Here is a 66,557-nt window from a genome sequence, read left to right on the forward strand (position 1 = left end):
CCAGCTTCTCACATCCCAATAATGCGCCCCCTCTGGTAACGGGGTGAAATCTCTTCTCTGCGTCGTAGAGGCGTCTAGTGGTCAACAAGCTCTACAAGCGGAAGAAGAGGTCACTACACACAAGGAGCGTTCGGGAGCCTCTTATAGGCCAAGGGCGGAACCACTTTTAGGGCTTCCGGTGACAAGACTGTTCATCTAATCACCACAACTCTCATCTACAGATCTGCCTGAGATGGAACCGCAGGATGGGTTCAGCACCAAAACAGCAACAACTTCATCTGGGGGCGCAGGAGTGTTTTTAACATGGAGAGTATATGACGGCACTTAGTGCCTTCAGAAAGCCCCAGGCTGCCATGAAAACCAAATGGCACCTTGCGATCTCATTGTGGGTGTGTGTGTGGTGGTGGTGGGGGGGTATTTAAAGGGTTATCAGCCACGATCAGTGACAGCTGTCAAAGACAGTTGGTACCCACCCTGTATGAAGCGGGGTCAACTATGGGTCCCCCTCCATACAATCTGACACCGGAGGGCGTACATGTATGCCCAAATTGCCAAAAAGTTAAAAGGGTTGTTCAGGGTTAGAAAAATGGATCTGCTTTCTTCCAAACTCAGCACCCCTTTTGTTCATAGGGCTGTGTGTGGTATTGCAGCTCAGCTCTATTGAAGTGAATGGGAAATAAACTGCTATACCAGCTACAACCCATGGACAATCTTGGCCCTGTGTTTGGAAGAAAGCAGCCATGTTTTTCTAACCCCGGACAACCTCTTTAATTTCAAACAGAAGCCACAACTCGAAAGGGATCCCAGCAGTAAGTGAGCCACTCAGATAGGGTTGAAAAGCCCAGAAGAGTCAATTCCAATTAGGATTATTGGAGCCAGTAAGGCTGCCTGTCCACGGGCGCTTTTGCATTGTGTCCCCCGCGGCAAACGCAGTGCACGCTTTCCATAGCTTTGGAAAGCGCAGCCCCCCCTATCCATGAGCGGAGAATCATAGCAATTCTTCGCTCGCAGCCGGCAAATCGCAGCATTCTGCGAATTGCCGCTATTCTCTGTGGTGAGCCTACCTGTCAGATAGGCTCACCGCGGAGATCCGTCTGCCGGCTCCTCCTAGGCTGCGGCTCCCGCTGCGGAGATCCGCTGCTGGATTTCGCAACGCTTGTGGACAGGCAGCCTAATTGGGGCAACGTCCTCAAAAATAAGAGTACAGGCGACAAATGGGAGAAGTTTAATAACATCCTAATCACCTCATGTGAGCAGTACATATCCTTCAAAATAAAAAAAGCTACAAGTAGAAGGAAACCAATGTGGTTTGACAAGACTGTAAGGGGTGCAATAAGTGAAAAAAAAGAAAGCGTTTAAACTACTAATGCAAGAAGGCAGCGAAGAAGTGCTAAAAACATACAGGGGAAAAGATCAAAACTGCCAAGGAGGAGGCAGAGAGACTGATCGCCAAAGAGAGCAAAAACAACCCGAAACTATTTCTCAATTATATTAACAGTAAAAAGATTTGCACCGACAGCGCTGGCCCTTTAACAAATAATGCAGGAGAAACCATAGAAGAGGATGGAGGGGGGGGAGGCAAATCTATTAAATAGTCCTTTGTCAAGTGTATTCATGAAGGAAAAAGAGATGTCACTGGAGATCCAGGGGGGGAAAATGACCCCCCCCCCCCCCACACACTATATATCACCTGCCTAAAACAGGAGGAAAGTGCAGAGCCAGTTAAAAAAGCTTAAAATTGACAAATTGCCGGGCCCAGATATACACCCAAGGGTTCTAAGGGATCTATGTGACGTGATAGCTAGACCGCTATTTCTTATATTTAGGGACTCTATTGAGACCAGGGTTGTACCACTGGATTAGCACACTGCCAGTGTGGTTCCAATATACAAAAAGGGGTCCAAAAGAGAGCCTGGTAACTACAGGCCGGTAAGTCTCACTTCAGTAACTGGAAAAATATATGAGGGTTTGCTAGAAGACGCCATCCTGGAATACTGACTCAGTGCTCCACTCCTCTGCAAAGAGAACACACCAATGCTGGCTGTGTATTTGCAACTAAAATACTGAGGAAGGGGCACAATGGCCGTGAAATGCGTCTATTATTATATGCTGGATTAATTTTTATTAAAAACAGAGGATTTGAGCTCAAAAACGCGTCTCGTGCCTCTTTTAGTTAAATGGGATTAGCCTATAACCAGGTTTTTTTCTTACATTTGTCTCATGTACTTGCACGTCCTCCTGGGAAGGTGTGACGTTTTGTGGACTGGCTGCACCTCTCCGACTCGTCAAGAATCAATCAATCCCCGTCCCATATATAGAGTAAGGGAGGAGAAAAACTAAACAAAACAAAACTAAACATTTTCAACCCAAAACATCGGTATATAGATTTGCTCCGCTTCCTTTTTTTTTCTTCTCATCTTTCATTAACTCAGACGGGGTTGTCTCCTGTTGGACCTCATGGGCCCTGCAGTGTTGGGGCCCCAGAGGATCGCCTGCTGGAGGCCACTCCTGAGGTCTCCGGCTGCTGCTTACTCTGGGATTCGCTCCGGATTTCCTGTTTGCTCAGGGGGCGATCTGTTTGGACTCCTGAAGTATTGACAGTAAATGAACAGGGTGAGATAAGAACGCGATGCGTCCAGGAGGACCGGACCCCCGGCGCTCAGAGCACTGACTACAAATAGTAGATATGTGAGGGTGGGACCCCCGCCAGACCGCACCTCATTATACACGAACCAACGCTTTCCGTTTGGAGTTTCTCAGAGGTTTTCTTGGTCGTGTGAAAGCGGCCTGAAGGGTCGTCCCCTCTGGGCTTTTTGTGCCTGAGATGGAAAAACCCGGCGCTCGGTCCCGGCCAACTGTTGGAAAGAGCCGAGCGCCGGCGCTCTCATTGAAATGAACCGGAAGCTGAGCTTGGCTGATCCACCGGCCGACCACCGGATCCCCGTCTACACGAGGAAGAGTCGTGATGGCAACACTCCTTTAGGGAACGTTCACACGTAGCGCAGATGCCGGGGACTCTCCAAAATCCACATCAAAAACGCATCTACAGCAGATGTCATCCATTACCTGCGAACACCCCTACAAGTGGCTGCGCACTGCCTGCACCCCCAGCGCCGCGCACACCGTCATGTACAGGCAGCCTGTCAGTAGGGGGAAGATGGCAGCGCTCAGGTTGCTGGGTGACGGTGTGCGCTGCGCTCTTGGCGCTGGCATTGAGCACTCTGTATTTGGAGGCGATTGAATAGTCATTATATGCAGGCAATTAGCGGCCCTTTGTAGTTGTGTGGACTGTCTGAACCCAGCTGCAGATCCGCACCAATTTCTGCTATGTGGCAACGTACCCCAAGGCTAGATCCACACGGGGGCATTTACTGCGGATTTCCCATGCGGACCCTCTGCGCAGAACATCCGCAGCATTTACAGGAGCAGCAAAGTGAGTGAGTTTTCAAAATCTCATCTACAAGCTGTGAATAAAATCCGCACAAAACCCGTGCGGACATTGACATGCGTGTGGAACTGAAATCCGCCATGTCAGTTGTAGCGCCGGATACACTGCGGGGTCCGCCTCCTCTAATCGGGGGGATTCTACAGCAAAATCCACATCTAAATCAGTACCTAGTGGGGCAGTTGTTGATGGGGATTTTCTGCGGATCTGTGCGATTTCGCAGCTAACCCTTCCCGTGCGGACTCGGCCTTGAGGTCCGTTGACAGCGGTAATGCTGCATGAGGGGCTTCTGATTGCAACTGTTTTTGATGTGTGAATGCTGCAGATTTTGCCAGCCTGCTACGTGTGAACGAGGCCTTAAGGTGCCCCGCATGGAGAGACTGTCGCCAGAAAGCGCATTCAAGAGTACGCGCCACAGTTGTACATGTGCGTCTCCCCGGAGCGCTCCGTGTTCATTGGCTGTTAGCTGACATCATTGGTGGGCGGCTTGGTGCGCATTCATCGGAAGTCACAAACATGGACGCTGCGACTTCACAGCAGGCGACTGCTGATCAACCAAGCGCCTAGTCGATGATCGCCCGTGCCGCGCCGCCGGTCGCTGTGTTCACGCTGAATGACTGTCATTTAAATTCACTTATCCGAGTGATTGTGCGGCTGACAGTCATCCCGCATGGAGTCTAAAGTAAGTGACCCCCGCTGACCCGCTCTGTGAATATGTACAGGGAACACTCCTTGTTTACCTGCCAAAGGTCAGATCAGTGCAGATAGTCCGACCCTCCATAAAGATCATCTAACCACTGATAGTCGCTTCCATCTGTCTTCCCACAATTCCCTGCTCTGCCGCGCCACGCTATACTCAGCTTTGTTATTCATGTGTAGAATGCCAGAATTTCAGTACAGACTGACACACCCTGGCAAATTGTCCAGGTCAGAGACTATTACTCTATACTGGGCCCCATCATGTTGGGGGAAATACACGGCGAGGCAAAAGTCTGGACACACCTGTTTAACTGGTGTAATAATGAGAAAATTGACTTCCAATGTGCGACAGTGATAATCGGGAGGGAGGCTGCGTCTTTTGGCGGAGGAGACGTTTTCGGTCGCCATCTTGAATTCAGGTCAGGATTGTCATGTGATAAATCAGTCTTGGCTAGAATTTACCCAGAAACACCCTGGAAGTGTCAGTTTTGTTCTATCTTTACTTAAGAGTTAAGTGAAGGTAAAGTGTATGACAGGACATGTTGGCAGTGCCCATCGTGCTGCCCGCTGCACGCGGTAAACGTCGCATCCAGTCTCCATGAATGCGCTGGAGAGCTGCAGCTTTCAGGTCAAATATATTGGCCATTTTTTCCCACAAACACGATGGACTTCAAACGGGCCGGAGATAAAAGTCGAAGCCTTCATGTCCACGGGCGGAGTGGATGCCCGCGGCCGGCGACCCTGCTTACCTGTCCAGGTCTTTTTTCAGTACTGCAGATACGGGCGTAGCACCTTTTTTTCTCTCAACCTCCTGCTTTCCGCAGACAGGCCGCAGATCGGACGGCTTCCATTGGCTTCAGTGGAAGCTGTCCATCGGGAACTGCAATAAAACAGAGCATGCAGAAACCCGAAAACACATCTGCATGTGTTAATTAAGGTGCAGACGCCCATGCTTCCCTGCGGGCCGTTTGAAGTGCGGATTACGCAAATCAAATCCACCTGTGGACATTGTGGCTAAAGGCGTTAAGTCCGGTGACCGTGCCGGCCATTCTACCAAACCTGCATGCATATCTCTGGGACCATCTACCCCTTCGGAGTTTGCATGGAGGCGGACTGGGCGCTGATGTTTCTTACAGCCAACACCCACCAGCAGCAGCTGTGATCAGCACTCCCTCTGATCGTGGCTGTTAACCCTTTAAATGCTGCCATCAATTATAACAGCCCCCCCTTCAATGAGATCACAGAGCGCTGTTTATTTGCCACGGCAGTTGGGGACCTTCTGAAGCCACCAGGGCCACTGCAGATCGGAGTATAATGTGATACTGCAGGAGCGATAAAACCATCGCACGCTCTTGTTCTCTATGGCAACCAAAAGGGGAAATGTAAAAAGAAGTTTGAAAAAGTTTTATTAATTATTTCAAAAAGAAAAAGTAATAAATGTTTTTTAAAAAATACTCTGGCCCCAAAACAGATTTAGTATCGCTAAGTCCAATGTATCCAAGTAAGGCATATTTGTGCTGCACGGCGAACGCCAAAAAGACAAACAACGCCAGAACTGCGCTTTAGTCACTCCAAGTGAAAATATAGAAAGGAGCGATTAAAAAGTCACATGGCCTCCACAATAGTACCAACAGGAACTACATGGCATCCCGAAAACACGGAGCCCTCACAACCCTGTCAGCGGGAAAGGAAGAAAGGCAAAAGAATATTATTTTTTGGGAAAGATATTTTATTTTTTACATGAAGTGCAGCAAAAAATTGGGTAAATTTGGCCTCGTCGTCATCGTACCGACCCGCAGAATGAAGTTATGTCAGTCGCTGCAGAAACAAGACGCCCCAAAGATGGCCGAATTGGTATTTTTTTCCATTTCACCCAACTTACATTTTTTCAATGTTTTTCAGCACATCATTTGGTGATAATGATCGGTAGTTATATAGCACCAACCTATTCTACACCACTAAATAATGCAACTCGTCCCGCAAAAACATCCCGCAGCCCTTCTGGGTAATTACGGTCCTCCAGCACTTGTGTCACGCGAGTCGGAAGATTGGCAATGGCTTGGCACTGATTTTACTGGGGACACCACATCACACAATGTACGGCAGCGATAGAACAGGACCGCGCAGCATCGCTCGTGTGGAAGACCCATTCAAAGGAGTGGGGTTCACATTGGCGCTCATGTGACTGTAGCGGGCCGCTGGACAAGCATATACGTGCTCCATAATACGGAGCCACCCCAGATCTAGGTGTCTGTCCACGGGGCGGGGCTTTTCACTGCTTTTTTGTAAATGCAGCATGGCCCATTTTGTCAGTTTTTGGCTCTATATTTCTATTTTCTACCGGAGAGACGCGGATCCGTATTTACCCAGAAGAGAGTAAGAACAATGACAGCGAATACCGATCAAATTCTTATGACCTCCAGCTGTAATGTTACCTGTAACACAGATCCATATTATGTACGCGCTACAATACGCTCGCCTGAAACTGGATTTAGACACAATGGCGCTGGAACTGGTCGCCCGCTGTTATACCATCCGTGCGGAGGAACGGCGAGTTGTGCGTTCGCACACGTTAGTTGGAGCTCCCGTGTTGTATTCAGCTGACTCTGCAGCCTGTTGGTCAGAACGATTCCTGACATCCTCCTCCGACCCCTTTCAGGGATGAGTTCAGTCCACAGGATTCTCTTTCGCTGGATGTTTTCCTCGATCGCGCCATTCTCTGAATTCTCTCCACACTGTTACACGAGACACCCCCCGCGGTTGGCAGTGAGACCCCGGCTAGTCCAGCACCGATGACCGGCCTCGTTGGAAGTCGCTCCGATCGCTGGATCTTCCATCTAATGTGGATTCACTGAAACTGATCAGCGGAAAACTTGTCACGTGATTTTATGCCGCACTCCAGGGTCACGGGGAAGCGCCAATCTTGAGACTGTACAGTGCTTGTTAATCAGAATCATCCCCAGCTAGCCTGGACCCCGCCTCTGCCCCACCAGCCTGGACCCGGCTCCGCCCCGCCAGCCTGGACCCCGCCTCCGCCAGCCTGGACCCTGCCTCCGCCCCACCAGCCTGGATCCCGCGCCTCTTCCCCGCCAGCCGGGACTCCGCCTCTGCCCCGCCATCCGGGACCCCGCCTCTGGCCTACCAGCCTGGACCCCGCCAGCCTCGACCCCGCCTCTGCCCCGCCAGCCTCGACCCCGCCTCCGCCAGCCTGGACCCTGTCTCCGCCCCGCCAGCCTGGACCCTGCCTCCGCCCCACCAGCCTGGATCCCGCGCCTCTTCCCCGCCAGCCGGGACTCCGCCTCTGCCCCGCCAGCCGGGACCCCGCCTCTGGCCTACCAGCCTGGACCCCGCCAGCCTCGACCCCGCCTCTGCCCCGCCAGCCTCGACCCCGCCTCTGCCCCGCCAGCCTCGACCCCGCCTCCGCCCTGCCAGCCTGGACATTTTGCATTTTGCTGTGGAGTATTCTTAGTAACCGTTTATTCCAGATTTGCATTTGTTGCACAGAACATGGAGACGGGATGAACGTTTTAACAAAAGGAGAAAAAAAAAAGCAAAATGTTTATTGCATCATTGTACAAATAAAATCAGTGCTTATAAATAAACGGAAACGTGCGGCGCCCCCCCCCCCCCTCCCGCGACCGGCACCGTGGCCAAATGTGGTGGACAAAAGAAAAATAGGTATTTCTCTAAACAATGAAATCATCCTGAAGAGCGGAGCGGTTTATGCCAGATTTCATTTCTCTTCTCACTGTCTTCGGCCCCTGCGGACCGAAGCGGGGCCGGCGGAGGTGACCACATGACACAAACATCACATGACACTTCCTTCCTGATCAGAGATCTGTTTGATTCTCCAGTCACAGATTACGGATACGTTTCTCCCCGTCTCCAGTGTTCTGAGGTCAGCGCTCTCCAGCCGCCGTCTCCTGCGCCGCTTCCTCTCTGGGCGCGTCTTCCAGTTGTATTTATACCCAAAATGGCGGCCAATTCAATATTTCCCATGAGCGTGAGGTACGCAGGCTCTATGCACAAAAGGAGCGGCTCCAGTCCCTGCACTGTTGGGGGATGGGAGGGGTTTGTACATAATTTGCGGCAAAGATAAAATAGTATTAACAATTTCGGCATTAACAATCTCTATTTACAAATGATACAAAGCGCCCGGAGCGCCACGAGGCGCAGGAGGAGGAGCCAGGAACATAGTACTGAAATGTAGCCGGATTATCGCAGCCCCCCCGAAATGTTCACAAGTCCTGTTATAAGATCCTGTAATCTTCACTTGTCGCTGGCAGGAGACCAATACGGTACAAGATGGCGGCGATCTGTTCATTCGTCCATCCCGGGAGATTCCCCTTGCTGTATCCGTGAGGCTATCCTGATGGCTTCTTCCAAGGATTGCTGCTCGCCCAACTGGTGGAGGAAAACACAGTCCGATAAGTAATATAGAGCCCGGCGCTATCATAACTGCTTATATGACGGCGCGATACCTTTATAGGCCAACTAGAGGGAAATATGAAGACAAGCTTTTAGAGGACGCAGGTTGTCAGGGGTTAAAGGGACGCCGTCAACAGGAGATTCGCTCTTAAACTTACACCAAAGCGCTCACACTCATGTTTAACCCCTTCCTGCGCCAGGATGTAAATGTACGTCCTGCGTCAGAAGCAGATCCATCAAATGGATGGCGCAGGCTCAGAAGCTGAACATGACTGGCAGCGGGCCACCTGCTGCAACAGCAGGGATCAGTAAAAAACACAGATCCCTACAGTTAACCCCTTGCATGCCACATTCAATGTTAAACGAGGCATGGTATGGTTCACAGAGGGAGGGCACTCTCTCTATGACGCCATCGGCCCTCTACTATGTAATCGTGGAGGGCCAATGGCTTGCCATGGCGTATGATCACTATTATAGCTAACTATAATATATTGCAAGACAGGAGTACTGCGATGTATTATAGCATCGCAGGTTCAGGATCCCTACCGGGATGTAAAAATGTAAAGAAACAAAATTGTAAAAAAAAAACCTAAAATGTAAAAAAATAGTAAACTTTTTTTTTTGTGCACACTCCTCTTAAAAATAAAAAAATTATTTAGTATTGCGGCATCCATAACACAACTTACAACCCACTGAACACACTTTTTATCCTGCATGGCAAACTATAACACAGCCAAAATGGGTTTTTTGCTCATTTTGCCTCCCAAAAAACGCATTAAAAGTGAATTAAAAAAAGCTGTAAGTATTCCAAAATGTTACCTACAAAAACTACAGCTTGCCACGCGAAGAAAAAGCCCTGAGGTGGGAGGGGCTACCTGCAGTAATCGTTCTCTGCCAGCCCTGTGATCCACCAATTCCAGGTCCCATTTTTTGGGCCGTCCAAGATGTCAGACCACCTAACCCCACAGAGCCTCGGTGGTGCGGTCGCCATCTTTACTACCGCAGCGGATCTTCCCAGTGCAGCTTTAGGTGCTGCTGACTGAACCTTAAAGTGCCCCTCCGATCCTGTCCCAGGACAAGAGGGGGTGGGGGGTAATTACCTGCATGCGTTCTTCTCTTCTGTCCTTCGTTTCCGGCTGCAGCAATTTTCTAACTACCTAATGCACAATACTTTCTGATTGGCCAGTGCTGGTCAGGTGAGCAGTTCTGGCCAATCAGAGAACAGGTATAGTGAGTAGTAGTCTAACACTCCCAAATGCAGTGTGGGGATTAGGTAGTCTGAAGATTACAAATCGTCCATCTTGGACGGCTGAAAATGGGACCTGGAACTGGAAGATCGGCTGGGCGGCAGAGAAGAACTGCAGGCAATATCAGGATCTTTGTTGCTTACCGTAAAATTAATTTCTTGTCACAGACATTGGGGGACGCAGCAATACTTTGGGTATAGCTACTGCCACTAGGAGGCGACACTAAGTACAAGCAGAGTTCATTTCTTCCACCAGCACTGAGCTAAATCAGTTTGTACTAAACCAGTAAGAGAGAACAAATAATCAATAGAGACCATCAGAAATAAAGTAGCAGACAGAAGCCGGATAGATGGAGGAAAACACCAAGGTAGCCAGGGACAAACAACTGGGTGGGAGCTGTGCCCCCCAATGAGCGGGACGAGACATGGATTTACAGTAAGCAACACAAATCCTGTTTTCTCGTCCGGATCACTGAAGACCTTAGGACGTTCTAGAACAGCTGCCAACCCATATGGCTCGAGGCACGAGAACTGAAGATGCGCGGAAAGATCCACTGTAGGACCTAGCGGGACTGTGAAGAGAAGACTGACACGGATCCACCGCTAGGAGGTCCGATGCTTAACTGACAGTGAAGTGTCTGCCATTCCAGTGCAAGAAGCATCAGAAAGAATGACATACACCCCTGGGGGGCGAGCTCCTCGTCAGGAACACCCTGCCAAAGCCAAAAGTGGAAGGGCAGGTGAGGGATGGCAATGTCCGGGACACGAGCAAAGGGTTGAGACCCCTTAAGTGGAAGGAAAAATCAGAGCCGATTATAGAAGGACCACCAGAAGAAGGTAAGTAAGCCACGGCCGGATGAATATCCCACGAAGAAAAGGTTGGCAGATGCAAAGCAAGGATCACTCCTGCAAGGATAACTGGTGGCTGAGGGAAGGAAGAGGGACGGAAGAACCCCGACCTCCTAGGGGGCAGAGAACAAGTGGAAAAGAAGGTCTTCCTATTGCTAGTGAGCAAATGTAAAATACAACCTGATCATCGATCCAACGGTGAAGATGACTGGCTAGCTTGACTGAGAACTCATCCCTTGGATCGTCAAGGATGTTGGCAATCCCCGTTGGGCACTCCATGGATGCAGCCTGCCAAGCGGCTAGTAAGTGGACCTTCGCACACTCGTTAATGTGTGCTGGGATTCTGACTTGGTCATGACCAGCGAGACTCTACTGAACCGCCTAAGAAAGCAACTACTATAGCATTGGCTTTGAACGATGGTTTGATGTTCAAAGATTGGATTTGTGGAAGGTGGATCGGTGTAGGGACCATATACATAACATAGAAGCTCTATAGTCCTGGGGAAGGAGAGTCCTGATCTAAGTGAAGTACTTGTATAGAACAAGACAGAGTGGAGAAACCCTTCATAGTAACCCAGGAAGAGGAAGCTGAGCAGGGAATGGAATGATTCGCTAGGGTTGCACTGGTGTCCATTCAGCGTTTGCCACAGAGAAACCTGCTGAACATCTCAACTTGCAATGCAAGGAAAACACCTTATGAGGAGGAACGTCTGCGGAGCGCTGGAACCTTGAGGAGATGTGGTTCCTTAAAGTCCAGAGAACTGTCCACCACGACAAACCACATAAGGAAAAAACAGGCGGCTCTGTGGTAAGAATTCAAGACAAGAAGGGGTGGGGATCCTTTAAATTATAGGGTTAATATTCCTTATAAGAAAGGGAGTGAGGTGGGACCCGTCCCCCAACCCCAACCACATACATGGAGCGCAGCATGTGGAATGGGAGGAAAAAGGAGCAGAGAGTGTGAGAGACCGCTCTGAACGGGAGCGCAGACAGCAGAGATCTCTGACACTCCGTGCTCCTCACAGTCACTCCTGAAGAAGGTGAAGCCCCGAAACGCGTTACAAAGGCTATTACATTTATTAATAAAACAAGAAGCGGGTAGAATACTCATTGAAATACTTTTGAGAGTTTCACCAGTTAACTCCACCAGTTTTTCTTTCTCCTCGCAGTCTGGGGTATGAGTTATCCTTCTGTGTAAACAGGGTCATGTGGTCCCCGATGCTCGCAGGGATCTCAAGGATGACAGTTACCCCAGAGCTTGTGAACTACGTAAGCCAAGTCCTAGCTTAGTAAGGGGGTGCAGAGTGAGACCCCCCCGTGCTCACAAGGACCTCCGCCATGTGAGAGTAACGTGGCTGATTGGCACCACTGAGCAGCCCTACCTGTTCCAGAACTCATCAAGAAGGAACTGCTCCCCCTAAGGGAGAGTCTGGTGTGGCGGACTGATGCAACCACAATTTGTTGGCTATGGCGGTCGCATCAGGGAATGAGGAGGGGCATCTGTCCGCCAGAAACATTCCAACTGGAGGAAATAAAGTATCCTTCTTTTGTAACGTTTTTTAGCTTCGGTCTGAAGGGCGATTTTTAGGAGGAGAAGATTGTCAGGCGAGCTGCTGTTCTGGGCTGGATCACTGGGCCTTCAGCCTTGGCCACCGCGCTCTACAGAGATATGTAATAACATGACATATCGTATATGGAAGGGGTTACTACATAAGAGAACTGCACAGTTGTGTCAGCTACGGAGATTGACCAGAGTGCAATCCCTGGCCTTGGGAAGGGATGAGAAGCCGTACGGTGGGTGCAAACCTGGCGCAATCTTGGGGGATACAGAGTCCTGCCTACTAACACAGCCTCAAGGAAGGAAGTGGTGAGGAGGCCGGATGGCATCAGAAGTGTGAGGTCCAGCAGTGATGGAGTTACTACTACTATGGAGGGGGTCTATATACAATATAGTTGTACCGCCCCTGTGGAGGTGCAATATGCTTATCTCCCTAGTAGGGAGTAGAGAGTGCTGGTACTTGCAGTCCTCGTATACAGAATGCCTCTAACATTAGGATACAATCAGTTCCACTTTTAAAAGGAAATCGCGCATTAGCCTTAAGCCCCCCATAACTGCGTCAACAGGCAGATATAGCGTCTAGCACTAATATAAGTACTGCCCCCATGGATGGCTGATGCGTGCCATAACTGTGTAGTTCTGTGCAGTCATGTCAGATGCCAAGTCTAGCCTCAATGGCATCACGGGTCTCATGGAAAGTGGGCAACGGAGAGGCTTCAGCCCGCGTCGGCATGCCAGAGATACAGTCTTATCTTGATCCCCGTAACCGGCTGAGGCTCATCGTAACCGACTACTGACTATAGGGGTCATACGCTCACCCTACTATTGTGGAGCTAATGCCCTGTGGGGTGAATACAAAGTCCAACCGTCATACTTTCCCCTTCGATGAATCGGGGTAATGCATAACTGCATGTGTGCGATACAGAAGGAATACACTTACCCTCCCATAGAAAGGAACATGCGGCGGCCGACGCTCCTTATACTTGTTGGCATCTACCCAGTCCGGCAGTCCTGCACTTACCCTCCTATAGAAGAGCAATGAGACCGCTGATGTATCACATACACATCCATGCAGTAACGTGTGGCGGTAGACTTATGACTTGTAGCCCTGTGTGCTACCGGGTCTAGCCAGGATACCTTTACCCCCCTATGGGAAGAGCAATGAGACATCCGACAGGCGCCATAACGGCATAGACATGTTAGCTGCAGACTCCAGCAGGGATTCCCTTCCTTGGATGGAAATAGGTAATTTGGTGCGTACGGTTCCCAAATGCTGCATAGCCATGGCTAATGCCGGGGGGCTCACAACGCTGAAGGGGGCAACGTGCGGACTGCCAGACACCCCTGATCCTGTGTCCCAGAAAGTGACCCCTGCCACAGAGTCAACCGTGGACTGATCAGGTTGGGTTTGTGATTGGTGTGTTTGACGTGTCCTTTACCTTGGCCACAGCACAAACAGCATCAGCCCCCAGTAGGAACAGAGTATGGGGACTGTATAATGACGGGCACCGCATGGCGGTCTGGGTTCCCAACCATTAGGGCAGGGGGTTCAGTCTGGCACACTGAAAAAAATAGTCACCTAGGGGAATCAATGGCCATTCCCTGTGTGGAATAGAGATGGGAAGTGTGGACACATCACCCGGGGGCTGAACTCTCCTGGTCAGTGCAGACCCCCACGGTCAACTGATGGTTCAATGGCATGGACTGGAGCGCCGTCATGGGCTGCTCACCTTGCTTTGGGGGCTGGAGGACCCACGGAGTTATACTAGTAGTGTGTCAGGACGCTGGGCAAGTAGAGGCTAGATACCCCATCTAGAGGCGCACTGGAAGGGAGGAGCACAGGTGACAGGCCATGAAGTCCCGCCCACTGCCAGGAAGCCTGTAAAGGCCAGAGTTGGGCGCAGAGAAGGGAGGGGCCTATGGCGGAGGCTGAAGGAACTGATGGCCTACAATGACCCGAAGGAAGAGGGCACCCTGTTGGAGGAAATCCCAGTCCTGTAAGCGTGCAAATGAGAAGCTAAAGCCTAAACTAGCAGCGGCGGCCCGGCTGTATGTGTCGCGTGCGGAGTACCAGATGCTCAGGGAAGGCCGGGGGGTCCTCTCTGCCAACAAGGAAAGGACCATGATCGGCAGGTCGCCATGTCAATATGCAGCCAAGAGAAGGTCAGAGACCTGCAGAGGTGGCCAGGGGGCAAGGGTGGCACAGAGGGAAGCAACCCACCAGTCCTAAAGGGGAAATGCCATGGAGGGGAGTCAGGAAAGAAAGACTACCTGACTGAAAATATCCAGGGCTCTGAAAAGTGATTGAAAGGAGCACCGCGAGGAGGGGAAGATGATGGGAGTATGGAGGATGAGGGGCGAAGACGCCATACTTCCCAAATCCAGCTTACTCACCTCATCTTCACCTCGGCTCCCCCGTAGCACCAGCAGGGTCACTTACTGGTGAAAGAAGGCTGGATGGGGAGAGCAGGCAGGGATCTCAGGAGACCCCCTGGTGTGAAGCAGAGCAGTTAGAGACGCTCTGGTCCACTATTTATTCTTGGAGAAGGGAGTAACAGTGTGTCATGCAGCAACGTCCGCCCTCCCTGCTTGAGGGTATCAGGGGGGTTAAGACTTCCCCGATCCCCACCTAGAGAGAAAAAAAATAGGAAAAAAAAAACAGAAAGATGTGTAGAGCCGGAGGACAGCTCAGTGCCTGCAGGACGGGTGTAGCTGGTGGGAGGGACGATCTCTTCTTGTACTTAGTGTCGCCCCCTAGTGGCAGCAGCTATACCCAAAGTCTTGCTGTGTCCCCCCACGGTATAGATGAGAAATACACCCCCCACCCCACACCCCCGCCTACTTCGGTCTTGGTACAAAATTGTGACCTGAAACTGGAGGGTTTGGCTTTATCATGGAGGCCGCTACTTGGCAAGAGGAGAGCGGCTGCTGAGAACCTCCATGCCAACGTACATTCATACCAGCAGCTAGAAAGAGCAAGATGGCAGCCAGACTCCATGCCCAGAAACCTTGTTAAAGAGTGTGTGTGAAAAAAGATTGCACTGGCCATGGCGGTCAAATGCTTAGATGGCACGGGGTCACGCTATCAGGCAGCAGAGGGGACCGGAGCAGCGGACAACTGCTGGAATCTGATTGGTTGCTACAGACCCCTCCTCCAAGTGACCAGCGATTAATTTCCCTCATTCTACAAGTTCTCATCACTACAGAGTGGGGCAAGCTCAGCCGCCTCGTACCGTCACTGCAATCTGCGTCCCATTGGATGTGGCCAGCAGTGTGACTGGTCGGGACTCGGTGGTGACCAGGTGATGACCGTGTTGCTGCTGCGCCATTTCTGTGGAGGCTGCATGAAAAGCCGACAGGTCCTGCGCCACTATAGCCACCTGCGAAGGTAGAATGTAATAGTGAATGAGGGGAGGGACGAACTTACAGAAGATATCGCATATATATTCCACAGTGCTGTACAACTACAAAATGGCCATAACAACCAAGTACAGCCTGAAGCCTCTGCAGCCCCGCATCCCGTCCCACTTACGTGTTGGGTGCCGTCCTGCGCTATAAGAGCCAACTGCTGGCCTGACTGTGTAACTGCTGCCGGGATGCCGTCTTCTCCTTCCACTCCAGTGACGTATGTTATCTGGGTGTTCTTCAGGACTTCTTCAGCTGCAACAAATGGACATAACAGCATTAACATACAGACACCACTGCGGTACTGACATAAAGAAAGGGTACATTACATAGAATGATGGAGCCCGAAGCCCATAATCACGAGTGATCACCAATTCACTCACTATTCCACTGGTGGAGTCACTGTGTACATACATTACTTATCCTGTACTGATCCTGAGTTACATCCTGTATTATACTCCAGAGCTGCACTCACTATTCTGCTGGTGGAGTCACTGTGTACATGCATTACTTATCCTGTACTGATCCTGAGTTACATCCTGTATTATACTCCAGAGCTGCACTCACTATTCTGCTGGTGGAGTCACTGTGTACATGCATTACTTATCCTGTACTGATCCTGAGTTACATCCTGTATTATACTCCAGAGCTGCACTCACTATTCTGCTGGTGGAGTCAGTGTGTACATACATTACTCATCCTGTACTGCTCCTGAGTTACATCCTGTATTATACTCCAGAGCTGCACTCACTATTCTGCTGGTGGAGTCACAGTGTACATACATTACTTATCCCGTACTGATCCTGAGTTACATCCTGTATTATACCCCAGAGCTGCACTCACTATTCTGCTGGTGGAGTCACTGTGTACATACATTACTTATCCTGTACTGATCCTGAGTTACATCCTGTATTATACTGCAGAGCTGCACTCACTATTCTGCTGGTGCAGTCACTGTGTACATACATTACTTATCCTGTACTGCTCCTGAGTTACATTCTGTATTATACCCCAGAGCTGCACTCACTATTCTGCTGGTGGAGTCACTGTGTACATACATTACTTATCCTGTACTGCTCCTGAGTTACATCCTGTATTATACCCCAGAGCTGCACTCACTATTCTGCTGGTGGAGTCACTGTGTACATATATTACTTATCCTGTACTGATCCTGAGTTACATCCTGTATTATATTCCAGAGCTGCACTCACTATTCTGCTGGTGGAGTCACTGTGCACATACATTACTTATCCTGTGCTGCTCCTGAGTTACATCCTGTATTATACCCCAGAGCTGCACTCACTATTCTGCTGGTGGAGTCACTGTGTACATACATTACTTATCCTGTACTGCTCCTGAGTTACATCATATATTATACCCCAGAGCTGCACTCACTATTCTGCTGGTGGAGTCACTGTATACATACATTACTTATCCTGTACTGCTCCTGAGTTACATCCTGTATTATACTGCAGAGCTGCACTCACTATTTTGGTGGTGGAGTCACTGTGTACATACATTACTTATCCTGTACTGCTCCTGAGTTACATCCTGTATTATACTGCAGAGCTGCACTCACTATTCTGCTGGTGGAGTCACTGTGTACATACATTACTTATCCTGTACTGCTCCTGAGTTACATCCTGTATTATACTGCAGAGCTGCACTCACTATTCTGCTGGTGGAGTCACTGTGTACATACATTACTTATCCTGTACTTACCCTGAGTTACATCCTGTATTATACTCCAGAGCTGCACTCACTATTCTGCTGGTAGTCACTGTGTACATACATTACTTATCCTGTACTGCTCCTGAGTTACATCCTGTATTATACTCCAGAGCTGCACTCACTATTCTGCTGGTGGAGTCACTGTGTACATACATTACTTATCCTGTACTGATCCTGAGTTACATCCTGTATTATACTCCAGAGCTGCACTCACTATTCTGCTGGTGGAGTCACTTTATACATACATTACTTATCCTGTACTGATCCTGAGTTACATCCTGTATTATACCCCAGAGCTGCACTCACTATTCTGCTGGTGGAGTCACTGTGTACATACATTACTTATCCTGTACTGATCCTGAGTTACATCCTGTATTATACCCCAGAGCTGCACTCACTATTCTGCTGGTGGAGTCACTGTGTACATACATTACTTATCCTGTACTGATCCTGAGTTACATCCTGTATTATACTGCAGAGCTGCACTCACTATTCTGCTGGTGGAGTCACTGTGTACATACATTACTTATCCTGTACTGATCCTGAGTTACATCCTGTATTATACTCCAGAGCTGCACTCACTATTCTGCCAGTTGCTCCTATACACGTGGGTCCAGTTAGTTTTGTCCACATCAGACTACTGTGGACATTCTTACCCCTGGACCACGGAATGCTTGTGTCCGGCGGCTGCAGGGGATGCGGCTGGGAGCCTGTGGATGGCGTCTCCACCTTTATGTATCCTCGGCCGTGTCACTGGGTAGTTCTGGTGCCCCCCACCCCTGCAGCCGCCGGCTGGACCCCCTGTTCTTCGGTGCCTCTCCAACATGTTATCTGTAGCGCCATCCGGCTGCTGTGTGATTTCAGATCGCAGTTTCTAGAAGCTTCCGCCGGGATCAGACGTGTTACATATTAACTCGCCGCTTGTAATAAAACACTCGTGTTCTGCAGCAGCCGCCATAATAAGTGGCTGATGAAGCTGATCTGCTGGCAGTCGCACAATGGCGGCTCTGTGTATACACCGAGGTCCTGTCAATCATTCACAGTCTGCAAACATCCGCGATACAAGCCGAGGCGCTACAATACAGGTGAACCCGGGGTCAGCGGCCGCAGACTATTGTAACATTCCCAATTACCGAGCCCCGCGCTTCCACCGCTGCCATCGCAGGTTTTACGAATGAAACTGGTTATATTGTAAAAGGAAGAGAACATGAGCTCCCTCTGCCTGCCACGAGGAGAACTACATCCGAGCCATCGCTTGTGCCCCCATTGCCACGATGAAGGGGTCATGTACAAGGGGCGTATGAAAATATGGGCCGTGAAACATGCGTTTTCTCTGCACATGTATGTATGTATGTGTGTACGTATGTATGTATGTACATGTATGCGGTGCGCATGCAGGGTGTTTTTCACGCATATTCATTGTGTTTTTCTCCATGCATACAAAACAAACAGATTACAAGAAGGTCCACCTGACGTCCCCAATATGTTACCCCCGTCTCCTGCCGACAAACGCAGAGAACATGAAGGAAACTGGGATTGCGGAAAAATGCAAGAAAAACAAAGACCTTAATGGGTGATTTCAGTCCGTCCCGCGGCCCGCAGCGCTGCACCTTCTACACGTCTGAGTCAATGAGGCTCAGGCTGCTTGTACTACATACCGCCCGTGTGAAGGAGCCCCAAGGGTTCAGAGCCGAGTACATCGGCGCTCATCTACCGGGCCGCTTCAGACAGTATGGAGTAATGGTCGTTCGTGCAAATCGTTTGTCCCCCACACGGTTTCATCGCCGTCGGCAGCACACGGCTGTTTACACGGAAAGATGTGATGAAGACGAGGATTTTTGGTGCCGCTTGAAAATTGTGATCATCCAACAAACTAGCAGGTGATCAGCGGCGCCTTCACACGGGCAGGAGAGTGTGCCAACAACTGTGCTCTCCAACATTTGTCCACCCCCTGCTGCCCGTACAACGATAAAAAGGCAGACAACCCCTTGATGTATCCAACCTACACAAATCTCTGATCATACGGATTGTGGCGCCGGCCTTTAGGCGAAAATGCTGCGAAATTTGCCACAGAACTATGCACAGCAGGAATTCCACAGCGTTGAAACACACCCTGTGTGAACACACCCTCCCAACAAGCCACGCCCCATGTGATCACCCTCCCATCAAGCCACGCCCCGTGTGAACACACCCTCCCATCAAGCCACGCCCCATGTGAACACACCCTCCCATCAAGCCACGCCCCATGTGAACAACCCCCCTCAAGCCACGCCCTGTGTGAACACAGCCTCCCATCAAGCCACGCCCTGTGTGAACAACCCCCCTCAAGCCAGGCCCTGTGTGAACACACCCTCCCAAAAAGCCACGCCCCATGTGAACACACCTTCCCAATAAGCCACGCCCGGTGTGAACACACCTTCCCAATAAGCCACGCCCGGTGTGAACAAGTCACGCCCCCTTTAGAGTTGCTTTTTAAAGTATCTAAAAGTGACTGAAACACATCATAGGAGTCTTCCAGCGCATTATCAATAGTAAATCTGAGACAAAGTATATCACAAAGTTGCTGAACTTTTCATTATATGAATGAGCGTTCCTCTAACTCCTAAAGCTGCACGCTGAGAGTTGTAGTTCTACAACAGCCGGAGGTCCTCTATATTCCACAACTGAATTCCTAGAAAGCGCCGCTGATCACTGCGCAGTTCATACTGAATCATCACGCAGAGGAGTAACAGGACATCATTACTGAGTCATCGGAGTTGAGCTCCTCGTTGGCGCCGGTTTTACGCCTCTATTTAAGCCGTTGTACGTTTTGGCTGTTGCAGCACAAACAATGGAAGCGACTGAGGACTGCGAGGCCGGCAGCTGTTCCAGATCAGCGGTTCTGAACGGAAAGAATGAGGCGCCCCCTACCCACTTGTCACTGCTGGTCCTGTGCCAGGCTCACCAGGCTGGCGATTCAACGGACGCCACTTGGGTCTCGCTACACTCCTTTGTGAAGGTGAGAAGTTGTGGCCTGGCACCGGTCCAAACCACGAAGCTCACAGGTGTCCCAGGTAAACAGACCCGCCGCGTGCGCCAAAGCTTTGTTCTACATAAACCGACACTTCACGCTGATCCAGGTATCAATGACAAATCAACCGCCAGCTGTGAGGCGAGGAGGGGGGCGGCAGCACGCTGATGATGTCATCTCAGGGGCTCAGAAACTTCGCCACCAGAGAAGGAAGAGTTGGCGATTTTCTAGTTGACTTTGTGCCCAATCACCCGTCTGACGAGCTTCGCTGCGGGCGCTTTTATGGGGAACGATTATTAATTACACTGCGCAACACAACTGTAGTCACAGATAAGCGGCCGGCGTCTTATAGTAACTTTAGCGCTGAATTCACATATGAGGTCCGTTTTTTCTGCCACGTAAGGTTTTCCAGTTATGGGGATTAATGTCAGCCAATCACCGCTGTTGTGTATTTTTTGGAAATCTGCCGATACAATTAATCCAGTCGGCTCGTTATTAACCTGCTTAGTAAAAAGAATAACCAAAGTGATTGGGCAACTACTGCATGATCACTGCTACACACCACATGCTGACTGGACCCTATAAGGGTAGGTTTATGTGACATATAGGGCATGTCTCCACGTGGTATAAACACTGCGGATCATCCACCAGCAAGCTGTCACTAATGAACTGTGTTTACAGGTCAGAGGTCAGACTAAAGAATCCATATCATAAAACAAAAATACACGGCGCTTGGTGACTAAGGGGTTAAACGACTTGACCCTGAGACGTGCGGCTGTTACTCAGCTTTACCGGTGGGATCAGCAGGTTTTACTTTTACAGAAACATCAATTACTTTCTGCTGTGAAACTTTTTGAAGAATTTGCTCCCCAGCGTTATTGTTCGGAGTTTCTGCAATGCAGCGAGAATCTGAACGATGAGCGCAGCAACTAGCAACAACACGACAACTTATAAACGTCCGCCCGCTTACTATGAGTGGAGGCGGGCCAGAACGATCCCCGGCCCCGCCTCCAGTCAGTGAAGCTTGTTCCTGAGTACAAGCACAGGAGCGATCGTTGCTGCGACGAGCTGCCGGGCATCTGTGCACCCTTGCTGGTTGTCAGGTGTCCAAGAGCTGGGGGAGGGGCGATGAGGTATACTGTGTGGACACTTACGTGGCTGTGGTAGGTAGAAGCCTTCCTGGTCCTCCTCGATGGGCTCCGTGTCATTGTGCGCCGTCCTCTTGTGCATGGCGAGCGTGGAGATCTGCTTGTAGGTTTTGCCGCAGTGGTTGCAGTTGTACGGCTTGGAGTGGGTGTGAACCACGTGGTGTTTGTACAAGCTGGAGTATTCCGTGAAACGTTTATCACATCCCGGCACCGTGCACACGTATGGCTTCTCTCCTGGCCGTAGAGACAAGATCAAACATTATAAGAGCGGCTCAGATCAGTCACGTCTTATTACAGCACAGTAACGTTATAAGATATCACATATATGATAATAATCATCATCTGTATTTGTATAGCGCCAACATATTCCGCAGCGCTTACATAGACAGGGGGATACAGAGAGACAAAAGTACAAACCACGGTTACATAGTAATCAGCTGATGGAAACAATAGGGGTGCGGGTCCTGCTCCAACGAGCTTACATACTACAAGTAATGGGGGGATACAGGAGGTAAAGAGCAGGAGATGTGCAAGGTATGGCGGGGTGGAGATGTACATGGTATGGAGAGGTGGAGATGGGCAGGGTATGGCGAGGTGGAGATGTGCGCGGCGTGGCGAGGTGGAGACGTGCGCGGCGTGGCGGGCTGGAGACGTGCGCGGCGTGGCGGGCTGGAGACGTGCGCGGCGTGGCGGGGTGGAGACGTGCGCGGCGTGGCGGGGTGGAGACGTGCGCGGCGTGGCGGGCTGGAGACGTGCGCGGCGTGGCGGGCTGGAGACGTGCGCGGCGTGGCGGGCTGGAGACGTGCGCGGCGTGGCGGGCTGGAGACGTGCGCGGCGTGGCGGGCTGGAGACGTGCGTGGCGGGGTGGAGACGTGCGTGGCGTGGCGGGGTGGAGACGTGCGTGGCGTGGCGGGGTGGAGACGTGCGTGGCGGGGTGGAGACGTGCGTGGCGTGGCGGGGTGGAGACGTGCGTGGCGTGGCGGGGTGGAGACGTGCGCGGCGTGGCGGGGTGGAGACGTGCGCGGCGTGGAGACGTGCGCGGCGTGGAGATGTGCACGGTATGGCAGGGTGGAGATGTGCACGGTATGGTGGGCTGGAGATGTGCACGGTATGGCAGGGTGGAGATGTGCACGGTATGGCAGGGTGGAGATGTGCACGGTATGGCAGGGTGGAGATGTGCCCGGGATGGTGGGCTGGAGAGTGAGGGATGCTATACACAGACAATGGTCACACATTTAGCCGTGTGACGGCAGAATCGGTATGACTGCAGGAGCAGTTTATAACGGCTAGCAGGGATTGCAGTCAGTAGGTCAGGGAGCATGTTATCAGGCGGAGTACAGAGGGGTTTGTTTAGGGGATACAGTATGCCTCCCTGAAGAGGTGCGTTTGTAGAGCACGCCTGAAGTTTTGCGAGTCCTGGATTGCCCAGGTAGCCTTTGGTAGCGCGTTCCAGAGGACAGGTGCTGCTCTGGAGAAGTCTTGAAGGCGGAAATGAGAAGTTCAAGTTAGAGGGGTGCGCAGTCTGGTTTCGTCAGCAGAGCGGAGAGCCCGGGCTGGGTGATGGATTGAGATGAGGGAGGCAATATAGAAGGGCGCTGCGCTGTGGAGGGCTTTGTGGATGAGGGATACAATGTACTGCGGCGCTGCGCTGTGGATGAGGGATACAATGTAGGGCGGTGCGGTGCTGTGGATGAGGGATACAATATAGGGCGGCGCTGTGGATGCGGGATACAATGTAAGGCAGCGCTGTGCTGTGGATGAGGGATACAATGTAGGGCAGCGCTGTGCTGTGGATGAGGGATACAATGTAGGGTGGCGCGGTGCTGTGGATGAGAGGTACAATGTAGGGCAGCACTGTGCTGTGGATGAGGGATACAATGTAGGGGGTCAGAGAGAGGTTGAATATAGTGGTGAGATGGGAGATGACCACTGGGGAGAAGGAACGGAGGAGGTGTGAGGGAAAAGGGTCGCTAGCGCAGGTGGTGGGGCGAGCGGATATCACATATATGATGTCTCTGGGGGTTATATCAGTACTGGAGCATTATAAGAGGAGCAGCTGATATCACATATATGATGTCTCTGGGGGTTATATCAGTACTGAAGTGTCATAAGAGGGGCGGCTGATATAACCCCCAGACATCATATATGTGATATCAGCTGCTCCTCTTATAACGCTCCAGTACTGATATAACCTCCAGAGACATCATATATGTGATATCAGTACTGGAGCGTTATAAGAGGAGCAGCTGATATCACATATATGATGTCTGGGGGTTATATCAGTACTGGAGCGTTATAAGAGGAGGGGCTGATATCACATATATGATGTCTGGGGGTTATATCAGTACTGGAGCATTATAAGAGGAGCAGCTGATATCACATATATGATGTCTGGGGGTTATATCAGTACTGAAGTGTTATAAGAGGGGCAGCTGATATCACATATATGATGTCTCTGGAGGTTATATCAGTACTGGAGCGTTATAAGAGGAGGGGCTGATATCACATATATGATGTCTGGGGGTTATATCAGTACTGGAGCATTATAAGAGGAGCAGCTGATATCACATATATGATGTCTCTGGAGGTTATATCAGTACTGGAGCGTTATAAGAGGAGGGGCTGATATCACATATGTGATGTCTCTGGAGGTTATATCAGTACTGGAGCGTTATAAGAGGAGGGACTGATATCACATATGTGATGTCTCTGGGGGTTATATCAGTACTGGAGCATTATAAGAGGAGCAGCTGATATCACATATATGATGTCTGGGGGTTATATCAGTACTGGAGCGTTATAAGAGGAGCAGCTGATATCACATATATGTTTCTGCAGATTATATCAGTACTGGAGCGTTATAAGAGGAGCAGCTGATATCACATATATGTTTCTGCAGATTATATCAGTACTGGAGCGTTATAAGAGCGACTAATACCAAGCATGTTTTCCTGTTTGATCCCCCCATATACAGGTGCAAAACCAAGTGCGCATGTGTTTATAATGAAGAGAGATGCGGGAGCCCCTCTCAGACAGGATGGAGCATACCGATATCTATCTGTCTGATCTTCTCCAGCAGCGGACTCTCCGCCCTCATTACAGCTACTAAGTCCGAGTGTTTGTGGATTAGGCAGTTGCTCATCGCTCACCGTCGCCAGCACAATCACATACAGGACAGCCACCTAAGCAGCAGCGCAGGGGGTGGTACCTGTGTGTATCCGGACGTGGTTTTTATAATTGGTGGCGCTGGCGAATGCTCTGCCGCAGCCGGACTCTGAGCAGTAATACGGCCGCTCCCCTGTGTGAGTACGGATGTGAACTTTCCGGATGTTTGATGTGGTGAACGACCTTCCGCAGCCTTCAAACGGACACTTGAATGGCCTTTCTCCTGCGGGCAAATTACGAGAGATGACTTAATAGAGAGCCAAAGGGCAACAAGACAAACCTTACGGCTTATTCACACTCCGCGGTTTTATCAGAATTGTGGGAAAATCACAGCAAAAGAAGAGACATGAGACGACGGTGTGATAAACCCCCAGCATCCGCCCCATCACCGAGGATACTCTGCAGATGTACAACCAGCTGGATCACACAGGAAGCTGCTAGTATACCCGCTTCTCCACCCTGACCCTCCGCCCTCTCCTACAACCTGCCCCTAGACCCGCTCCTCCACCCTGACCCTCCGCCCGCTCCTACAACCTGCCCCTAGACCTGCTCCTCCACCCGAATCCCCTACCTGCTCCTCCAAACCTGACACTCCACCTGATCCTCTAACCACTCCACCACCCGTTCCTCCAACCCGCTCCTGTACCTATTCCTCCAACCCGCTCCTCTACCTATTCCTCCACCCTGATCCTCTACTTGTTCCTCCACCCTGACCGCTCTACCCGCTCCTCCACCTTGATGGGAACATGTGGCGTGGTCTGATGAGTCACGGTACCCGCTGCTGATGGGAGGGCTCGCGTGTGGTGCAGACCCCATAAGCCACGGACCCCAGTGGTCTGCCAGGCACTGTGCAGGCTGATGGTGGGTCGGTGGTCTCATGGCATGGTATGGGTCCACCAGTCTGCCACGTCATTGACCAGCGTCTACTATGTTTCACTGCTTGGTGACCGTTTGCAGCCCTTCATGGACTTCATGTCCCCCACAATGATGGGATATTCCAGCAGTATAATGCTCCGTGCCGGCAGGCCCAAGAGGTCTAGAACTGCTAGGAGGGGTATTTCGGAGAGTTCCTATGAATGGTGCGGCTGGCATGATCCCCCAACATGAGCCCGAACCAGCATTTATGGGGTGTGGTGCAGAGGACCATTCACCCCCGAGATCCTGCCCCTACAGATACTCCAGACGGCTCAACATCCCTCCAGACGTCTTCCGTCCACTTGTAGATGCCACGTTGGAGTTGCTGCACTTCGCCTACACAATATTAGTTCCTGTCCCGTGACTTCTGGCATGTTAGTTTAAATACTTTTATTATGATCTCCAGCCGTCCAGATAAAGTGATAATCCAGAATCTATCCCATCCCGTTAATCCCAGCTGAAAGGACGTTTACTTTCATGAATCAGCATGGAGCCGTCTACGACATGTAATGGTAACCGCGCTCAGCCAATCAGATTGTTTGGCACCTTTTTTAAAACCTGCGAGACACTTCTTGCTCTTTTTGGCTTCCCGTGGGTCTGCGGGAACACGATGTTCTCTGCTGTGAGGCCGGGCAGCTCTAGGACACGATGTTCTCCGCCAGCTCCCCGCCCACAGACTGCACTCCCTGCCAAGTCGCTACGGCTGTCTGTTACAGAACGTTATGTAACCAGCTGTTGCCGTGGAGACAGGAAGCTCCCATTCTAAACAGTGCGGCCGGCGAGCGGCGCGAGGCACAGGCATTTAAATCAAAATAAACGGCAGAAATTACATAAGTGGAACAGCAGCAGCGGCGGCCGGCCGCGCCACGAGAGAAAGGGGAGCGCTGCTCCGGGTCAGGACATTCTGTTCTATCCAAGAAACTAACCATTCCCACCACAGTCCTGCACCCCCCAGGGTGGTTAACCCCTTAGTGACACGGCTATTTTGGCCCTAAAGACCAAATGATTTGGGGGGGATTTTCATCTCCACTTGTTATTTTTCCGTCCACATGGCGGTTAGAGGGCTTGTTGTCTTACATGGCGAGCTGTAGTGTTTATTGGTACCATTTTAGGGCACATACGGCTTTTTAGATCACTTTTTTGGGGAGGCAAAATGAAAAAGAAAAGCATCTTGGCTCGGGGGGGGGGGGGGTTGCCTTTTTTTAATAGCATTTGCTTGGCAGATTAAAAAGATCGCTCTGAATGCGACGAAGACAACCTTTTTTTAGCAAGTGGATAAAGTGCACAAAAACTTTTTTTTTTACATGCCTTTTTATTTATTTATTTATTTTACATTTTTAGCTCTCCACAGGGGACTTGAACCTGTGATACCATGCATAATCGCTTCTCATAGTGATCAGAGGCCATGGCAGACCTGGATGTCATTAACTAGTGTCTGGTTGCTAAGGCAACCCATTAGTCCGTGGCAATTACATGACGGAGAGCCGATGATGTCACAGAACGAGCGCTCTCTATCTGTGATACTTTTACATGCTGCAATCAACATTGTTTGCGGCATGTAAGGGGTTAACAGCAGGGATCAGTGTAGTCACCGATCCTGTTGTTGCCGTGGGAGGCTGGCAGTCTCAGACGGCTCTTGCTACCGATGATGTGGGCTCAGCTTCTCAGGTGTGCACCTATTTGCGGTAACCCCTTCTCAAGCAGGGTGTAAATATAAGCCCTGGGGTGGGAAGGGGTTAAAAGAACCTCTATTTTTTGACCCCATTGTGAGATAGCAGGAACTTCCCAGTATAACGAAACATCCTGCAAATTTTTTTTAGATACTTCGCTTTTCAATCACTTGCTTGCTGTCAGTGAATGACAACATTACTGTTTCCCTTCAGGCTAATACTGGGTATTTAGCTGCAGGGATGGAGCAGCCACAGCATTGGTTTGGTACAATTGTATCCAGTGTAACAGCTTGGATTCCAGACTGATACACAGTAACAAATTGTCAGCTCTGGAGGTGCGGACTGTTTTCATCTCCTGGGCGCTGCGGCTCTTACCTGTGTGGGTTCGGATGTGTTTCTGTAGGTCTCCTGACGTCTTGAAGGATTTGGTGCAGTTTTCCTCCGTGCACCTGTAAGGCTTCTCCCCCGTGTGCGTCCGTACGTGGCTTTTTAACCCGTAACCTGCAGAAAGAGATCAGAGGCTACAATCCCCAAATGTGATTGATCCCATCCAGAGTTACATCATGCTTTACAGTGCTGTCAGTTTCTTTATAAGGAACCGGTTACAAGACATTACACTTCTCTGCTGTTCTCTTTCGGTGTAAAATATATATACACTGTCAAAACCAATTTGCCCCCCCCCCCCCCAATCAGACACTTCTCTCTACTGGTGGTCTGTCGGGGGTCCTGAGCCCGGTCACCTTGTGTGCCCCCATCCACTGGTCCCAACACCTCCTAACAGTCTAGTCAGATGCTCCTCCACTGGTGGTCTGTAGGGGGCGTCCTGAGCCCGGTCACCTTGTGTGCCCTCACACATCCACTGGTCCCAACACCTCCTAACAGTCTAGTCAGATGCTCCTCCACTGGTGGTCTGTAGGGGGCGTCCTGAGCCCGGTCACCTTGTGTGCCCTCATCCACTGTCCCAACACCTCCTAACAGTCTAGTCAGATGCTCCTCCACTGGTGGTCTGTAGGGGGCGTCCTGAGCCCGGTCACCTTGTGTGCCCTCACACATCCACTGGTCCCAACACCTCCTAACAGTCTAGTCAGATGCTCCTCCACTGGTGGTCTGTAGGGGGCGTCCTGAGCCCGGTCACCTTGTGTGCCCCCATCCACTGGTCCCAACACCTCCTAACAGTCTGGTCAGACGCTCCTCTCTACTGGTGGTCTATAGGGGGCGCCCTGAGCCCGGTCACCTTGTGTGCCCTCACACATCCACTGGTCCCAACACCCCCCAACAGTCTGGTCAGATGCTCCTCTCTACTGGTGGTCTGTAGGGGGCGTCCTGAGCCCGGTCACCCTGTGTGCGCCCATCCACTGGTCCCAACACCTCCTAACAGTCTGGTCAGACGCTCCTCTCTACTGGTGGTCTGTAGGGGGCGTCCTGAGCCCGGTCACCTTGTGTGCCCCCATCCACTGGTCCCAACACCTCCTAACAGTCTGGTCAGACGCTCCTCTCTACTGGTGGTCTATAGGGGGCGCCCTGAGCCCGGTCACCTTGTGTGCCCTCACACATCCACTGGTCCCAACACCCCCCAACAGTCTGGTCAGATGCTCCTCTCTACTGGTGGTCTGTAGGGGGCGTCCTGAGCCCGGTCACCCTGTGTGCCTCCATCCACTGGTCCCAACACCTCCTAACAGTCTGGTCAGACGCTCCTCTCTACTGGTGGTCTGTAGGGGGCATCCTGAGCCCGGTCACCTTGTGTGCCTCATCCACTGGTCCCAACACCTCCTAACAGTCTGGTCAGACACTCCTCTCTACTGGTGGTCTGTAGGGGGCGTCCTGAGCCCGGTCACCTTGTGTGCCCCCATCCACTGGTCCCAACACCCCCCAACAGTCTGGTCAGATGCTTAATATACTCACTGAGGGGTCCGGAGTATTTTTACCCCACAGTTTTTTTTTCAGGAATTAATGCAATTTAGAGGAGAAAAAAATGTAATTTCATATTTTTGAAAATACGTCATTTTAAAGGCAGTTTTCTTTTCTATAGTGGACATGAAAATAAGGATTTACACCCCACAGAGGATACCGCTGTCTGTCCTGAGTTCAGAGACACACCTATTGTGGCCCTAATCGTATGTCTGTATACACAACGGGGCCCAAACCAAAAGGCGCAGCCGGTGGCTTTCAGAACAGACATTTAGCTTGAAGGCATTTAGGCCCCATCGCCCACTTGTAGAGCCCTAGAGCGGCCAAAACAATGGAGAACCCCCACAAGTGACCCCATTTTTAAAACTAGACCCCTAAACGAATTCATCTAGGGGGGTACTGCGCATTCTGACCCCACAGTTTTTGAATTAATCTAAACAAAGCAGAAGGAAAAAAATTACGATTTTTATTTTTTTGGCAATTGTCATTTTTTTAAGTCTTTTTTGTCCAGCACACGCAAGAATAAAGACTTTCACCAAAAATGGATAGCTCTGTTTGTCCCATGTTCAGAAATATACCCATTTGGTCCTAATCTGCTTACAGGACACATTGCCCACTTGTGCGGAAAAAAAATTGACTCCTTAAAAATAATCCCCCCCCCCCCCCCCTCTGCACCCTTTTTGGCTTTCCCCAAATCTTAGATGAAAGTAATAATGCAAACTGTGTGGTCCGCAAAAAGAGGTAACACCAGGGGCTGGTTGGGATGGGCACATGGGGCAATAAAACTGGGTATCCCTCCTCTCATGCTTTTTTGGGCGGTATTTCCTGACCTCAGCGGCGGGGATGGGGTGTAAAGTGGCGCTCTGTGAGCCTTCGTAAGCTCCCTGAGGTGCGGCGGTCTCACTCAGAAGACGCTCAACAAGCTGCTCCTGGAGCTGCATGAAGCCGAGCGTTCCCGGGGCTTCTTGTAAATTGCGTATTACAGGTAGCGGTCTGAATAACGCCGGGCTCACACGGCCGGATGTGGGATCCACTTGCGGAGGCCCGCAGCGAATCCCAGCTGTGAGCCCGGCCGTGGCCCTATGTACGGCCGCATAATGTTGTGCAAATAACTGCCTACTCACACAGGCGGTCATGCACAATTACGCCTTTTTTTGTTTATATTTCCCGCGCCGTTGCTTATCAATGATGCGGCTATCTGCAGCTCGTACACAATGTAGTTACGTATGGGCTGCGGGTGTATCCACGACCGCAGAGCACAACGGGCTCAATGTTAAGGTATCCGCGATAAAATACAACATGCTGCGTTCTGTTTTCTGCGAGTGGATTACATAATTCCGACCCGGCAATGTGAGCGGAGTTGTGTAATCCAGTACATTTGATTGTTCCGTGTATTACCATGGATCAGACGCATGTGGAATCCGTAATTCCTATCCGTTCGTGTGTGACCGGCCTAATGGTAGATCACTACCTTTTTATCATGTGACCGGGGACCGCTCAGCGAGGCCACCGCTCACTGCTCCAGGTCCTCGGTGATGTTTGGTCATCGGGAGCAATGAGATTTTATATTTCCTCGGCTCCCCAGCTCCTGCGCATGTGTCTGGCATCTTGCCGGCGGGCGCATGCGCAGAAGCCCAGGAAGGTCCATAGAGGAGGATCGCATCGGGGTTCAAATACGGAGGCCTCCGGTAAAAAGTTTCATCTCCTCTCACCAATCGCATCGCTGGGGGAGATGAAACTTCAACTTTCTTTTTAACCTTTACATGATCGCCATTATCCATTGATAACGGCGATCACATGACCAGGGTCCATTCACTCCGGCCCCCCGTGACACCTCCAGACTTTCGGCTGCCTTCGGTAGCCAGGAACAGGGAGATTTTAAATTTCCTGGGCAATCCTCGACTTTTGCGAATGCGTCTGCCATTATGCTGACAGGCGCATGCGCCGAAGCCGGGGTAAGGCCCGCGGATAAAGATCCCATTGTGGGACAAATCCGGGGACCTTAGTTATGTAATTTCATCTCCCCTCACGGATACGATCTGTAAGGGTAGAAGAAGCTTAAAATTTTTATTTTTACTTTTTTTAAACTTTCCATGATCACTGTTATCTGATGGATAACATTGATCATGTGACCGGGAATCACATACAGCGGTCCTCGTTCACATCTCCCTCGGCTATCTTTGACAGCGGGGTGCAGGCTGATTTTAAATTTGCCAGGCTCTCCGACTTTCTGATCATGCGCGCCACAGAGGCGCATGCGCGGAAGCCCGTGGCAGGTCCAGATTGCCACGAGACATCACAGAGGATGGGGGTGAGTATTTTCAGCTGTCCCAATGGATCCGATCCATAAGGGAGGCTGAAACTAACTTTTTAAAAAAAACTTTTCCGTGATCGCCAGTATCCATTGGATACTGGCGATCACAGGCCCGGGGACTTCTCACAATGATCCCCGGTGACATCTCCTGCCTCCCTGCTACCTAAAGGAGCAATTACATGGCAGAGAACCAATGATGTCAAAGAGGGAGCGTCTGGGACTGTTGTATCTTGTCTCCACCACAAGAATGGGTGGAGATGTGGGATTGTCCTGGGGGAGGTATAGTTTACACCCACAGCTGCTGATTGGCCTCCTCTCTCTATCTGCTATCATCCTTCTGGCACGTAAGGTCCACGTGTAATCTCCTGTGGCCACTGCTAGCCCCGTTCAGCCCCATAAGGCAGCAGGGGCGCATGCCGCTGCCGAGAGACACACACAGGGTAGCGGAGTAGCCCTCAGCGGTCGCATCCCCTGAAGCTGCAGAGTGCGGCGGTATGACCACATCCACTGCGGTGAGCGGTGGTACAGCAGGGGGGAGGACAATGTCGCCTGTGGCAGTGGGGTGGGCATGGAGCGGAGGTGTTAGCAGACGGGGCAGCGTGGAAGCTTGCAGCGGCCGCAGCCACCACAACAGCGCCTAACAAGTTGGAAGCTGAGGGGCGTTACATGGGTGGTAACAAGACGTTACCTGTCACTGTGGACGTCCCCACCCATTCTTGTCATGGAGACAAGATACACAGTACCGGAGTGTCCTTCATTTGGAAACCTTCAACATGCCGTGATCAACATAAATGGTGGCATGTGGGGGGATAAAAGTGGGGATCAGTGTTCTGACTGATCCCTGCTATTGCAGCAGAAGGTCGGCTGTCAGTCACAGCCAACTCCCGCTGTGGATGGTGGGGGTCTTCTCACCGAGCGCATACATATACGGAAGGGGTTTCAGATCAATCCTCTCTTTACCACAAGCTCCCCATAAGTCCCTGCTCACAAACAGAAGAATACAGATTATCGGACCTGTTGCAAATGCTTTCCCACATCCGCCATGTTCGCACTGGTACGGTCGGTCCCCCGTGTGTGATCGTTCGTGGACCTATTAAATACAAAGTTACATTGTGTAAAAGTGTTAATAAAGCTGGAAGATCCAAAAACATGAAGAATTAAAGAGCACAAAATATAGAAAATCCTCAGTGAAGATCAGTCAGGGAGTCTCATCCTCTATCAGCGCACGGGTTCCTTTGCCGTAGACTCCGCTTGAAACGGTTCTACCCAGATTGACTTATCATCTGTCCACAGCATAGGTGACGAGTCTGATGGGTGGGCATCTCAGCATTGAGAGCCCTACTGATCCCTGGAACAGGGGTCCGGCGTCCCCCTCTTCTTCTCACTGCACCCCCCACAGCGACGTGGAAACGGAATGGATTGGCGTTCACGCATGCACAGTGCGCTCCATTCATTTCAATGGGGCTGACACAAATAGAGTACAAGTGCTTGGCTGTCTCCGGCGGTCTCATTGAACTGAATGGACCCCACATGTGTGACTGCCGCTCCATCCAATCTCCTACTCACAGTGATCCAGCAGTGAGGAGAGGGGGAAATGGGAGCCCTCTTCTCAGGATTGGTAGGGGTCTCAGCAGCGAGACCCCCACCAATCAGAAATGATTTATTCTGGGAGTAGGTAATAAACGTTAGTCTTGGCACAACGCCTCTAACTATGCAGAGAAACATGGGGGACCCGTCACTCAGAGGTCTGGAAGAGGGGCGACAACCAATGTGGGAGCTGTAGTGCTGCCATGTTGGTTGTCACACAACTCTCTGAGATAACCAAGAAATGGTTAAACAGCATTTTTATTAACTTTTATGATGAAAAGCCCCTTAAGAAGGGAAAACAATTACACTGAAGTCAGTTCAATGCTGTGTATGAAAGGTCAGACCTCAGCGGAGCCCCCGTGCCGGACCCCGGCTGCACTGTGCGTCTGCCTCCAGCAGGGGTTACAGCCAGTAATGGGATACGATGGAAGATTTCTGCACTTTCCATCACTACAATCAGCCTCCCCCCAGCCTGATATGGGGGACAACGGGCTCCCCCTATTACCTTCAGGTGATGAGCGGTAGTGTAGAGCTTCCCACAGCCCTCGTAGTCACAGCGGAAAGCTTTCTCATTGGTCTGTGGAGGTTTAGCCGTCACTCGGGGTCCGTGTCCTTGTAAGACAATCTGCAAAGTAAAGGAAAATGTCAGCAACAATGACAAGAAAGCCATCCGTGCTGCCAGCGCAGCGGGGCGGGCATCGAGGTTACGGCACCAACCTGCATCTTCTTCTCCTGCTCGGATTCGCTGATTAGTGCGCTGCTGCTCACATTGTCGCCTCCTTCAATAGAAACCTGAAGTGAAGTAAACACGGACATCACTCCACCCACCGTCGACGTTTAGTGGTTGGCTGATAATTTGACATTAATGCCCTTTACCTTGGCTGCATACTGCTCCAGAGCGCTGATGGTGTCCGGGTCAATGGTGGCCTCCGCTGTGTGCAGACCGGCCACTGTGCCGTCCGCCTGAATAGCGAGGATGGTGTCCGGCTGCGGGACCTGGACGGCATGGTGGATGTACGCCGTCGTGCCATCTTCTAGCTGCACCGCCTGCACCGAGCTCTGGTCATAGGAATCTGAGAGAAAGCAAAGAAGTACTGCAGGAGGCGTACAGCAGGGGGCGGTATGACCAACCAGCCGCAGATCTAATGCATAATGCCTGGTGCAAGAAATGCGACTGACCGCTATTCTGTCGCCATAACTTTTTTCCAGTGAACGGACCTGTATGAGGTCTTCATGTGGCTTCCGTCACCTACATTTTATGTGTTTTATTGTTAAAGTGGTGATTATATGTACACAAACATATACATCCCAGAGCCAACTTATTAGAGCCCCATCTAGTGGCGCGTTGGGCCTCGTTTGGCCAACAGAACCGCAGCAATGCTTCGAGGCGTCCATCCACAGGTATCAGAGGCTGCCGCTGCACCAAGAAAACCTTCCCACACCATTACTCCACCATCTGACAGGAAGGGGTCAGCGATTCATGCTGCTTGCATCAAATTCTGACCTCCATCAGCAACAGAAATCTAAATCCATCAGACCAGGAATCGCGAGAGGAGCGGGGGCTCTAATAAAGGGGCTATTCAGAGTACATACATACACAGTGTGATGTGTGTGAAAGGGTTAATGCCGTCCAGATCATAAAGCTGCATTCAGTCTTTACCTTTGGTGGAGTGATGGATGTAGGCGGTGGTCCCGTCTTCCAGCTGTACTGCCTGCCCGTCTTCCAAATGCAGAGAGTCTAGAAGGAAACAAACATTATGACTGTGGGCACTGATGCCCTCTACTGGTGCAGTTCCTTGCAGACGCGTTCCGCTGCTCTCTACTTCTTGCAGTAGCAATGATGCCTGGACAACAGTGAGATGTGAGCGCTGCCGGTAAGTGGCTGCAGGGCGTCAGGGGCGCCATCCTGCTGCAGAATGTGGAGGGCAGCTGAGAAGCGGGCGCTGTCGGGACGGGAGCAGCGGGGAAATCGCAGTACGGCGTTTTAGGTTTTTCCACCACAGTGAGCATCTTTCCAAGATCATCGCCTGCCCGGATGGGAGTATCAGAGGCTCTTTGTGGTGACGGCACTCACCACTCTTAGGGACGTGTTGGACGTAGGCCGCGGAGCCGTCCTCCAGCTGGATCACTTGTCCTTCCACCAGTTTGCCATCTGCAGATATGAGATTGTTAGTGACAGTCCGCTCAGCAGAGCCGGGCGAACGCGCACAGAACAGCCGCACTCAGTACCTTCAATACCTTTTGCGTTGTGCTGTATATACGCCGTGGAGCCGTCCGCCAGCGTCACCGCTTGTAGGCTCACCCCTTCCATGGTGTCCATGCTCTCCCCATCTGTAGAAGGACAAACCCCATCACTATACATCAATCACTCATCACCCCGCAGGTCCTTGTATTCATTCCCCTCAGACCCCTTTCTGATACATTGGGGTACAATTACAGGCGCCTCCAAACAGTCACCGGATGGCTGCGAGCAGGGAGATAAGCCCCGTGTCCTCATGGACGCTGCACGTCTGAGCCGTAAGGTTACTGGCTTCCTCAGGGACGGCCGCGATCCGTGGAGTGTTGTGATGGGACGTGCGACACTTTACACTAAGGCCGGCCTCACATAACCCGATTTAAATTGCGTATTCCGTTATCCCCGTCCACATGGGCGATCCATGGTAAAACACGGGCACTGAACGACATGTATTATCAAATTTTCCTTCATACATGCAGGTGCGAATTGCGTGCTCGCCGGCGGAAGAAAAAGCGCAGCACGCTCTATTTCACCGCAGATTCCGCTTGTCTTCTGCATCCAGATGTTTTTTGCACGGAGCGCCCGGCCGTTATATAGCCGAGCGCTCCGAGCGGGGTATGGAGAGCAGAGCTGGACCGCTGTGGTCTTCACACCCCGCCTGCCATCAGAGAGCGGGATACAGCTGAAATGATAGTATGAGCTGTATCCCGCTGTGAATCCCTGATAAGGCTCATCGTCAGCACGCTGAAAGACAACGGTGAGCGACGGCTGAACGAAAACTGCCGGATGTCAGCGCAGCTACACAACGATTATCACTCAAAAGACGCCTTTTGAGCGAATTTTGAGCGATAATCGCTGTATCTAAATGGGCCTCTAAGCTGCTTTAATTAGACAGAACGATTATCAATCAAGCCAAAGTGCAGGATAATGGCAGCCTGAAGGGATAAGCCTCTTCGAATAGCCTCAGACTGCGGCGACGGAAAGCAGATTTTGCTTAAGAAAAAAATGTATTTACTTTTTAAAAATTGGTCTCCCCGTAATCGTAGCGACCCGCAGAACGAAGTCCGCACGTCGGCATTACTGCTCTGCCAACATAAACCCATCAAAAAGGGCGCAACTGCTTTTTTTTTCACTTCTCTCCACTTAAAAACGCCTGAATGCTTTCCTGTACATCATCCGCTACATGACACGGTACCAATATATATATACAAACAGAGCAGACTGTTAGGGCAGCAGTGTGCAGCGCTCTCGCTCAGGACCTGAAGGTTGCGAGTTCAGTCCCCGCCTGGTTCAGGTAGCGGCTCAAGGGTGACTCAGCCTTCTGAGGCTGGTGGGTACTCATTACATAAATGACCTGATAGCGCTGCGGAATAAGTTGGCGCTACACAAATAACAAGATTTATTTATTTTTATAGTTTTTTACAACTCCTCCTGCGGCCATGTCAATGGAAAAACAAACAAGTTATGGCGGGAACCAAGAAGTGAAAATAAGGTGAGAAATCTCTGGTACTGAAGGGGTTAATCAAAAGGTCGTACATTTTTTTTGCAAAAATCTAACACTAAAATGTGAAACTTTTTTACATCATAAAAGTGATGCAGCGCCTCCGATAAATCCCCCCTCCCCCGCGGCGTAAGGCTGCCTGTCCACGGCCGTGACGGAATATCGCTAGTGACATTCAGCCGCGGGGGAGGAGGGGGGAGCGCTGACAGGTCTCCGCGATCAGCCTATACCACATGTGTCAAACACAAGGCCCGCGGGCCGAATCCGGCCCGCTGCCTCATGTTATGTGGCCCGCGGCATACCGACGGCCGCTCACCACTGTAGTGATTACCAGCTGGGGTGCCCCAGCTCCCCACTTGTAATCACACTGACAGCGCTGATCCCAGCGCACACTCTGACATGAGAATCCTTCTCCCCTGAGTCCCCTGCTCTTCAGTTCCGCAGGAGAGGACTCAGGGAGGAAGCGTGCTGTGCTGCACAATGTGCACCCGGGCGCATAGGAACTTTTTCCACAAGGCTTTTGCACTATTGAGCAATTCCAGCAACGTGATTGGTTGTCTGGGTTGGCTGATTCACAGTGATTGGTTGTTTGGGTTCGCTGATTCACCAAGCAACCAATCAGGTTGCTGGAATTGCTCAATAGTGCAGAAGTCTTGTGGAAAAAGATAATATGCCACCCGGGCTCAGCACGATCCGAGGAGGAGCGGTGCTGACAGCAAGGAGGAGGTAAGCATATGGCTGGGGAAGGGGGAAGTTAATATTGCTGCTGGGGGGTGGGGAGTTAATATTGTTGTTGCTGGGATGAGGTTAATATTGCTGATTGCTGCCGGGGGTGAGGGGGTTAATATTGCTGGTGTGTTGGGGGGGGGGGGGGGTGAGGGGGTAAATATAGCTGATGTGTTGGGGGGGGGGGTTAATATTGCTGCTGGGAGGGGTTAATATTGCTGCTGGCAGGGGGTTAATACTGTTGCTGGGAGGGGGTTAATATTTCTGCGGGGGGGAGGGGTTAATATTGCTGGGAGGGTTAATATTGTTGCTGGGTGTGGGGGAATAATATTGCTGCTGGCAGGGGGTTAATATTGCTGCCGGGTTGGGAAGGGGATGGGGGGTTAATATTGCTGCTGGGAGAGGGTTAATATTGCTGCGGGGGTGGGGTGGTAATATTGCTGGTGGGGGTTAATATTGCTGGGAGGGGGTTAATATTACTGCTGGGTGGGTGGGGGTTAATACTGTTGCTGGGAGGGGGTTAATATTGGTGCGGGGGGAAGGGGTTAATATTGCTGCTGGGTGGGGGGGTTATATTGCTGCTGGGAGGAGGTTAATATTACTGTGGGGATCGCTATTACTAATTGGACCACTGTGGGGGGCAATATTTTTACTGGGGCCACTATGAGAGTCACTATTATTACTGCGACCACTATAGGGGTCACTATGACTACTGCGACCACTATAAGGGTCACTATGACTACTGCGACCACTATAGGGGTCACTAGGACTACTGCGACCACTATAGGGGTCACTATGACTACTGCGACCACTATAGGGGTCACTATGACTACTGCGACCACTATAAGGGTCACTATTAGGGCTCGTTCACACGGGTGTAATTGCATTTTGGTCGCACAAATACGCTATGTATTTGCGCAATCAAAAACCGCTTATGCTTACGTATTTGGGCATGCAGAAAAGAACGCAGATGGGCCACTGAAATGGTGCGCAAATATGCAGTGAATACATCGGTTTCCTGTGCATTCGCCACGTATTCACTTCAATGGCCTATTGGGGTGCGTAGTAGGTCCTGCTGTGTGAAAATATGCATCATATGAATGAAATTACTGAGATCAATGGTTTCCATTCACTGCATATTATGTACGCAAATACGCTGGTGTGAACGGACCCTTACTGTACTGTCTTACAATCGGCCCTTTGAAGGTCCCCATAAGCCTGATGTGGCCCTCGGTGAAAATGAGTTTGACACCCCTGGCCTATACAATAGATAGGCTCACTGCGGAGAATCGCGGCAAATCACAGCATGACGCAATTTTAATCCCACGAGCGGAGAATCGCCATGACTCTCCGCTCGTGGATGTCGGGCTGCGCCATCCATAGTTAGCCTATAGAAAGCTTTTCATAGCGTGATCCGTGGGCGGTTTATGGCTGCGGGTCACACTATGATTATCGCCTGTGGACAGGCAGCCTAAACCAGTATAATTTATGCACCCCCCCTCCCCAGACAGGGGGCACTAATTGTAGAATAGAGCACTGAAGTGGGCATCACTCGCAGACACTCGGGGGATTTGGCGCTGGGGTTCGCCCCTTATTGCCCACCCACCCGTGTTCTCGTACTGCGCCCCAATCGCGCTGATAACCACTTTTATCCCGACGTCTCACAGACTCACCCATCGAAGATGAATGGAAATAAAAATTACCGTCGCCGGTCACGGCCTCAGTCAGGCACAGCGTTACATGGCTGCCGTCGCCACCTCCTCCGGCAAACTCCGTCATTCCCTGAGAGTCGCGGTTTATCTGGGCGAGCAGCATGGTTTTACCTGCGGAGAAACAAGAACATCCCGTTAATTATGATGCAACGTCCGGCCCCACTTGTGTTCTAGAAACTTCCCAACACACTTGGTGCCCCAACAGATACATGCTTCCTGTCAGTGAACAGAAACCTGTCTGCTTACATCCATCCTGCTGCAGTGCTGCTCACAGAGCTGAGGGATAGTTACTATGTATCAGTATTCTACCCTAAAAGGTACCTGCAAACAGCCAATGTGGGTGGTAGCCGTGCCATGTCTGAGCGACTAATCCCTCACTTATCAGCAAACCAGAAGCCAAGTGTCTGTTGGCCGCGTGGACAGGAGCGTCTGGCGGAACGATCTTGGCGCACTGGATGAGCGTTGCTCCAGTGTTTGGGCCAGAGGCGACAGTCGCTGGTCCGGCCGTCAGGCACTAATGCGCCCAACAGTCGGACCGCGTAAAAGTATCTTTATCGTCCAATTATACCAGCAGCCAAAGAAGAGAAGCCTTCGGGCTGCGGGCGGCAGGAAGCGACCCGACGCCGCCACCATACCAGCGGGATAGTTATCTGTATGTCGGAGGTGAGAAACAAAGGGACGAGACGCGGAGAGCATGTGGACCATGGCACTCAATGGCGCAGCACGCGCTCCCGCGATTATCCGCACAGGCGCTATTCTCATCCGTTTTTTTTTTTTACAAAATTCACCCATTCAAGTCAATGAGGAGAGAAAACAAGCGGACCGTAATCAGGGTCCGCCCGCGCCGACAGCTTTCATTTTGTCAGACAGGCAACAGCAATATCGTCACAAGAAAATCGTGTTCCCGCGATTTTTGTGCATTATCGCAAATTGCTATTTTTTTTTCTTGCAAGAGATCATCTGAGAAAACATGGCTAATGTGAAGGAACCCATCGGAAACCACGGGCCTCACATACAGGAGTTTTCTTGCGCTATCGCATCGCAGCAAAATAGCACAATTTTGTCCCCCGTGTGAAAGCAGCCTAAAGAGCCAGGAAAAAAAATGTCCCAGTGTCCGTTTTTTTTGCAGATGTGAAAAACACACCCATGGCTTACAGAGGAAGAAAAAAGACACGCGGACCAAACATGGAGGCCCACAAAGCTGAAGCGTTATAATAGGAGTGGCTGATATGACATATATAATGTCTCTGGAGATGATAGCAGTACTGGAGCGTTATAAGAGGAGGGGCTGATATCACATATATGATGTCTCTGGAGGTTATATCAGTACTGGAGCGTTATAATAGGAGCGGCTGATATCACATGTATGATGTCTCTAGAGGACATATCAGTACTGGAGCGTTATAAGAGGAGGGGCAGATATCACATATATGATGTCTAGAGGTTATATCAGTACTGGAGCGTTATAATAGGAGCGGCTGATATCACATGTATGATGTCTCTAGAGGACATATCAGTACTGGAGCGTTATAAGAGGAGGGGCAGATATCACATATATGATGTCTAGAGGTTATATCAGTACTGGAGCGTTATAATAGGAGCGGCTGATATCACATTTATGATGTCTCTGGAGGTTATATCAGTACTGGAGCGTTATAATAGGAGCGGCTGATATCACATGTATGATGTCTCTAGAGGACATATCAGTACTGGAGCGTTATAAGAGGAGGGGCAGATATCACATATATGATGTCTAGAGGTTATATCAGTACTGGAGCGTTATAATAGGAGCGGCTGATATCACATTTATGATGTCTCTGGAGGTTATATCAGTACTGGAGCGTTATAATAGGAGCGGCTGATATCACATGTATGATGTCTCTAGAGGACATATCAGTACTGGAGCGTTATAAGAGGAGGGGCAGATATCACATATATGATGTCTAGAGGTTATATCAGTACTGGAGCGTTATAAGAGGAGCGGCTGATATCACATGTATGATGTCTCTAGAGGACATATCAGTACTGGTGTGTTATAAGAGGAGCGGCTGATATCACATATATGATGTCTAGAGGTTATATCAGTACTGGAGCGTTATAAGAGGGCAGCTGATATCACATATAGCAGAGAGCTAACAATAGTTTGTTTTTCCCCAATTGATTTTAATGTGGTGAAACTCCACAGTATACCACTAGGGGCCACTACTACTGCTGGGGCCACTGAGGACAGTATTACTACCAGGGCCACTGAGAGGAGCCACTATCACTACTAGGACCACTGAGAGGAGCCACCATCACTACTAGGACCACTGAGAGGAGCCACCATCACTACTAGGACCACTGAGAGGAGCCACCATCACTACTAGGACCACTGAGAGGAGCCACCATCACTACTAGGACCACTGAGAGGAGCCACCATCACTACTAGGACCACTGAGAGGAGCCACCATCACTACTAGGACCACTGAGAGGAGCCACCATCGCTACTAGGACCACTGAGAGGAGCCACCATCGCTACTAGGACCACTGAGAGGAGCCACCATCGCTACTAGGACCACTGAGAGGAGCCACCATCGCTACTAGGACCACTGAGAGGAGCCACCATCGCTACTAGGACCACTGAGAGGAGCCACCATCGCTACTAGGACCACTGAGAGGAGCCACCATCACTACTAGGACCACTGAGAGGAGCCACCATCACTACTAGGACCACTGAGAGGAGCCACCATCACTACTAGGACCACTGAGAGGCGCCACCATCACTACTAGGACCACTGAGAGGCGCCACCATCACTACTAGGGCCACTGAGAGGCGCCACCATCACTACTAGGGCCACTGAGAGGCGCCACCATCACTACTAGGACCACTGAGAGGAGCCACCATCACTACTAGGACCACTGAGAGGAGCCACCATCACTACTAGGACCACTGAGAGGCGCCACCATCACTACTAGGACCACTGAGAGGCGCCACCATCACTACTAGGGCCACTGAGAGGCGCCACCATCACTACTAGGGCCACTGAGAGGCGCCACCATCACTACTAGGGCCACTGAGAGGCGCCACTATCACTACTAGGGCCACTGAGAGGCGCCACTATCACTACTAGGGCCACTGAGAGGCGCCACTATCACTACTAGGGCCACTGAGAGGCGCCACTATCACTACTAGGGCCACTGAGAGGCGCCACTATCACTACTAGAGCCACTGAGAGGCGCCACTATCACTACTAGAGCCACTGAGAGGAGCCACTATCACTACTAGAGCCACTGAGAGGAGCCACTATCACTACTAGAGCCACTGAGAGGAGCCACTATCACTACTAGAGCCACTGAGAGGAGCCACTATCACTACTAGAGCCACTGAGAGGAGCCACCATCACTACTAGGGCCACTGAGAGGAGCCACCATCACTACCAGGGCCACTGAGAGGAGCCACCATCACTACCAGGGCCACTGAGAGGAGCCACTATCACTACTAGTGCCACTGAGAGGCGCCACTATCACTACTAGGGCCACTGAGAGGCGCCACTATCACTACTAGGGCCACTGAGAGGAGCCACTATCACTACTAGGGCCACTGAGAGGAGCCACCATCACTACTAGGGCCACTGAGAGGAGCCACCATCACTACTAGGGCCACTGAGAGGAGCCACTATCACTACTAGGGCCACTGAGAGGAGCCACTATCACTACTAGGGCCAATGAGAGGAGCCACCATCACTACTAGGGCCACTGAGAGGAGCCACCATCACTACTAGGGCCACTGAGAGGAGCCACCATCACTACTAGGGCCACTGAGAGGAGCCACCATCACTACTAGGGCCACTGAGAGGAGCCACCATCACTACTAGGCCCACTGAGAGGAGCCACCATCACTACTAGGGCCACTGAGAGGAGCCACCATCACTACTAGGGTCACTGAGAGGAGCCACCATCACTACTAGGGCCACTGAGAGGAGCCACCATCACTACTAGGGCCACTGAGAGGGGCCACCATCACTACTAGGGCCACTGAGAGGAGCCACCATCACTACTAGGGCCACTGAGAGGCGCCACTATCACTACTAGGGCCACTGAGAGGAGCCACCATCACTACTAGGGCCACTGAGAGGAGCCACCATCACTACTAGGGCCACTGAGAGGAGCCACCATCACTACTAGGGCCACTGAGAGGAGCCACCATCACTACTAGGGCCACTGAGAGGAGCCACCATCACTACTAGGGCCACTGAGAGGAGCCACCATCACTACTAGGGCCACTGAGAGGAGTATGATTAGCCCAGTAGGGAAATTTTAATTGGTATGAAACATTTTTACCCTACTTTCTATTGTCTAAACCCGGGGCCTCTTATAGTCTGAAAACAACGGTATATACAGCGTAAGGCTGGGACAGCGACACAAAAATATCGATAGTTGATAGTAACAACTATCGCTGAACAAACTATCGATCGTTGTAAAATATCGCTGGAAAACTATGGATATTTCGATATGTCGACTTTATTAACTGCTGTATAAAAATAATACCGGCCCGGGGATAATAAAGCAACAATCAGCAAAAACATGTGAATTTATTATTAACTTCTAACTATTAATAACATGAAAATAGATTAGAGATACAGATGAGAATAAACAATTACAGACGAAACATGGAATTAAAAGAGGTCTATGAGAAGAAGTTCTTTATCATCGGCCCCAATAATCGTTATCTAGTATTAATTTGCCGCCCGCTCTCCTTCCAGCAGACAGAATCTCACCAGCTTGAATATATGCAGCTCTTCTTGTACTTGCCTGCGGTATATTACATGCCTTCTGGGATTGGGGGGGCCGATAGAAAGGCCCCCGTGAAGTAAGTTCACAAACTATTTCATTGTTCATCTATTCCCCGGAGCGCTGGGGATTTGTATTTGCTATATCTATTTGTGCCCTCCGGTGTGTGTATGCCCGCAGCCGCCACATGACGCTCTCCTGACCGCCACACGACGCTCTCCTGACCGCCACACGACGCTCTCCTGACCGCCACACGACGCTCTCCTGACCGCCACACGACGCTCTCCTGACGCGCTGTCCTATCTAGACCAATCATGCGCATTTAAAGTTTTTCCAGCTGATGGCAATCTTTGGTGTTTAATACGTTGCCCATCTGGATTTTGACGCACCGGTGCCCCCTAGGGGTGAGTCTTATCCTAGTAATACATCTTATCTCTTCCCTGCTTGCTGATTATTGTTAATAACCCCAAATACAGAGGATATAAGAAGTCTTCACACCCCGTGAAAATGACTTGTCCTGAATCATTGCAGATGTATGTCCACCTCCATGTGAGCCGTTATCTGGACAAGCTGAAGTCATTTAGGGTGGTAAGATAACTGTGGTAGCCTAAATCTGCACCCCAAGACTGCTGATGCCGCCTCTGACGTTATGTTGGCATTCAGTGTTTGGGGCCGGTGTCCATCAGCACGGCACATCATGACTTTGTAATCTTTGCTCACTCTTCCTTGCAGAAGCTCCAAGGCCGTCAGATTGTGAGGGCATCTCATGAGTAGCGCCCTCTTCAGATCTCCCACAGATCTACAATGGGGTTCAGGTCAGGCTCTGGTGAAGCCATTCTCTTGGCGATTTGTCCGTCTGCTTTGGGTTGTCGTCGAGACGAAATTCCATTTCATATTCAGCTTTTCAGCCGAAGTCTGACAGTTTAGAATCATAGAATGGTAGAGTTGGAAGGGACCTCCTGGGTCATCAGGTCCTCCAGGGTCATCGGCTCCTCCAGGGTCATCGGCTCCTCCAGGGTCATCAGGACCTCCAGGGTCATCGGCTCCTCCAGGGTCATCGGCTCCTCCAGGGTCATCGGGTCCAACCCCCTGCTCAGTACAGGATCACTAAATCATCCCAGCATGGACTGATATTTGGGACTGTCCAGCAGAACAGCCTCCCACATAATGCTGCCCCCACTATAGTCACTGCGGTCTGGGGGTCTTCTGGTGACAGCAGGGTTGGCTTTACACCAAACATGCCTTCTGGAATTCTGGCCAATAAGTTCCCACTCGGTCTCATCAGACAGAACACGTCCCCCTGAGACTTCTGGCGGACGGGATGGAGGTTTTGGTAAAACATTGCGGGACTTCTGTCTTATCCCTCTCCCCAACAACCCGGGCATATGAAGAACATGGGAGATGGTTGTCACATGACTACACAACCAGGACTTGCCAGAAACTCCTGCAGCTCCTCTAATATTGCTGTTAGCCTCTCGTACCAACCTTCTTCTGGTCTTTTCATCAATTTTCAAGGGGGGTCCAGTTCTTGTTGATGTCTCTCTTGGGCTATTAATCCCCTTCTTGCTGAGGGTTTCTCCTGTGCTCCATAGTATATGTAATGCCTTGGACATATTTTGGCCCCCTCCTCCTGAGTGACACCTTCCAACAATCAGATCCCTTTGATGTTCTGTAAGATCTTTACAGACTAACTAAGAAAATGTCAGGAAAATTCTCCTAGAAGAGTCGAACTTCATATGGGGGACCCAGAGTCCCTGTAAATAATGGCAGCGGCGTATGGACTACTATCTATATGGAGGTTAAGTGTGATTGGCTAATTCTGGACACAACCCCACCTCCAAATATAAGAGGGTGTGAACACTCAGGCCACTCCCTCACACACTATCTGTTAGCGCAGCTCTGAACGCTGTAAACGACAGTCTGTGTGAGAGCCGCATTATTTTAGACTACCTGATATATCTGGCGTCGCCCGAGTTAATTTGATTAGGGGGTGTATATATATTGTTCGCAAGGAAAATGTTATGAAGTCAAAGATACTTTAGAATTACTGAGGAATAAAATATGTATACACACAGAGGAACGTTAGATTCTCCTCAGGCTGCATGTACTGATGTCCCTCTGCAGAATGTGCCGCCCCTCCCTCTCTACTCATTTAGGACCTAAAGAGTGCTCGCGCCAAATTTGACACTTGTACGACACCAAGAAGTTACATTACATAGGGGGCACTTACTGTTGCACTCCGCATTGACTAATCGAGTTGTGCCCTCTTTACTTTTCCTATTTAGGACCTAAAGAATGCCCTGCCGAATTTCATGTTTGTACGACATCGGGAAGTTAGAGACTTAGTGGCGAGACAGTCAGTAAGTGAGGGCTTTCACCTTTATATATATATTTCTAATTTTTCCACCCTAAAATATTTCAGTTTGTTTTTCAACGGGATTGTACAGATAACGGGTCGCATGGAGGGGAGTACGTCTAAAGAGATTCATCTTTGTGGGATTGTGTAACATGACAAGAACCTGGCATTATAACAGGGGGTGTAGACTTTATATCCACTGTATCATCACGTCTCGTATACAGCATACTCCACACCGTTACATTGTAAGAGTCATGTGACTATTCTGTATAAAATATATCCTTCTGGTCTATATATCACATATTATGGGGGCGTCACGCTGTGTACTCCGGGAGTGTACGATATTACATGTATGCTCATTGTCCAGACACCCCGCCCCAAGATGAAGTCGTCGTGTTACTGCTGACCCCGTCCTGCGGCTCCATCTCAGAAAGATCTGTAGATGATGAGCGTTGTGGTGATTAGATGAACGGTCTTGTGGTTCCCCCCTTGGCCAATAAGAGGCTCTCGGAGACTCTTTGTGTGTAGTGACCTCTTCTTCTACTTGTAGAGCTTGTTGGCCACTAGACGCCTCTACGACGCAGAGAAGAGATTTCACCAGAGGGGGGCGCATTATTGGGATGTGAGAAGCTGGAGAGTCGTATCGATGAACTGTCCCCACCTGGCCCACCTGTCCAGACTGTTAGGGGGTGTTGGGACCAGTGGATGGGGGCACACAAGGTGACCGGCTCAGGACGCCCCCTACAGACCACCAGTAGAGAGGAGTTTCTGACAGGACTGCTAGGAGGTGTTGGGACCAGTGGATGGGAGCACACAAGGCAACGGGGCTCAGGACGCCACCCTACAGACCACCAGTAGAGAGGAATGTCTGACTAGACTGTTAGGGGGTGTTGGGACCAGTGGCTGAGGGCACACAAGGTGACCGGGCTCAGGATGCCACCTACAGACCACCAGTAGAGAGGAGCATCTGACCAGACTGTTAGGAGGTGTTGGGGCCAGTGGATGTGTGAGGGCACACAAGATGATCGGTCTTAGGACGCCCCCTACAGACCACCAGTACAGAGGAGTGTCTAACCAGACTGTTAGGGGGTGTTGGGACCAGTGGATGAGTGAGGGCACACAAGGTGACCGGGCTCAGGACACCACCTACAGACCACCAGTAGAGAGGAGCGTCTGACCAGACTGTTAGGAGGTGTTGGGACCATTGGATTTGTGAGGGCATACAGGGTAGCTGGGCTCAGGACGCCCCCTACAGACCACCAGTAGAGAGGAATGTCTGACTAGACTGTTAGGGGGTGTTAGGACCAGTGGATGTGTGAGGGCACACAAGGTGATCGGTCTTAGGACGCCCCCTACAGACCACCAGTACAGAGGAGCGTCTAACCAGACTGTTAGGGGGTGTTGGGACCAGTGGATGGGGGCACACAAGGTGACCGGGCTCAGGACGCCCCCTACAGACCACCAGTACAGAGGAGCGTCTAACCAGACTGTTAGGAGGTGTTGGGACCAGTGGATGGGGGCACACAAGGTGACCGGGCTCAGGACGCCTGACAGACCACCAGTAGAGAGGAGTGTCTGACCAGACTGTTAGGAGGTGTTGGAACCAGTGGATGGGGGCACACAAGGTGACCGGGCTCAGGACGCCTGACAGACCACCAGTAGAGAGGAGTGTCTGACCAGACTGTTAGGAGGTGTTGGAACCAGTGGATGGGGGCACACAAGGTGACCGGGCTCAGGACGCCCGACAGACCACCAGTAGAGAGGAGCGTCTGACCAGACTGTTAGGAGGTGTTGGGACCAGTGGATGGGGGCACACAAGGTGACCGGGCTCAGGACCCCCGACAGACCACCAGTAGAGAGGAGCGTCTGACCAGACTGTCAGGAGGTGTTGGGACCAGTGGATGGGGGCACACAAGGTGACCGGGCTCAGGGCGCCTGACAGACCACCAGTAGAGAGGAGCGTCTGACCAGACTGTTAGGAGGTGTTGGGACCAGTCGATGGGGGCACACAAGGTGACCGGGCTCAGGACGGCCTCTGCAGACCACCAGTAGAGAGGAGCGTCTGACCAGACTGTTAGGTGGTGTTGGGACCAGTGGATGAGGGCACACAAGGTGACCGGGCTCAGGACGCCCGACAGACCACCAGTAGAGAGAAGCATCTGACCAGACTGTTAGGAGGTGTTGAGACCAGTGGATGGGGGCACACAAGGTGACCAGGCTCAGGACGCCCCCTACAGACCACTAGTAGAGAAGAGCATCTGATCAGACTGTTAAGGGGTGTTGGGACCAGTCGATGGGGGCACACAAGGTGACCGGGCTATGGACGGCCTCACAATCGCATACAACAGTAGGTCCCCCCTAGCAGTGGTACAACGGACAATGACAGCTCGGCGATATGTCCATGCCCACCCGTATCACATTATGTATCCAAGCTAGAGGCAATACCACAGGGTACTAGAGCCTCCATGCTCACCTGTATCACATCTTGTATGTATTCTATATACTCCTGTCTATTATATACTGTACTGCAGTTGTATTATTATGTCCTATGGTGTATTATTTTGTACCTTCCCGGCTCTGATGTCACATACTGTATAGCGCAGACTGTATTATAGATCACGCTGCATACGTCCTCAGTGTGATGTGATATTTTTTTTTAATCCTATCTATCTATATACACACACACACATATACACACACACCTCTGCATTATATACTGTAGTGCTGTAGATATGCTGACGGGATGATGCGGTATCCCCCGGTGATGATGTGAAGATGCCTGTGAAGTCATACACGCTGTATATGACGCTGCATCCGCCTGCAGTGTGATATATATCTTCCCGTGTATTACACACTGTAGTGCTGCGGTGTGTTATGACATGCTGTATATATCTCCCCCTGTAGTATTGCAGTGTATTATTATGTCCTGCGCTGTATTATCACACACTGTATATGAGGCTGTATCCGCCCGCATTGTGTATATATCTTCTCCTGTAGTATATATTGTAGTGCTGCGGTGTATTATTACACACTATATAGGAAGCTGTATCCGCCTGCAGTGTGTATATCTCCCCCTGTATTATATACTGTATTGCTGCAGTGTGTTATTCTGTACATCCCCGCTGCTGCACCCTGTGATATCCCATGCTGTATCCGCCCACAGTGTATATATGTATATATACAGTATCTCCACCTGTATGATATACTGTAGTGCTGCGGTGTATTATTATGTACATCCTTGCCGTTGCATGCTGTGATGTCACAGACTGTATGATATATGACTGTATCCGCCCACAGTGTGCTATATATCTTCCCGTGTATTATATACTGTAGTGCTGTACATCATGTACATCCTTGCTATTATACCGTGATATCACACGTTGTATCTGCCTACAATGTATATATACCTCCCCCTGTATTATATACTGTAGTGCAGTGGTGTATTATGTACGTTCATGCTGTGATGTCACAGACTGTATGATAAATGACTGTATCCGCGCGCAGTGTGCTATATATCTTTCCGTGTATTATATACTTTAGTGCTGTACATCATGTACATCCTTGCCATTATACCCTGTGATATCACACGTTGTATCTGCCCACAGTGTATATATACACTGTAGTGCAATGGTGTATTATTATGTACATAACTGCTCTTGCGCCCAGTGATATCATGTGCTGCATGCGAGGCTGTATCCTCCCTCAGTATGTATTTCTCCCCCTGTAGCATATACTATAGTGCTGTAGTTTGTTATCATGTATATCCCTGCTCTTGCAACCTGTGATATCACACGCTGTATCCGTCCACAGTGTGTATATATATCTCCCCCTTAAGCATATACTGTAGTGTATTATTATGTGCTGCGGTGTATTATTATGTACATCCACACTCTTGTGCCTTGTGATATCACACATTGTATATGAGGCAGTATCCGCCTGCAGTGTGTATATTTCCCCCAGTATTATACACTGTAGTGTTGCGGTATATTATTATGTACATCCCTGTTCTTGCGCCCTGTGATATCACACGCTGTATCTGCTTGCAGTGTGTATATATATCTCCCCTGTAGTATATACTGTAGTGCTGCGGTGTATTATCACACGCTGTATATCCCCCTGTAGTATATATTGTAGTGCTGCGCTGTATTATCACACGCTGTTTATATCTCCCCCTGTAATATATACTGTAGTGCTGCGGTGTATTATTATGTGCTGCAGGGTGTATTATCACATGCTGTACACATCTCCCCCTGTAGTATATACCGTAGTGCTGCGGTGTATTATCACACGCCGTTCATCTCCCCCCTGTAGTATATAGTGTAGTGCTGCGGTGTATTATCACATGCTGTATACATCTCCCCCTGTAGTACTGTGGTGTATTATTATGTGCTGCGGTGTATTATCACACGCTGTGTACATCTCCCCATGTAATATATACTGTAGTACTGTGGTGTATTATTATGTGCTACAGGGTGTATTATCACATGCTGTATACATCTCCCCCTGTAGTACTGCAGTGTATTATGACATGCTATATATATCTCCCCCTGTAGTATTGCGGTGTATTATTGTGTCCTGCGGTGTATTATCACACACTGTATATATCTCCCCCTGTAATATATACTGTAGTGCTGTGGTGTATTATCACACGCCGTTCATCTCCCCCCCCCCTGTAGTGTATAGTGTAGTGCTGCGGTGTGTTATCACATGCTGTATACATCTCCCCCTGTAGTACTGCAGTGTATTATTATGTGCTGCGGTGTATTATCACACGCTGTATACATCTCCCCATGTAATATATACAGTAGTGCTGCGGTGTATTATTATGTGCTGCAGAGTGTATTATCACATGCTGTATACATCTTCTCCTGTAGTATATACTGTAGTGCTGCGGTGTATTATCACACGCCGTTCATCTCCCCCCCCCCTGTAGTATATAGTGTAGTGCTGCGGTGTATTATCACATGCTGTATACATCTCCCCCTGTAGTATATACTGTAGTGCTGCGTTGTATTATCACATGCTGTATACATCTCCCCCTGTAGTATATACTGTAGTGCTGTGGTGTATTATGTGCTGCAGGGTGTATTATCACTTTGCTGTATACATCTCCACCTGTAGTATATACTGTAGTGCTGCGGTGTATTATCACTTTGCTGTATACATCTCCACCTGTAGTATATACTGTAGTGCTGCGGTGTATTATTGTGTCCTGCAGTGTATTATCACATGCTGTATACATCTCCCCCTGTAGCATATACTGTAGTGATGCGGTGTATTATTGTGTCCTGCTGTGTATTATCACATGCTGCATATAGCTCCCCCTGTAGTATATATTGTAGTGCTGCAGTGTATTATCACATGCTGTATACATCTCCCCCTGTAGTATATACTGTAGTGCTGCGGTGTATTATTGTCCTGCGGTATATTATCACATGCTGTATACATCTGCCCCTGTAGTATATACTATAGTGCTGCGGTGTATTATCATATATACATCTCCCCCTTGTAGTATATACTGTAGTGCTGCGGTGTATTATTATGTGCTGCAGGATGTATTATCACACGCCGTATCTCTCTCCCCCTGTAGTATATACTGTAGTGCTGCAGTGTATTATCACATGCTGTATACATCTCCCCCTGTAGTATATACTGTAGTGCTGCGGTGTATTATCACACGCCGTATCTCTCTCCCCCTGTAGTATATACTGTAGTGCTGCGGTGTATTATTATGTGCTGCAGGATGTATTATCACACGCCGTATCTCTCTCCCCCTGTAGTATATACTGTAGTGCTGCAGTGTATTATCACATGCTGTATACATCTCCCCCTGTAGTATATACTGTAGTGCTGCGGTGTATTATCACACGCCGTATCTCTCTCCCCCTGTAGTATATACTGTAGTGCTGCGGTGTATTATTATGTGCTGCAGGATGTATTATCACACGCCGTATCTCTCTCCCCCTGTAGTATATACTGTAGTGCTGCTGTGTATTATCACATGCTGTATACATCTCCCCCTGTAGTATATACTGTAGTGCTGCGGTGTATTATCACATGCTGTATACATCTCCCCCTGTAGTATATACTGTAGTGCTGCGGTGTATTATTGTGTACTGCGGTGTATTATTACATGCTGTATACATCTCCCCCTGTAGTATATACTGTAGTGCTGCGGTGTATTATCACACGCCGTATCTCTCTCCCCCTGTAGTATATACTGTAGTGCTGCTGTGTATTATCACATGCTGTATACAGCTCCCCCTGTAGTATATACTGTAGTGCTGCGGTGTATTATCACATGCTGTATACATCTCCCCCTGTAGTATATACTGTAGTGCTGCGGTGTATTATTGTGTACTGCGGTGTATTATCACATGCTGTATACATCTCCCCCTGTAGTATATACTGTAGTGCTGCGGTGTATTATCACACGCCGTATCTCTCTCCCCCTGTAGTATATACTGTAGTGCTGCTGTGTATTATCACATATATATCTCCCCCTGTAGTATATACTGTAGTGCTGCGGTGTATTATCACATATATATCTCCCCCTGTAGTATATACTGTAGTGCTGCGGTGTATTATCACATATATATCTCCCCCTGTAGTATATACTGTAGTGCTGCGGTGTATTATCACATATATATCTCCCCCTGTAGTATATACTGTAGTGCTGCAGTGTATTATCACATGCTGTATACATCTCCCCCTGTAGTATATACTGTAGTGCTGCGGTGTATTATCACACGCCGTATCTCTCTCCCCCTGTAGTATATACTGTAGTGCTGCGGTGTATTATTATGTGCTGCAGGATGTATTATCACACGCCGTATCTCTCTCCCCCTGTAGTATATACTGTAGTGCTGCTGTGTATTATCACATGCTGTATACATCTCCCCCTGTAGTATATACTGTAGTGCTGCGGTGTATTATCACATGCTGTATACATCTCCCACTGTAGTATATACTGTAGTGCTGCGGTGTATTATTGTGTACTGCGGTGTATTATTACATGCTGTATACATCTCCCCCTGTAGTATATACTGTAGTGCTGCTGTGTATTATCACATGCTGTATACAGCTCCCCCTGTAGTATATACTGTAGTGCTGCGGTGTATTATTGTGTACTGCGGTGTATTATCACATGCTGTATACATCTCCCCCTGTAGTATATACTGTAGTGCTGCGGTGTATTATCACACGCCGTATCTCTCTCCCCCTGTAGTATATACTGTAGTGCTGCTGTGTATTATCACATGCTGTATACAGCTCCCCCTGTAGTATATACTGTAGTGCTGCGGTGTATTATCACATATATATCTCCCCCTGTAGTATATACTGTAGTGCTGCGGTGTATTATCACATATATATCTCCCCCTGTAGTATATACTGTAGTGCTGCGGTGTATTATCACATATATATCTCCCCCTGTAGTATATACTGTAGTGCTGCAGTGTATTATCACATGCTGTATACATCTCCCCCTGTAGTATATACTGTAGTGCTGCTGTGTATTATCACATGCTGTATACATCTCCCCCTGTAGTATATACTGTAGTGCTGCTGTGTATTATCACATGCTGTATACATCTCCCCCTGTAGTATATACTGTAGTGCTGCGGTGTATTATTGTGTACTGCGGTGTATTATCACATGCTGAATACATCTCCCCCTGTAGTATATACTGTAGTGCTGCGGTGTATTATTGTGTCCTGCAGTGTATTATCACACGCCGTATCTCTCTCCCCCTGCCTCTGCTGACGGGGTGACGCGCTCTCCCCCGGTGTATTATCACATATATATCTCCCCCTGTAGTATATACTGTAGTGCTGCGGTGTATTATCACATGCTGTATACATCTCCCCCTGTAGTATATACTGTAGTGCTGCGGTGTATTATTGTGTACTGCGGTGTATTATTACATGCTGTATACATCTCCCCCTGTAGTATATACTGTAGTGCTGCGGTGTATTATCACACGCCGTATCTCTCTCCCCCTGTAGTATATACTGTAGTGCTGCTGTGTATTATCACATGCTGTATACAGCTCCCCCTGTAGTATATACTGTAGTGCTGCGGTGTATTATCACATGCTGTATACATCTCCCCCTGTAGTATATACTGTAGTGCTGCGGTGTATTATTGTGTACTGCGGTGTATTATCACATGCTGTATACATCTCCCCCTGTAGTATATACTGTAGTGCTGCGGTGTATTATCACACGCCGTATCTCTCTCCCCCTGTAGTATATACTGTAGTGCTGCTGTGTATTATCACATGCTGTATACAGCTCCCCCTGTAGTATATACTGTAGTGCTGCGGTGTATTATCACATATATATCTCCCCCTGTAGTATATACTGTAGTGCTGCAGTGTATTATCACATGCTGTATACATCTCCCCCTGTAGTATATACTGTAGTGCTGCGGTGTATTATCACACGCCGTATCTCTCTCCCCCTGTAGTATATACTGTAGTGCTGCGGTGTATTATTATGTGCTGCAGGATGTATTATCACACGCCGTATCTCTCTCCCCCTGTAGTATATACTGTAGTGCTGCTGTGTATTATCACATGCTGTATACATCTCCCCCTGTAGTATATACTGTAGTGCTGCGGTGTATTATCACATGCTGTATACATCTCCCCCTGTAGTATATACTGTAGTGCTGCGGTGTATTATTGTGTACTGCGGTGTATTATTACATGCTGTATACATCTCCCCCTGTAGTATATACTGTAGTGCTGCTGTGTATTATCACATGCTGTATACAGCTCCCCCTGTAGTATATACTGTAGTGCTGCGGTGTATTATTGTGTACTGCGGTGTATTATCACATGCTGTATACATCTCCCCCTGTAGTATATACTGTAGTGCTGCGGTGTATTATCACACGCCGTATCTCTCTCCCCCTGTAGTATATACTGTAGTGCTGCTGTGTATTATCACATGCTGTATACAGCTCCCCCTGTAGTATATACTGTAGTGCTGCGGTGTATTATCACATATATATCTCCCCCTGTAGTATATACTGTAGTGCTGCGGTGTATTATCACATATATATCTCCCCCTGTAGTATATACTGTAGTGCTGCGGTGTATTATCACATATATATCTCCCCCTGTAGTATATACTGTAGTGCTGCGGTGTATTATCACATATATATCTCCCCCTGTAGTATATACTGTAGTGCTGCGGTGTATTATCACATATATATCTCCCCCTGTAGTATATACTGTAGTGCTGCAGTGTATTATCACATGCTGTATACATCTCCCCCTGTAGTATATACTGTAGTGCTGCTGTGTATTATCACATGCTGTATACATCTCCCCCTGTAGTATATACTGTAGTGCTGCGGTGTATTATCACATGCTGTATACAGCTCCCCCTGTAGTATATACTGTAGTGCTGTGGTGTATTATTGTGTACTGCGGTGTATTATCACATGCTGAATACATCTCCCCCTGTAGTATATACTGTAGTGCTGCGGTGTATTATCACACGCCGTATCTCTCTCCCCCTGTAGTATATACTGTAGTGCTGCTGTGTATTATCACATGCTGTATACAGCTCCCCCTGTAGTATATACTGTAGTGCTGCGGTGTATTATCACATATATATCTCCCCCTGTAGTATATACTGTAGTGCTGCGGTGTATTATCACATATATATCTCCCCCTGTAGTATATACTGTAGTGCTGCGGTGTATTATCACATATATATCTCCCCCTGTAGTATATACTGTAGTGCTGCGGTGTATTATCACATATATATCTCCCCCTGTAGTATATACTGTAGTGCTGCAGTGTATTATCACATGCTGTATACATCTCCCCCTGTAGTATATACTGTAGTGCTGCTGTGTATTATCACATGCTGTATACATCTCCCCCTGTAGTATATACTGTAGTGCTGCGGTGTATTATCACATGCTGTATACATCTCCCCCTGTAGTATATACTGTAGTGCTGCGGTGTATTATCACATGCTGTATACAGCTCCCCCTGTAGTATATACTGTAGTGCTGCGGTGTATTATTGTGTACTGCGGTGTATTATCACATGCTGAATACATCTCCCCCTGTAGTATATACTGTAGTGCTGCGGTGTATTATCACACGCCGTATCTCTCTCCCCCTGTAGTATATACTGTAGTGCTGCGGTGTATTATTGTGTCCTGCAGTGTATTATCACACGCCGTATCTCTCTCCCCCTGCCTCTGCTGACGGGGTGACGCGCTCTCCCCCGGTGTATTATCACATATATATCTCCCCCTGTAGTATATACTGTAGTGCTGCGGTGTATTATCACATGCTGTATACATCTCCCCCTGTAGTATATACTGTAGTGCTGCGGTGTATTATTGTGTACTGCGGTGTATTATTACATGCTGTATACATCTCCCCCTGTAGTATATACTGTAGTGCTGCGGTGTATTATCACACGCCGTATCTCTCTCCCCCTGTAGTATATACTGTAGTGCTGCGGTGTATTATTGTGTACTGCGGTGTATTATCACACGCCGTATCTCTCCCCCTGTAGTATATACTGTAGTGCTGCGGTGTATTATTGTGTACTGCGGTGTATTATCACACGCCGTATCTCTCCCCCTGTAGTATATACTGTAGTGCTGCGGTGTATTATCACACGCCGTATCTCTCTCCCCCTGTAGTATATACTGTAGTGCTGCGGTGTATTATTGTGTACTGCGGTGTATTATCACATGCTGAATACATCTCCCCCTGTAGTATATACTGTAGTGCTGCGGTGTATTATCACACGCCGTATCTCTCTCCCCCTGTAGTATATACTGTAGTGCTGCAGTGTATTATCACACGCCGTATCTCTCTCCCCCTGTAGTATATACTGTAGTGCTGCGGTGTATTATTGTGTCCTGCAGTGTATTATCACACGCCGTATCTCTCCCCCTGCCTCTGCTGACGCGCTCTCCCCCGGTGATGACGTGATGCGGCCTGTGATGTCATACACGCGCTCTACAGCCGCCCTCCGGCACTGAGTGACATCCCGGCGCCCCCATTCTAGCGGCCCCCCCGGGTGTGGCGCCCTGGGCTGGGCCGGGCGGGGTGGCGGCGCTCCGGCGCTGTGGGCCGCGGCCTGCGGGGAGGCCTGGGGATGGAGTGCGGCCTGGCAGCCGGGCTGTGAGGGGGCCGGGATCCGGAGCGGTACAGGCGGCAGGCAGTGAGGGGGAGGCGGGGATGTGGTCGGGGCCGCGGGGGGGAGGCGGTGGGTTCGGCGGCGGCGCCCCCAGCTCTGCGCTCCCGCCGGCTGCTGGCACAAGGCACACTGGGTAACATTTATACACCAACCTCCGACACAATTTTCCAACAATTCCTCCGTCCGACCACCATGCATCAGGGCAGGAAACAGCCGCGCGGTCCCGCCCCGCGCCCGGGATACCCGCATAACACGGCCGAGAGGAGGGGCCGCGGACGCCGCTCATTGGCTGAGGCGGACGTTCACGGCTGGATGCCGCGCTGTGATTGGTGGTTTGCTGGAATGTCTTTTACTCTTATACATAGCGCAGGGCTCCTCTGAGGAGATTGAAGTACCCGCCCACATCGGAGTCTTGCCGCTCATTGGCTGGGAGTCTCCTTCCGTCACATCACTTAGCCTGCTGATTGGAGGATAGAGCCGTTAGGCGTCCGAGGTCCCGCCCAGTGATGCTGGAGAGGGTGCTGGTTCTGGGGTTGAGGCCGCGGGCGCCATTTTGTGCGGTCTGCCGGCGGGAGGCGGGTGATGGAGGGGCCGGCGGAGAGCGCGGTGCGAGCTGCGGGGCCGCGGCGGATGTGAGGGGTGTGCGGGGTGCAGTCAGGGCTTCAGCTGGGTGTCATGGAGACCCCACACACTGACGGCTGTGAGGCGAGCGTCGTGCTGCCTGCGGCCCTCCTGCCGTCCTTTGTGCTGCGGGGGTCCAGCTGTGTCCGGCTGCCTCCCCCCAGGGCCGGATGACTACATGGGGGGCTCCCCGGCTGCAGGATGGAAGATGAGGTTTTCCTTCGGGTGTTTTTGTTGTGTGGCGGACGGTCGGCGCAGCGATTCCTTCTGGATCCCCTAAAACGGGATTAGTGGTGCGGAGGCCGAGGATCATCACACGGGCGGTGTCCGCGGGGGGGAGGCCGTCACACGGGCGGTGTCCGCGGGGGGGAGGCCGTCACACGGGCGGTGTCCGCGGGGGGGAGGCCGTCACACGGGCGGGGGCCTGCAGTGGGATGCGCTGCTCCTTCTGCTGCGCGACGCGTTTCTTTGCCTTTTTTGCTCGCAATTTGAAGCACCGTGGAATTATCGTGAAGTTACAGCGCGTCACGCGGGCGTCAGCCGGTTAAGCCCCCGGTGTAGGCGAGTCCTGACGGTGCTTCCTCTCACGGCTTATCTCCTCGGCGCGCCATTCTCAGGCTCTGCGGCGTCTCCAGTGGCTCCCGTGTGACTCGGCTCTTCAGAATCTCGTTCTCTCGCTGTGTAAACAATCCGCCCACAATGCGCTCAGATGTGATTTGGGGATTTAAATCCGCAGTTCGTCCGGTGGGATTTTCATCGCGGCGTTAATCTCTTGTAGTGGGGGGTGGAGCCCGCATCAATGACCGCGCTCACCCGACGGCGCACAGATTCTGCCGCGTTCCCGGAAGGCCCAACGATCAGGCGGCGATTCTAGAAGCTCAAAGCTGCGGCGTGATCACGCTGCGCCTCCTCGTGCGAACAGCGAGCCGCGGGGACTGGTGAGCCGCCTGCTGAAATATAAACGAGTTTCCGTTAACGGGTGGCGGTCGGGGCTCAGTACGTCAGACCGGGAGTTGTCCGTGCGCCGCGGTCACAGCGTAGATTTACAACAGGTTTTACGTATGGAATATCTGCGTTAACCCTTTCCCTCCCCCGGGTGTAATTGTGCGCCGCGGTGGGGAAGCAGCGCCTCCGAATGGACGGACGTTTATGTCCTGTGGATGGCGTGAGCTCAGAAGCTGCGTCCCTGCCGTACGCAGCCGTAGGCAGCTGTGGTTGACGGGCAGCTGCCTGCTTTTAAGTCCTTACATGCTGCAATCTATTTTGATTGGGGAATGTAAAGGGTTCACAAATAGAGGGCGCTGACCATGTAATACAGGAGCGCCAGCAGGGTGCTGGACAGAGGTACTGCAGTGTATTATCAGCGCCAGCAGGGTGCCGGACAGAAGTACTGCAGTGTATTATCAGTGCCAGCAGGGTGCCGGACAGAAGTACTGCAGTGTATTATCAGTGCCAGCAGGGTGCCGGACAGAAGTACTGCAGTGTATTATCAGCACCAGCAGGGTTCCGGACAGAGGTACTGCAATGTATTGTCAGTGCCAGCAGAGTGCCGGACAGAAGTACTGCAGTGTATTGTCAGTGCCAGCAGGGTGCCGGACAGAAGTACTGCAGTGTATTGTCAGTGCCAGCAGAGTGCCGGACAGAAGTACTGCAGTGTATTGTCAGTGCCAGCAGGGTGCCGGGCAGAAGTACTGCAGTGTATTATCAGTGCCAGCAGGGTGCCGGGCAGAAGTACTGCAGTTTGTCAGTGCCAGCAGGGTGCCGGACAGAAGTACTGCAGTGTATTGTCAGTGCCAGCAGGGTGCCGGACAGAAGTACTGCAGTGTATTGTCAGTGCCAGCAGAGTGCCGGACAGAAGTACTGCAGTGTATTGTCAGTGCCAGCAGGGTGCCGGACAGAAGTACTGCAGTGTATTGTCAGTGCCAGCAGGGTGCCGGACAGAAGTACTGCAGTGTATTGTCAGTGCAAGCAGGGTGCCGGACAGAAGTACTGCAGTGTATTGTCAGTGCCAGCAGGGTGCCGGACAGAAGTACTGCAGTGTATTGTCAGTGCCAGCAGGGTTCCGGACAGAAGTACTGCAGTGTATTGTCAGTGCCAGCAGGGTGCCGGACAGAGGTACTGCAATGTATTGTCAGCGCCACAGGGTGCTGGACAGAGGTACTGCAGTGTATTGTCAGTGCCAGCAGAGTGCCGGACAGAAGTACTGCAGTGTATTGTCAGTGCCAGCAGGGTGCCGGACAGAGGTACTGCAATGTATTGTCAGTGCCAGCAGGGTTCCGGACAGAAGTACTGCAGTGTATTGTCAGCGCCCCAGGGTGCTGGACAGAGGTACTGCAGTGTATTGTCAGTGCCAGCAGAGTGCCGGACAGAAGTACTGCAGTGTATTGTCAGTGCCAGCAGGGTGCCGGACAGAAGTACTGCAGTGTATTGTCAGTGCCAGCAGGGTGCCGGACAGAAGTACTGCAGTGTATTGTCAGTGCCAGCAGGGTGCCGGACAGAAGTACTGCAGTGTACTATCAGCGCCACAGGGTGCCGGACAGAAGTACTGCAGTGTATTGGCAGTGCCAGCAGGGTGCTGGACAGAAGTACTGCAGTGTACTATCAGCGCCACAGGGTGCCGGACAGAAGTACTGCAGTGTATTATCAGTGTGATGGTAGCAGCGCCGGCCTCACAGGACAGGAAATGAATCTGCACCTTTTTGTTTAAAATAATAACCCACCTGGAGCCAAAATGCTCTTTTTCTTTAGATTTTTTAAATTAATTTCACCTTCCAAAAACCTGCAATGAAAGTAATTAAAAAGCCGCTATGAACCCCAAAATCGCAGCAATAAAACTACAGCTTGTCACAGAAAAAACAGAACTCGTCAGCGGGGAGATAAACGAGTTATATAAAAAATTGTACAAAAGTGGAAAAACTTTTAAAAAATATTTTTAAAGTTTGGTTTTTTAATTGTCAGTCCTCAAAAAAAAAAAATCTTGCCTCCTTTATGCTGAGCGGTTAATGCAGAAAGAAACCCAAGTAAACTGCAGAATAGATGTTTCTTTTAGCGCCGCGTCTACAGAAAGCGTCAAAAAAATTGTTGCGTCTTTGGGTCCTAAATAGAGCGGTCACTAAGGGGTTAAAGCTGATTATAATATCTATGTGTGATAATCCCCGGCTGTGCTTCACTGTAGCCTGCGCCACAGATCTACACGTTTCCTAAAGCGGACAGTCCGCGGTGGATGTGGGTGCGGGACAGAGAGGTCAGGTGCGCAGCAGGAGCCCCACCTAAAGGTCCTCGTCCGTGAGACAGAGAGGTCAGGTGCGCAGCAGGAGCCCCACCTAAAGGTCCTCGTCCGTGAGACAGAGAGGTCAGGTGCGCAGTTGGTGCCTCACCTAAAGGTCCTCGTCCGCGGGACAGAGAGGTCAGGTGCGCAGCTGGAGCCCCACCTCAAGGTCCTTGTCTGCGGGACAGAGAGGTCAGGTGCGCAGCAGGAGCCCCACCTAAAGGTCCTCGTCTGCGGAACAGAGAGGTCAGGTGCGCAGCAGGAGCCCCACCTAAAGGTCCTCGTCTGCGGAACAGAGAGGATGGGTGCGCAGCAGGAGCCCCACCTAAAGGTCCTCGTCTGCGGAACAGAGAGGTCAGGTGCGCAGCAGGAGCCCCACCTAAAGGTCCTCGTCTGCGGAACAGAGAGGTCAGGTGCGCAGCAGGAGTCCCACCTAAAAGTCCTCGTCTGCGGAACAGAGAGGTTAGGTGCGCAGCAGGAGCCCCACCTAAAGGTCCTCGTCCACGGGACAAAGAGGTCAGGTGCGCAGCAGGAGCCCCACCTAAAGGTCCTCGTCCACGGGACAAAGAGGTCAGGTGCGCAGCAGGAGCCCCACCTCAAGGTCCTTGTCTGCAGGGCAGAGAGGTGAGGTGTGCAGCAGGAGCCCCACCTCAAGGTCCTTGTCTGCAGGGCAGAGAGGTGAGGTGCGCAGCTGGAGCCCCACCTCAAGGTCCTCGTCTGCAGGAAAGAAGTTAAGTGCGCAGCAGGAGCCCCACCTAAAGGTCCTCGTCCGTGAGACAGAGAGGTCAGGTGCGCAGCTGGAGCCCCACCTAAAGGTCCTCGTCCACGGGACAGAGAGGTCAGGTGCTTCTAGTTCCGTGTAAGCGCTGAGCGAGAAGCCAGCGATCCAGCAGTGAGGTCTGTCAGTGTAAACGCTCTGCACAAGCGCCAACGACCTTAGCAGTGATGTCAGCGCTCCTGCAGTCCTTTACCCGACTGTTGAGCCATAAACCTGGCTGTTCTGAGTCTGTGTTCTACTAAAGTGGAAACAGTTAAAGACTCTTGTAGACGTGTTTATAACGTCCCACTGGACCAGAATGCCCCCCCCCCCTCCTCCTCCATGAGTTATGCTGCTGTGATAAGGACTTCACTGGAAAGTACTGGTTGTTCTCAGTAACCCTGTGTGTCCTGACAAACTGCAAGAAGAGAAGCATCTTCTGTCCGGTCAATAAGAAGTGGAGCCTACATCTCAGGTTGGACTTGTTGGTGCCTGTAAATAACCTGGACAAATGAATTTAACACACAGTAAGATGGATCATGCAAGGTGAAATACCAATACGACAATCACTTATCGTGATAAGGTTGATCACAGCACACACAGTACCTAAAACTTAAAGGGAGGACAATCCTGGAAAGATGGTGCCTGCTCCTAACCAATCCTGGATCCTGGACCAGTATAGTATGCAAATAGACGATAGATGTGGAGCAGCACACATGGGGATTACTTCAAATATTCAATGCTTTATTGTGCCCAACCAGATAACGTTTCGACCCAAACACAACGGGTCTTTGTCAAGTCCTAACTAACATCCAACATACACTGTCTTTAAAAACAATTAACTCCACCCCCATCACCAATGACATTACATATCACAAATATGGTAACTCCCAAAGGAGAAACAATTACCTTCATTGGAGAAAGCAGCAAGTGGGCACAGGTGTACAATACAGGTAACAAGGCATTCAGCCTTGGCATGCATGTGCGGTGATTGCTGGTATATACATCTAATGGGTCCCAACTACGACAATCACTGGTACCAAGAAAGTAGAGCGGAAGGCAATCACTGAGGCATGCAAGATGGCTGGAGGTAAAACGAAAAAAGCTTGGTACCATGTTAGCCAGTAGAGCAAAATAGGATTGTTCTCAGTAAAAGAAACCACGTAATCTTGTAGATATGATACTTTTAATAACAAAAATACACAATGTAATAGTGAGGTTTCGAACCAACTGAGGGTTCTTTCTGTGTGTGTATGTTTATATATCTATCCCAGACTAGCCCTGACCCTAGTCTCGTCAGTACTGCATTTAGCCCCTGCTCACTCTCTGTACTCAGACCAACAACAGAGGAAGAAGTCTCCAGCCTGCTCTTCTCTGCTCATCCCACCACCTGCGCTAGCGACCCTTTTCCCTCACACCTCCTCCGGTCCCTCTCCCTAGTGGTCATCTCCCACCTCCTCTAACCTCTTTGACCTCTGGCCTTTTTTTTTTTCTCGTAATTCAAACATGCTATCATATCCCCACTGCTAAAACGACTCTTGACCGATGCTGCCAAGTACTGACCCATCTCAAATCTCCAATTAGAACGCGTGGTTTACTATCGCCTTATAAGCTCTCAGAAAGCTATCTACTTGAACACCTACAATCCAGCTTCTGCCCTCTACACTTGTCAGAAACCGCCCTTACAAAAGTGCCAAACAACCTCCTGACAGCCACATTGAGGGGTGACTACTCCCTCCTCGATCTCTCCACAGCATTTGACACGGTTGACCACAAAGTTCTCAACATGTTTTACTCCATCAGCCTAAAGGACATTGCTCTCTCCTGGTTCTCCTCGTGCCTGTCTGAACGCTCATTCAGTATATCCTTTGCTAGCTCAACCTCCCCTCCTGTTGGGGTCCCTCAGGGCTCGGACCTCGGCCCCCTCCTCTTCTATATCTACACAGCCTCTATTGGACAAACCATCAGGAGATTTGGCTTTCAGTACCATCTCTATGCTGAGGACACCCAGCTATACACCTCCTCCCATGACATCACAGCGCCGGTCCTCCAGAACGCCACTGACTGCCTGTCCGCTGTCTCTAACACTATGTCCTCTCTCTACTTAAAACTGAATCTCTCAAAAACTAACCTGTTTCCACTGTCTACTAACAGACCTCATCCTGACATCTCCAGCTTGGTGTGTGGCACCATAACTCCCAGCACATCCGCTGCCTTGGGGTTATATTCAACCACAATCTCCTTTACCTCCTACATCCAATCTCTGGCCCGAACATGTCAGCTTCACCTCAAGAATATCGCCCCTTTCTCACCGTGGACACGCTAAAAACGCTTATTGTCGCCCTCATCCACTCCCGGCTCGATTATTGCAACTTGCTGATCGGTCTCCCCCGCACCAGACTCTACCCTCTCCAATCCATCCTGAACGCAGCAGCCAGGCTCATCTTCCTGTCCAGCTGCTACTCGGACGACTCTGTCCTGTGCCAGTCACTGCACTGGCTGCCCGGCAAATATAAATTCAATTCAAACTCACTATCTTCATTCATTAAGCCTTTCACAGCACCACACCACCCAACATTGTATCCCTCATCCACAGCAACGTGCCCCCCTACATTTTATCCCTCATCTAAATCCACCACCCAGCCCGCGCCCTCTGCTCGGCTGACGAAATCAGATTAGGTGCCCCTTTAATTTGAACCTCTCATACTCTCCTCCAAGTCTTCTCCAGAGCAGCACCAGTCCTCTGGAATGTACTACCCAAAACTATCCAGGCAGTCCCTGACACACAAAACTGCAGGCATGCTCTATAAACGCACCTCTTCAGGGAGGTATACCATATCCCCTAAACCAAACCTCTTTGTACCCAACCTGATAACATGCTCCCTGCCCTACTGACTGCAATCCCTGCTATCTGCCATCAACCGCCCCCTCCAGTCATACCGATGCAGCCACTATACAACCTGACCATTGTCTATGTGTATAGCATCCCTCACTCTCCACCTCGCTATACCGTGCACATCTCCAGCCCCTTTACCTTCTGTATCTCCCCACTATTCGTAGTATGTAAGTGCGTTGGAGCAGGACCCTCACCCCGACTGTTCCCATCAATTGTTTACTACTAGAGATGAGCGAGCATACTCGCTAAAGGCAATTGGTCGAGCGAGCATTGCCTTTAGCGAGTACCTGCCAGCTCGAGATGAAAGGTACGGGTGCCGCCGGCGGGCAGGGAGCTGCGGGGGAGAGCGGAACGGAGGGGAGCTCTCTCTCTCCCCCCGATCCCTCCTGCTGACAGCTGCTACTCACCCCTCCCCCGCGCTGGCACCTGAACCTTCTCGCTCGAGCAATTGCCTTTACCAAGTATACTCGCTCATCTCTATTTACTACATGTAACTGTGGTTTTTGTATCTGAACCCCAATCCCCCCCCCCCCCCGTTTTGACTTATGCTCCCAGGTCGACTGTCTCTCTGCTGAAGAAGTCTGTTATCTAGTTGTTTACTCAGGATATATGCACTGCCGAGAGCGCTGGAAGGTGATCTTCAGCCCGAGTCAAGATCTTTGCTGCTTCCTCCACGACTTTGATGCTGTGAGTGCCGCATTGATGATTCACGTATGCAACAGCAGTTTCATTCTCGGTTTGGACACAGTGGTAGCCCTGTCAGCTGGAGTGTGAAATGATGAAGGGACAGGAGAATGGCCTGGAGTTCCAATACGTTTCATTGGTAGCTTGGTCTCCTTTTTGGTCAAAGTTCCTTGCACCCAAAGATTCTTTAAAGCATCTCCCAGCCCGAAACGCTGGCATCTGTGGTGAGTACTTGCCATTAAAGGGGTCAGAAAAGAACTTCCCAGATGGATGCATGGAGACTCTAACCACAACAAGGAACGCTGAATGTGCAAAGGTAGTCGGATCTTCTGATCGAGGGAGATCACAGACCATTCCCACTATGAGAAAATGATCCACTAGAGTGGCCGCAAATAAAATTGGCCAAAAGAACATCGCCTCAGAGGAGAAAACCAGTCTCAGCTCTTTCATGCAGTGAAGAATAGGGACGGCATTTGGAGTTGCAGAGGAGCATATGTTTCTGAAATAGTTCTGGTGTCAAGAGTAGTATACGGGCTTGAGCCATGTCGAAGGCTAGACTCAAAAAGTCCAGCCGTTGTGACAGTGAGAGAAAAGATTTAGGATGGTTGATCATCCACTCGAACTTGGACAGTATCTGCTAAGTCATCTAGAGATACTTCAGGTTGGCCAACCAGGTCAATGCTTTTATCGTGCTATTGTCGATAAGGAATAGCCACTATCCCCTTGGAATGAAGAATAGCCAACACTGACTCCAGAACCTTCTTGAAGAT

General features: G+C 50.4%; 1 protein-coding gene across 4 annotated transcripts; it reads right to left on the reverse strand.

Annotated features, from left to right (window-relative positions):
- Positions 1-7,773: 7,773 nt before the first annotated feature.
- On the reverse strand, positions 7,774-57,810 carry ZNF143 (zinc finger protein 143). Of its 4 annotated transcripts, none has more exons than XM_066583650.1 (15): positions 57,714-57,810; positions 39,245-39,364; positions 35,317-35,409; positions 35,153-35,230; positions 34,739-34,816; positions 33,955-34,151; positions 33,796-33,870; positions 33,584-33,703; positions 32,506-32,581; positions 27,645-27,770; positions 24,728-24,907; positions 21,526-21,753; positions 15,758-15,885; positions 15,459-15,605; positions 7,774-8,548 (listed from the first exon to the last, which is right to left on the reverse strand). In XM_066583650.1, the coding sequence occupies exons 1-15, from the start codon at positions 57,808-57,810 to the stop codon at positions 8,465-8,467; spliced, it is 1,827 nt and encodes a 608-aa protein (XP_066439747.1). In that variant the 3' UTR covers positions 7,774-8,464. The 4 variants fall into 4 exon arrangements, with proteins under 4 accessions (XP_066439747.1, XP_066439746.1, XP_066439744.1 ...); XM_066583649.1 differs by having other exon boundaries at positions 35,308-35,409; XM_066583647.1 differs by having other exon boundaries at positions 39,215-39,364.
- Positions 57,811-66,557: the final 8,747 nt, after the last annotated feature.

This window comes from Eleutherodactylus coqui, chromosome 11 (genome assembly GCF_035609145.1).
Source record: "Eleutherodactylus coqui strain aEleCoq1 chromosome 11, aEleCoq1.hap1, whole genome shotgun sequence".
Taxonomy (NCBI): domain Eukaryota; kingdom Metazoa; phylum Chordata; class Amphibia; order Anura; family Eleutherodactylidae; genus Eleutherodactylus; species Eleutherodactylus coqui.

What these genes read in the sequence shown, in the direction of transcription:
- ZNF143 (XM_066583646.1), bottom strand. Translation starts at nt 57,810, where the DNA reads ATGCGGGTATCCCGGGCGCGGGGCGGGACCGCGCGGCTGTTTCCTGCC. An exon ending in TGGGAAAGCATTTGCAACAG is followed by an intron (nt 27,771 to 32,505) that starts GTCCGATAATCT and finishes CTCTTTCTGCAG; the next exon opens with GTTACGGGTTAAAAAGCCAC. An exon ending in CCACGTCCGGATACACACAG is followed by an intron (nt 21,754 to 24,727) that starts GTACCACCCCCT and finishes CTCTACGGCCAG; the next exon opens with GAGAGAAGCCATACGTGTGC.